At 35.7% G+C, this 60948-nt stretch overlaps 3 protein-coding genes, 1 long non-coding RNA gene and 1 pseudogene across 5 annotated transcripts; 1 reads left to right on the forward strand and 4 right to left on the reverse strand.

The window, feature by feature from the left end:
- Positions 1-4502: 4502 nt before the first annotated feature.
- On the reverse strand, positions 4503-9904 carry LOC109168369 (aspartyl protease family protein At5g10770-like). Its single transcript, XM_019317380.1, has 2 exons — positions 9663-9904; positions 4503-5998 (listed from the first exon to the last, which is right to left on the reverse strand). The coding sequence occupies exons 1-2, from the start codon at positions 9862-9864 to the stop codon at positions 4722-4724; spliced, it is 1479 nt and encodes a 492-aa protein (XP_019172925.1). The 5' UTR covers positions 9865-9904; the 3' UTR covers positions 4503-4721.
- Positions 8324-8802, reverse strand: LOC109168371. The gene is made up of 2 exons (XR_002052080.1): positions 8655-8802; positions 8324-8608 (listed from the first exon to the last, which is right to left on the reverse strand). It is a non-coding gene; the product is annotated as an uncharacterized LOC109168371 (long non-coding RNA).
- A 22671-nt stretch (positions 9905-32575) lies between the features above and the next one.
- Positions 32576-35573, forward strand: LOC109168340. 2 transcript variants are annotated; one of them, XM_019317351.1, is made up of 8 exons: positions 32576-32714; positions 33452-33518; positions 33630-33712; positions 34077-34157; positions 34523-34612; positions 34707-34760; positions 35226-35470; positions 35518-35573. In XM_019317351.1, exons 1-7 carry the CDS (start codon positions 32673-32675, stop codon positions 35463-35465), a joined length of 657 nt encoding a protein of 218 aa, XP_019172896.1. In that variant the 5' UTR covers positions 32576-32672; the 3' UTR covers positions 35466-35470; positions 35518-35573. The 2 variants fall into 2 exon arrangements, with proteins under 2 accessions (XP_019172896.1, XP_019172895.1); XM_019317350.1 differs by having other exon boundaries at positions 35226-35524.
- A 114-nt stretch (positions 35574-35687) lies between these two features.
- On the reverse strand, positions 35688-45658 carry LOC109168339 (annotated as a pseudogene).
- Positions 45659-49990: 4332 nt separating this feature from the next.
- On the reverse strand, positions 49991-53876 carry LOC109168358. The gene is made up of 5 exons (XM_019317371.1): positions 53469-53876; positions 53081-53312; positions 52557-52998; positions 50814-51407; positions 49991-49997 (listed from the first exon to the last, which is right to left on the reverse strand). The coding sequence occupies exons 1-5, from the start codon at positions 53874-53876 to the stop codon at positions 49991-49993; spliced, it is 1683 nt and encodes a 560-aa protein (XP_019172916.1).
- Positions 53877-60948: the final 7072 nt, after the last annotated feature.

Raw genomic sequence — 60948 nt, forward strand, 5'->3', positions numbered from 1 at the left:
GAATCAGGTATCGAACTATTAGTGTGCACACCCCCTAACTAGGATTCCAAGCCTGGCGGGCAGTTTCCAACCTCGTAACGTGGGAATACGTCGCGTTACATATACTAGGACTGCAATGTCCATGAATATCTCCCGAGAGGACATAGTCCAAACGGTATCCTCCAAAACCTCACCAATATAGATAATACATAAATATATCTCTCATACATCAATCTCATGCATGCAACAACTCTACTACATCTCAATGCATCAAAGAATGATATACCACATGCTTATGGTTTTTGAAAGTATTCTTGGGCTCACGTTGGCCCCTTATGCATTTTTGAAACATGACACATGTGAAATGTCAAAATGCTCTATAACATGCTTCTAAATCATGTATAAAATATCATGAAGTATTCAAAGTATAATGTCATGCTCGATTTGCAAATAGGCAACTTCTATACATTTCACTTCAACAAATATACTTCTATTCTCTTGGATCAAATAATACAATTTAATCATGCTATAGTAGTGAATCACATTCTCAAATGATCATGCTTCTATACTTAATAAAAACACCAAACAGATCACAAAGACAACAATTCTTAATATACAGTGCATAACAAAATATATACTATGTGTAGTATTTCTTCACAATTTCCTTCATAACATACTCATTTTAGATCCAAATTCAACGAAATCAAAGCCAAAACGTGCGTCGAGACGGTCCCAAAGAGCAGAGCTGCAAGGGCCCGTAACTCTCGGCCCAAAACGACAAGTAGCTAAGCCACAAGGGCTCGGCTACTGCACAGATTCTTCTTAGAATCAAAGTCAGGGGCCTGGGGAGGGACTCCTCATGGTCCGCCCCTTATAACCCGTTACTTCACCGGGACTAGGCGGCGGCCCTCCTGATGGGCCGCGGCTAGGGCCATTGATCTGATCTGGTGCACACTGTGTTGTGCACCAGAAGGTTTTTTATCTGCAAAATCAAATCCAATCAAGTCCAAACCAATCTCAACAACTCACAAACAAATACTAAATCACTTCTAAACATAAACACAACAAAATATCATAGTTTCTACTCATTTCTACTCAATACTAAGGCTTCACAGAGCCAAATTTTAAAGTGGAATCCTTGGGGTTATACCTCTTGTAGTCTTTCTTCTAGCCTGGATCTCTTCTTCCTCTCTATCTAGCTTGTGCCTCCTTCACCACCTATACTTCCCAAACGCCATACAACCTTAGCCTAGAACCTCAAAGATTAAAACGAACTAGAAGAGAAATGGAGGCTAGAATTGAAGAAGGAAATGAGCTTACTGTGATGTTGTTTTCTCCCTTTCTCTTAGTAGACAAAGTGTGTGGAGAGACAAAGAAAGAGATCAGGGAATCAAGGTGGAATAGTGGAGTTTATATAGGGTCCAAAACCCTAGGTAGAAGGCCAATGATTGGTTGAGGGCAAAAAGGTAAAAGCTTGCATACAAAGTGTTTCTCAGCAAAGTCTTTTGGAGTGGAATGGTTCACCTTGTATCATGGACCAAGGCTAGAAATGCTAACTTTAAATACCTTGGGGTTGGAAATGAATTTTCTCAAAAAGCTATTTGGATGAACACTTGTTTAAAATCGTTTTGAATTCTCCAGGTCTCACTAAGATAAATTTCTCGATTTAAATCTTGGTACGCGAAGTACCCGAAAACTTAGAAATTTTCGAATAGAATCCATTTTTAGTGTAGAATTAACTTAAATGTGACGAAAATATTTTATTCAAACACCGATTAATCGCAATTTTTTTTAATGGAGTGAAAAAGGCTATTTTGGGATTTCTTAATACCGGATTTATAAAATGAAATTTTGGGTTGTTACACTCTATCCCCCTTAAAAGAAGTTTCGTCCCGAAACTTAGAAGAAACAGTGGATCAAGTTCTCGAAGAAAAAAGGTGATATAACCAAAAGGTTAAAATTTTTTGCTGGAACACTTTGGAAAGATTTAGGAATCTCTGAGTTCACATCTAACTTATCTAAAATCTAAACAACTGCACCAACGAATCTATAACTGAACTTAAAAGCTTAACTAGTTACCTTGATTAAAGCCTCCCGAGGAATCACCTGGTGGCATGTAGCTCAGATCCCACTCTTTTTGAATTCTCCCGGTCTCACTCAGATAAATTTATCGATTTAAAACTTGGTACGCGAAGTATCCGAAAATTAGGAATTTTCGAATTAAATATGTTTTGGCGTCGAATTAATTTAAAATGTGACAAAAATAATTTATTCAGACACCAATTAATCGCAAAAATCTTTAATGGAGTGAAAATGACTATTTTCGGAATTTCTTAAAATTTGATTTATAAAATAAAATTTTGGGTTGTTACAGTCTCTCTTAGGTAGCTTAGGCTAACCCCATCCTAGCAATTCTCTCCCACTTTCTAAAATGTTACAGTCTCTCTTAGGTAGAAAATAATGCTTTGTTGGAAGTGAGAGAAAGAGAAGAGAGTAAATTGGTGCTTCCTGCAAGACATAGGGATTTTGCAGACTTGTGGGGCCCAGCGTTTGAGGAGAGAGTTGCGCCTCACATCGCGCTCAGGCGGGCGTGTGCAGTGGACGCGTAATTAATTTTTTTTTTTTGATTTTCTTTTTGTTTTTATATTTTAATTTTTTTATCCTCCCATCCCATTTTCTCTTTCCTAATCACACCTGTAAAATCTCCTCAAAATCTTCACACTATTGAGGATGCCCTAAGGCTTTATGTCCCCTATTGACGAATGTGATCACATATGTTACCCACCATACCTGTTGACTTTTATTTAGATATGCGTTTTTTTGTTATTAAATATTTTTTGTTAGATCACATTATTCTTTTTGTTGGTTTTAGGGTTTTTGGGCCCAGGGAGGTCCAACACAAACGTGGTTGGTGGATTCACCTTTCAATTAAAACTGCTAAAAATATGGGCTCGATGATTTTTTACGTGGAAACCGAAAGGTGAAAACCACGGGCCTTTTTGGGCGGTGCCAAGCCTAAATTCACTATATATTTTGTAGGTGTTTTTGTAGAGCTACATATTGTAGAGCTATTTTGTGTATGTGATGTTGTGTAGAGATAGAGCTACTATACTTTGTACATTGAGAGGGAGTCTTCTTCATGCGTGGAAGAGTGGTAGAGTCTTCTCATATGGAGTCTTCTTCATGTGGTCTTCTTGCTTAGATGAGTGGAGAGTGGTTGTGGAAGAGTACTTTCTCTTTGGGGGGAGTGATGGAGTCTTCATTCTCTTGTGCATTGTGGAATGGAGTCTTCTTGGGAAAGTGGTGTAGGAAGAGTGCCCCCATGTGAGGGTGAATGAGATGTCTTCTTAGAGGAGAAAGAATAGTAAGTGGGAGAATAGTGTTTGGGAGAGTCCTCCCATGTGTAGAAGAATGAATCCGATCCCCCTCTTGTGCTCTTGAACCTTCTTTTATAGTAGTAGGATGGGATTATAGCTGTTGGGTAATTTAGTAAGGTGTTTAATATGATATTTACTTTGGGAGGTTATGGATAATAATATTAATAATTAGGTAATTAACTAGTGGTAATAAGTTGGGTAATAATAGGGTAGTAAATAGGTTTCATGGGTGATTTTAAGAATAACGGCTACTTCCAGACCGACATACTACTCGTGCCGACCTCGCGCTCGCCCCGACCTTCGACTCGAGCCGACTACTTGCGTTGGCCTGAGTCTATCTTTGGGCCTCTTCTTCCCTGACTTTGACCCTTTCCCCTTCTTCCCTGACTTTGACCCTTTCCCCTTCTTGGACCCTAAGCCAATTGAGTCTGTTGGTTTTTGGGTTTTCGGGCCCAAGGAGGTCCAACACAACCTTTGGTTGGTGGATTCACCTTTCTCAAAAAGTGATCGCAAAGATGGATAATCAAATATCTAGAAAATGCGTGTGGCTCTTTTGGGCATGGACTCGCCTCCCCTTTTACAAGTGTGGAGGGGCCTTTATATAGTAGGCTCCCCTCCGGCCGAATTGAAGTACATTAAACACTGCTTTCAAGGCTAATTACATCATCGGACCGTTCGGTCGCCGTTACTGAGTCGACCAACGGCTCCTTGGCCATCTAACGGCCCGTTTGACCGAGTCCTCTTGAATGCTTTATTGAGTGTTCCCTCAACGGCTCTTAGACCGACTTGAATGCTACTTACTGACCCCTGGGCCGAGTCTCCTTTCACGCTTGGGCCCAGACCGACTCCTGAACTCGGCCCAGGCCACCATTGGGCTTCCTCTTTTACTAACCTTTATCCTCTATCTTGGGCTCCTTCTCTCTTGGGCCCCTCTCTTGTGGTCCCTTCTTCTTGGGCCCCTCTCTTGTGGGCCCTTCTTCTTGGGCCGGGGTCCTCACCCCATCAGGGTCCACACCCCATCACTTTTGTTTCTCACAAACTACTATAAATCATTTATTGATTCCTCATATTGTCTAATAGTTATGATTTAGCCACTATGAACCAGCACAATAGTAGTGTATGAGAAGAAATGAGCAAGTGTGATAGAAACAAATAGTATGTAAATTCAAATTAAAGATGAAGTAAATGGTATTCTACACATTTACCTTTGGGTTTTTGGTTCTCACACAAACATCCATCAATCACTTTATACTTCTACAAGCTGAAATTCCTTTCTCAGCCTTTGGTTATTTCTATCACACATCTACTAAATTGCATTTCCAATTAAATGCTAAATTTCAAATGTTTTAATGCATAGTTAATTAATTAAGAACAGCCACCAGCCCCAATTCCCAGCTTCCCTCCTGCCACGTCATATACCACCTCGAATGTCTGCTGCTGTATGTTTCCGAAAATGCCCACGTCGCTAGCGTCGCCGTTTCCGGCGAACGCCAAGCAAACTTGCGATGCGCCATTGCCCAGCAGGATTCCGACCAGCGGCAGATCCATTGTCACGCCGCCGTTCAGCACGAAGCTTATCTTGGGTACGCTCACCGTCGTGTATTTGCTGAGATCGTAACACGTGTCCAGTATGGACAACGCTGGCGCCTGCGGGTACTTGCTCATTCCTTGCCGGAAGGCGGATCGGAGCGCGGAGTACGCCGCCGGTGGAAGGCGGGTTATGACGGTGCCGGAGTCGATGATGGTCCCGGAGCTCTTGAAAACCACCGGGCTAATCGAGAGCTGCTTCCCGCCGACGGCGATTGCCTGGACGTCAATGAAGTAGAACGACGCGCCCTGGTCGGTGGCGAACGGCGTGTATTTTACCGGAGCGGCGCCGCCTTTACCGAACGTTAAGTGGCCGTTAGCCCCTCTTTTGGTGGGGAGACAGTAGGAGAAATATTTGCCGTATTTTGCGGCGGTTTGGGAGACTAAAGAGAGCGCGTCGCGGCCGAGCCCGAGAAGTCCGGCGGTTTTCCCAAAAAGCCCCTGGTTGTTCTGCCCGCACCCGAACAGAAAATCTTCAACGGCGTCTGTTGCCGTTAAACTCAAACGGTCTTTGGCGAAAAACCCGACGGAAAAAGAGGAGTCGCCGTACTGAATCCCGTAAACGCAGGTGGAGGAGGAGCAGCCGGGGTTGTTTCCGGTGGCGGAGGTGAGGCCGGAGCAGGCGGCGGCGGAGCAGGATATGTTGGAATATGTGGTGGAGAGCTTGGGGTTGAAGATAGTTTCTTGCTGTGTATAGCAGGTTTTGACGCAGGGCTCGCACTGAGTCCAGGTGAGATCGGAGCCGGTGTCGAAGACGAGGGTGAGGCTCTTCGTGGGGTTGCCGAGGCCGACGGTGACGATGTAGTTGCCGGTGCTGAGGGTGGTGCCGGACTTAGCCGGAACGGCGGCTTTGGAATCCGGGATTTTTTTCTTGCGCCCGACTCCACTCACGGCGTTAAGGTTATCGATCCTGGCAGAGTTGACTCGAGCGTGTATTGAGTTGACTCGCGACTCGTCCTGGTTGAGAATGTCGGTTAGAGTTGGAGTATTGTCCTTGCCTGTTGAGCAGCCGCCATGCTTGTGGACAACCTTCAACGATGCCCCTCGCCTCAAACCTGTATATTCAAATCTTAATTAAATAATAATTATAGGATATAATATCCTATTGTACAATAATAATGTGTTTTTTTCTCATAATTTTTTTTAAAGGTAGTATGGGTTTTATTTTATATTTTGACCCTGTTTGGTAAAAAATTGGTCTATAGGCCAATTTTGGCCTATTTGACCACTATTAATTGTTTGATTTAGTTAAAATATCAGTATAAATGTTTGGTTAATTAGCTTTTGTAACTTCAAAAGGCTAAAATTTAAAAAGCTACTTCAAGCAACTTTTTCAATTAGCTTTTTGAAAAATAAATTATACCAGACAACTATCAGCTAACAGCTAATTTACCAAACACTTTTCTACAATCAGCTAATGTTATTAACTATTTATACTCTCTAATTAACACAATCAGCTAATAGCTAACAGCCATTTTACCAAACAGGACCTTTAAGTATCTATATTCATAACTATTTTTTCAATCTACTGAATCACAAATAGTCAATATCACATTCATTAAAGGCTCAAACTCACAACTTTTTATATGCAAGTCCAACATTTGTATCATTAGACCACAAGGTTGTATTATTGAAAAGAGTTCTACTACATAGACTATCAAAATTATTCTCCCTCATTTATACTCTCTGATGTGACAATTCATGATTGGTTATTTTTATCATTTGAGTCCACAACAAAATGTCTATATCAAAAATATGTGAGAGAAAATACAAGTTGAGAATTTAAAATGGGAATACACCAAGTATTTTTCTGGAAAGCAAAATGTGTAGGTGATTGATGAAGGGAAATTGGAAGACGTAAGATGGTGTCACGCAGGTGTCATAATTTTAATTAATTACTTAATTACCCATGCCCATGGTACATGGATGGCGTACAAGTCATCATATATATGATATATCCTCCCTAAAATCTTAAAAAAGCTAAGATTCCATCATATCATATCCTCAGCTGTGTGGAAACAGACCTAACTTAAAGGCCCTACACCTTAAGCTCACCCATTTTCTCAACTTCTCTCTCATTCCGACAATTACATTAACGTTGTTTAGCTTCATTCTAATTATTAAAACTTTACTTCAAAATAATAAAAAAATACAAAATATCAAACTGTTTTGAATTAGAAATAATAACATCTATTTATTTATTTATTTATTTTTTTTAAAAAAAACATGAAAGAATGCTAAGTTTATTAGGACTTGATCGAAATGAATGATATTACGTACAACAAATTTGATTTATAAACATGTATTGAAGATAAATTAGCTAATTAAAGAGGATTGAAAAATGTAAGTGTGTGGTGCATGGGAAAAGTCGAGATGGCAGCATCAATAATCGTGAGTGGATGTTAATTATGTATTAATGGTATCCGACGTAGCTTGTATTAAACACACCTCACATTTAGATTTCATATTACTAACCCACTTCAACTTCATATTATTGAATCCACCTGTTTATCACTATATATATATATATATATATATATATATATGATAATATTCAAGTGCTTACATCTATTCCCGTGTGAGAGTGTGAGACCATCATAAATGCACAAAAGTTACTATACGAATGCACTAATATTTAAGTGTATATATATATATATGTTCTCATAAGTCTTGTGAGACCCGTCATAAATGCACAAAAGCTACTATACGAATGCACAAATGGTAGCTTGTGTGCATTCATGATGTACGAATTATACTACAATCTATTCTCTGTGCATTCATGTAGTTGTTTTTGTGCATTTTATTAAGTGTCTCACAGCACTTACAGGATGACGGAAAAAGGTGGTATCATTTTATTAATAATATATATATATATATATATATATATATATATATATATATATATATATATATATATATATATATATATATATATATATATATATATATATATATATTTATTTATTTATTTATTTATTTATTTGTGTGCTGTCTTTAGTTTATGTCTACAAGCCAAAACCAAACTTGGCATTCCAAGTAAATTAAGCGTTCAAGGTACAACGTAACATTATTGTTCTGTGTTTTACAATAAACTCTTCTTTTTCTTCAAATAATCCTTTCTTTATTAGAAAAAATGATGAAATAACTTGTATTGGTTTAGTGTGGGGCGTGAAGGAGACAAATGAGTTATTAGAACCCAACAAAATATATTATATTAATACCATTGCGTGTGTACTTAATACATTCAACAAACCCTATTTGGTATAAAACTTGTAATATATAATTGATTTAATTTGACTAATTTCATTCACATAATTGACAAATATTAATAATAATAATAATATTATTATTATTATTATTATAATTATTATTATTAATTATTTGACAATAACAATAATACATATATTATAACGTGTGATGTGCATCTTCACCAAATTCTTTTCACATCATTTCTGTCGTCTACACTTCCATGACAGACTGGAATCGGATATATCCATAGCTAGCTAGTTTATATTAGCCCTTCAAATCTATGGTTAGGTACTTAGATTATTATATATATTATTTAATAAGTGACACATAATTTGACTAATAATTACGTATTAAATTATTGTAATAACTATATTTCTTTTAATATCTATGGGTTAATAATACACCAGTACGTATTCCTACGCTTCAATAATATATAAAAACAATTAATTAATGTATTCTTACTTGAATATTTAGTTGTACGTTTAACACTGGTAAATTACAATAATAAAAAAAAAAATATTGATTATAGTTACGTGTAAAAAAGATACATGCATGCCTTTTCTTAGCGTCGGAACAACAGCAAAAATTCAGAAAATTATATTAATTAAATAAATATTTTAATGATTTCAAAAAAAAAAATAATAAAAAAAATATTTTAATGGTGGGAGGTTGACGCCTTGACGCTGACCTTGTCCTACATCCCCGTGACTGTGAAATAAGAACACCCGTGATTTATGAACCTAATGGACATTTTTATTTTTTATTTTTACTGAAAAAGGTTGAATTTCGTCAATTTAAATGGTTATGCAATCCAAATTTATTGGTATTGTATGACGTGTAAATCTCGATATTTAAAATTCTTAGAAGCAGTTGAGAGTGAAAACTTACATTTGCAGAATTCAAACTCTCGTCCTTTCCCAACTCGACGTATTTCTATTCGTACGAATGGATGCTTTTATTTTTTATTTGTTAATGTGTAATAGTAAAAATTATTGTTAAAAAGAATAAGAAATTCACTGTACTAAATACAAATTAAAGGTATCAAATTCTTACACTTAGCTTTAAAAAGAAAAAAGAAAACATTTGGATAAATTGGGAAAAAAGGTGGAATTTATTCCTGTATATATATTTATATATACTATTGTTGGTGAAAGCCAAAAGTTTGAAAACAAAAAAAGAAGAGGATTATATTCTTCCCCAACACTTTTCGAAAAAGTTGAAATTGTATGAATTATTTTCCCCACTTGCGTGCAGTGCCAACAGCCAATAAATAATTTAAATATTTTATTTTGTAACATATATATAATGCTTTAATTTATTGCATAGTTTTAAAATTATACATACATATTACAAAACTTGAAGAAATTATTAATGGACAGCCTGCGATATATATAATACGAGCTGAGGTTGTAAACTATAATCTTAAATTTAGAAAAAAATTAAAGAAGCTAAGATGATGAGAGTATTGACCTTTTGATGCATGGGTGGTGTGAGGTTGATGGCAATGAGTAGTAGGGAAGAGAGAGGTGAGTGGAACAGTGTGGAAGTGGGTCGACTCGGTGAGTGACTCGGAAGCAATCCCTTTCTCTGCTGAGCAGCTCAGTATGAGGAAGAAGAGAAAAGATGCAAATGAGAGCAAAAAGGTGAAGAGATTTTTAGCAGTAGTGGCCATTACTATGTTGGTGTGTATGCCTATTCCTTTGGCTCTTATTATATAGATATACACAAGTTTAACCTAGCTTCCACGTCACCTCCCACTACTAAGGGAGGACATTAATCTTTTTCTATTTTTTATTATATTTCTTTTTCGGAAAATTGCCATTATATTTTTAAAAAAACATTATTAACCTATAGTTTTGTAGGCACTTCAAGGATTTGATTATACTAAAAAAAATAATCAACAAATTAAAATACGAGAATTTTGATTGAAGTTCTCAGGGATTCTAGGAGTAACCTAAGTTAAGAGTAATAAGATTAGCGTGTTAATGAATTTCAGGTCATTTTAGTACAAAGAATTAGTATTTATTAACATATATCACATAGAGAGCTATATTTTAATGAGGGTTGTACATATAAGTAATAAAGTATGCTATAGCAAAATGGTGGTCGTCTTTGAGCTAGAATTATTAATGAATGTTGTAAGTTGTAACACATTGTCTTGATGTGTTAATTAATGATAATATATAGCATGATTTGTCTTTTTGTGAACACATTCGAAAATTAGGAAATCATGTTGAGATTGATGATAAGAATTTGAGATATGAATTACTCGACCTGATGATTTGTTCATATCTTGATTAACATTTCTAAGCTCGTAATGTGCTTTGAATTGCGTATGTAATAACAAGAGTTAGAGTGGTAATCTTAATAATTACATAGGAGGTAACAAAATTAAATTTATTTTAATTATGGTGAGTCTACTCTGCAAGTTATTATCTAGATTTTAATTTGTTTGAAATGAATGTAGAATATATGATAGCCCACCACATATATAGCTAGGTAGTTTAGTGTGGCCTCCCAATTAATTAAGATGTGAAATTAGCATGTAGAATAATAGGATAGAGTGATAGATACATACCCCAATTCTCTTTCATAATCAATATAATGGATGGGATAATATAATGAATGGTTGAAAATGTTTTTTTATTTTGTTTTTGTTTTTGTTTTTGTTTTAACGCAAGGAAGGACATGAATTCGACAATAACATACAATTGAAAAATATAATGTTTATGAAAACATAAATTCTAACAAACAAAATTAGTTGTTATATGTCAATTAAGGGTGGGGTTGTGAAAACATAATATACAACTGCACAACACTCAACCATTAATTTAAGAGCATTCTCAATATATAGTTAAATTTTGTTGTCAAGTTTTTTCTCTCAAGTGGGACGACAATGAGAGAAAAAATAAAACAAAAATAGAAAAAAGAAAAAAAAAAAAAGAAAAAGCAAGAAAAAAAAAGTGTAGAGCATGAGTAGAGCCCACAAAAATTCTCATTTGCCAGAATTACTAAAAATACTACTCCAGTTCCATTTTATGTGTCAGATTTGATTAACGAGGCTTGACTAAAGTTATTATAATTAAAATTTTCATAATATTAAGTTTAGAATTAGTATGTAACATGTATATATTTAGAAATTACATTAAAAGTACTATTAAACAAAAAAAAATTAAAAATTATTAAAAATGATAATAGAAATAAGAAAAAAGAAAGAGTTGATTTGACCAATGAATAGAAAGTATGACAAATAATAAAATGAAACAGAGGAAGGATTGTGGATACTCTGACAACAAAAATGGGCGTTGCCATTGTTGAGCAAATGTTTGTACTTCCAGCTTAATTAATTGAACACTTATTTTGTATCTAAATGTACTCTAATCCAGGTTGTGCTACAATACTTCAACTAGCTTCTACCACACAGCATTCTTATTAATATTCCATCTACCATCTATTCTAATACCATTATTTTCACTTACTAAACTAATTATTTTAATTTTAGCTTAACAGTACAGCTTTATTTTATTACTCCACCATTTCACTCTCAATATTATTTTACCAGAACAAAAAAAAAAAAAAGTTAAGTTTACCTTTTAAAATAATTTTGAACAAGTAGTAGAGTGATCAATTACAAAGTGTACGTTATTAAACAGTAGTTTAAAGGTTTGAGTACAACAATATAGCATCTTATCACTGAAACGTGATATTAACGACTATACAAGTATAAATAAATAAAGTCGTATATTTATTATTAGCTAGTTATAACTTTTGAAATAGTGATAAATATTTGATTTTAATAATTAGTATAAGAAGATATGACTCGTTTCAATCCATTTTAATTATATATATTGACTAAGCGCCCATAAATTAGTCAATTTTTATACAAATTAGTCAAACAAATTTATGTAAGCGTGTTCAAATTTGTGCGTAAAATATTGTGCGCATTTAAAACCATTACCGATGATATACGAGTAATACGTAACACTTATTATCACGAATTACATGAAAAAAAAAAAAAAAAGAAGTTTAAACCAACTAAAATTTTCGGCAAATTATATTATAATCATGAATAAATGTTCATTTATTTCATTTTAATATATTAAAATTATTTTTTAAGTAATATACAAAATAATAAACTTTCAATATATATAAAATAATTTTTAAAAATAAACATTCAATATATTAAAAATGAAACCTTATTTTAGTGGTTCACATTATATAACGTGAACCATGATCCATAATATAATGATTGAAAATTTTTATCCGTATGGATAGCTCAACTGGTCATAGAAGTAAAACTTTGGAAGAATGATCAGAGATTGAGTCTCACTAGTGGCAGTGTGGGAGCTACCTCTCAAAGTGAGGGGAGTTCCTTGTGCACAGTGAGCCTCTGTGGTTCATGTTCAGTTGAGTTATCACGATTTACGTTCTCCCAAATGTCCTGTCGAATTGGGGTTTAACCTTTTGGAAGAATGATTGAAAATTTTCGATACATTTATTGGATTATCAGTTTAGCATTCACCTCTACCGCTTATCAATCTGTTAATTAAAAGCTGGAATGCATTATGCAAATAATTTATACATTAATGAACTATGGCACATAATTGAAATATTCAGCGGATTCTATCAGCAGACGATGATTCACACATGTTGTATAGATCAGGATAATTAAAAAAAATAGTAGTAGACTTAAAATGTATTTTAGTGTTGCTAACTTTTTATAATGAAATTTGTGTGTGTGAAAAATGAAACTAAAAGATAGATTAGCTCATTCAATAATGTATATTGTAAAATGAAACGATAGTATAATTGAAATGATACTTTAATGTTGCTATAATAACATTAGTGTGTGTGAAAAAATGAAACTAAAATTCGGAGTCATACAATAACATATATTGTGAAATGAACCTGTAGTGTAATTAAAATAATACTTTAATATTATTATAATTAAAATGATACTTTAATGTTGCTATAATAATATTAGTGTGTGTGAAAAATGAAACTAAAATTCAGAGTCATACAATAACATATATTGTGAAATGAACCTGTAGTGTAATTAAAATAATACTTTAATATTATTATAATTAAATAAGCATGTGTGAAAAATGAAACTAAAAAATAGAGCTCATGCAATAATAGATCATTGTTGCGCATGGAAATATGAAACCAATACTTTAGAAAGTCTTTCATCTTTTAATCTTGGAATAAGGTTCAAATTGGCCACTGAAGGTAACATGAAAATGCAATTAGGTCACTAAACGAAAAAAAAAAGAAAAAAAAAAGAGTGCAATTAGGCCACTGAACGCTCCAAATGTATGTATACCTAATAGCAGGTTACTATCAATTTCAGCAGGTTACCGGCTTACGTAGCAGTTGAGTTGGCATTTTTAATAATTATTTATAAATTTTAATAATAAATTTAAAAACAATTAAAAATAAATTAAAAAAAAAACGACGAGGTGGCCGCCGGCCACCCTTCCCCCCTCTCCGTTATTTATTTATTTATTTATAAAATTTATTAAATATTATTAAAAATGTCAACTCAGTTATCACGTAAGCAGGTAACTTCCTGAAATTGATGATAACCTGCTATCAGGTGAAATTGCATACAATTGGAGTGTTCAATGACCTAATTATATTTTTTGAAGTGTTCAGTGGCCTAATTGAACCTTTTTTTTTTTTTTCGTTCAGTGGCCTAATTACATTTTCAGATTACATTTAGTAGTCAATTTGAACCTTATTCCTTTTAATCTTTAAGAATTATGACCCAGAATAATAGAATAGAGTTGTATATTTCCTTTCCTGTATGTTGCTGATATAGGTTGGAAGTAAACTTAAAAAAAAAAAAAAAAAAATCACTACCCATTCATTTAATTTATTGCTTAAATCACTCCAACTATTATCTAAGAGCAAATTCAAGAGTGTACTTTTGATGGTTTTTCTAACATTTAACCAAAAAAAAAAAAACAAAAAAAAAAAACAAAAAAACAAAGCATACTCATTCACGTAAGCGTTGGGCAAACCTGTCGTGTCCAGCAAGTGCGTGTACTACACGCGCTAGTTGAACGTGTAACAAGAATTAGTTTTTTTTAAAAAAAAAAACTTTTCGTATTTCTTTCTCCCCTTCAGCGAAAATTTCAATTTTGGTCATATGACTATAGGGGCTTTGTTAATTTCAGCACCTAACTTTCAAAAGTGTCAATTTAGTACCTTGAGTATGTAATTTTTGTCAATTTTGGTCACTCCGGTCAAATTGCCGGCCTAATTTCGCCGGAAAATTTTAATCGTTGGAATAATGTGGGTATTTTAGTCATTTCACATCTCTTTAATTCTTCTCCGATGATTCTACCATGTTTCAGTTGTTTCCGGCGAGTTCTCCTGACTTCGAAAGTACAGGCGAAGCGGCTCAACGCCACTTTTAACGGAATCAATGACCAAAGCATTTTGATTGGTAGCCTCCTTAGACCAGGCACCACCGACGTTGGGGGAACCATCGTGGAAGACCAAATCGAAGGTTCTGCAGCCATTCTAGCATTTTCTTCCGGCCAATGGAGGTGTCGACGAACGTGGAGAGCGCGAGTTTGCCGACCAGGCAACCGTAGAAGTACGAGGTGGCCGGCAGGTCGGTGATATTAGCCCCGGCGCACTCCAAGGACCACAGAGGTGTTCGGCGGACTTCGTGCGGCCGGCCAATGCTATTTCACTCGTCGGAGAAGAAAGAGATGTCGTCCTCACCGTGCCTGCCGTCCTCACCGCGGTCTTGTTAATCCTTGTCTTTGGTCGAGAAGAAAGGAAAAATGATAAAATGACTAAAATACCCTCATTATTTTACCTATTTTTAATTTTAGGCGAAATTTGACCGATGTGACCAAAATTGACAAAAATTACATACTCAAGGTACTAAATTGACATTTTTAAAAGTTTAGTGCTGAAATTAACAAAGTCTCTATAATTATAGGACCAAAATTGAACTTTTTTCTCCCCCTTCTATTCTACATGACTTCTATAAACTTGTGAAAACACCGGCACTGATGGGTTGCTGTAAAACAAGGTAAAAGACAAGAGTGTGAACTGGAAACAGCGTACGTCGTCGACTTTGAACTTAGTCAAATTTAGTCTGTACGATAATGGAAAACGCGAAATTGACCCATTCAACACGACGTATGTCCAAGGCTACCTGCTGGTCCGGTGCTGGCTGGCTTAGTGTTACGCCGTAAATAGCGCAACATACCAACAAATTTCCGTTGGTAATTTTTCATACAAAAAAACATTCTTATTTTCCTCACCACTCAAACAACCATATTGCATGTGCCACATTGCTGTCTCAAAACAAAACCATCATTTTAACCATAGTAATTACATGTTCAACATTGCTATCTCAAAATAAAATCGTCAACTACACTGCACTAAAGAACAACGAAAGAAACAAATCCAACAAAAGCACACATACTCATTTGTAGTATTTATAAGATAAAATTTATATTTAACTTGATAGACTACATTATATTTGGTATTTACTACACCGTATAAAAGGTTGGTCTAAATAGCAATTTATATATCATTAAATTAAAGTATTATGAATTTACATGTTTTAAGCAACTCCCAAGTCCCAACAAGTGGGGAACTGGCTCACTAAAGGCCCGGAGCGAATTAGACCATGCGCCAACATTGTGGAGATGTGCAAGGAGTAGATCAACAAGAAGTGGGATATTATGATTAATCATGCGTCCCGCGAGCTTAATGAGGTGGCGGACTGGATAGCTAAGGTTGCTCCTGGGAGGAAGTGTGACTGGATTGAATTATATTTCATGCTCCCCGAAAAACATATATAAGAGAAATTCTTGTTAAAGGTAGAGTCATGATGGCCTATCAAATAGATAGTCTTTAGATTTTCTGGGTTACCCCCACCCCTTCTAATAAAATTAAAGTATTATGAATAAAAATATGGTATGGATTTAAATGTACCTCTTATAATTAGGGTATATTCAAGATACTTCGTGGTCTAATAAAAAAAAATGTTTCCATTTTGAAAAAGAAAAGTTGGACATAAAATATGGAATAGAGGATGTGGATCGGATGGAGTGAGAATGATGGGATTGAAATTGGGACCAATTCAAGGAAAGGTATAGAGTTGGGGTGGTTGGTCATGTAGGTCAAAATCAAGGAATGGGAAATTGCATAGGATAATCACGGGATGCATGGTGTTAACTCCTTCTTATGTTACATATAAAATTTTATTTTAACGAAAAATGTTAAAATAAATCATCCAATTATCGATAAAAAAAAAACTAGTAATTAAAATTTTAAAAAAATTAATTAGATACTCAAAATCATCAAAACTACCCCCATAACTATCATCAGATCACTTAGTATACCGAAATGTGGCATGGCCACACGTGATGTAGGACAAGAAAAACAAAATGTTAAAACATGACAACATAAATTTCTAAAGTTTGTGAGTTATTATCTTGTATAATCCTATTCTCTCTAGGGTTTCTAGAGTTTTTCCTTCGTATCTACTAGGGTTTTGCCTAGGGTTCTGTTTTTGCTGAGTTTTTCGACGCCACTAGCGACGCAATCTGCACAGTACACAACGACGGTGTGGATGATGGAGCAGCAGCCGAACGTCGAAGCCGAGGAGGAGTTGGTGGAGGGATATGCGGGGATTTCTTTGCATGATGAGGAGGATATGTTGGTTTCGGCAGGGGGGGGGGGGGGGGTGTTGCGCCGGAGGTGGGGATGGGGCGCCAAACATGGGTGCTGGTCGGAAAATTTTTGACGCGTAAGATGGTGAAACTCGAGTTCATGCGGGAGGTTTTAGCCTCTGTGTGGCAGCCTGTGTGTGGTGTGCAGGTCTCAGAATTGCAGCCGAATCTGTTTATGTTTGTTTTCTATCATCAGACAGATTTGCAATGTGTGTTGGACGAGGGGCCATGGTTGTTCGATAACCATACCTTGGTGTGCAGGCCGGTGGAGGATGGGATTTTGCCGATGGATGTGGTGCTGGACAGTGTTGATATGTGGGTCCAGGTTTACGGACTCCCGATGGGATATACATCTATGGTCATACAAGAGCAGGTTGGTAATTTCCTGGGCGGGTATGTGAAGGGGGATGAGAGGTTTGATGACCGGCCGTGGAAGGCGTTTTATCGGATTCATGTTAGTATTCCGGTAGCGAAACCTTTAAGGCGAAGGATGAAGTTTGCTAAACGGGATAAGTTTTGGTGTTGGGTGAGTTTTAAGTATGAAAGATTGCACACCTTTTGTTTCTTTTGTGGTCTGTTAGGCCATTCGTACAAATTCTGTTTACAAGCGCGTAATTCAACTCTTACGGTGGATCAATATCCGTATGGGGTTGAGATGAAGGCGGGATTGCCGCGGGGGCCAAGGGCGGTTGTCCACTCTTGGTTGGTGCCTGTGGGGGGAAAGAGGGAGGAGGTGGTGGAGGGAGGGAGAATCCCGTGTGTTACGGGTAAGGAGGTCGGGTTGGGGGCTGTTCCGGGGGGACAGTCGGTGGTAGGGGAGGGGGTGACGTGTGGTCCAAAAAGGCGGAGGGAGGAGGAGCGGGATGGTGAGGGGGCTAAGGAGGGAGTTGGAGTGGATGTGGCAATGATAGATATTTCAAAAAACTTGTTCATGGCGGGTTCTGGTTCCCAGACCCGCCCGTCATTATGAGTACCTTGAGCTGGAACTGTTGTGGCTTGGGTGATCCACGAACAGTTCAGGAAGTGCTGGATATGGCATCCAGGAAGAAGCCCGATTTTATTTTTTTAATGGAAACGAAAGTTGATTGGGATCATGCAGAGCGGTTACGGGTGAAGTTGGGTTTTCAGGGGTTGTTCTATGTGGATAATAGGGGTTTGAGTGGAGGTTTGGCCCTACTGTGGAGAACGAATGATACGGTGAGCCTGTTAAGTTACTCGAAAAATCATGTTGACGTAGTGGTATAGGTTGATGGTTTTGCGCCCTGGAGGATGACGTGCTTCTACGGATTCCCGGATCGTGGTGATAGGGAGGAGTCATGGAACCTTTTAAGACACTTAAGATCTCGCTCTACGTTGCCTTGGGTGGTCTTGGGGGATTTCAATGACTTGCTCTTTCAGTATGAGAAGAGGGGATGTTGTAGGCACCCTGAATCGCTGTTGAGAGGTTTTGGTGAAACTCTAGAGGACTGTGGCTTGATTCAGATTCCTATGATCGGGTACCAGTTTACCTGGGAGAAGGGGGAATGTACGGAGAATTGGGTGGAGGAGAAGTTGGATAGGGTGGTGGCAAGTGATGAGTGGCGGGCGATGGTAGAAGGGGCACGGGTCTATAATGTACTGACGAGGAGATCGGACCATTCGGCCCTTTACCTGGACGTTCGGCCAGGTGTGGGAACCCGGGTTGGCCCGCGGCATTTCCGGTTTGAGATGGCCTGGTTGCTAGATGAGGGTTGTAGGGAGGTGGTGGAGGAGGCATGGGGATATGTGGTAGAGGATTTGCAGGCCTGTTTGGAGACATGTGGTATGAAGCTCTAGAGGTGGGGGGGGGGGGGGGGGGGGGGGGGTGATCGTTTCCACAAGTTTGGGGAGCGGATCGCTACCCTCAAGAAACAACAGATGAAATGTCGGGGTTGCATGAGCCCCCAGGCGTTGGCCGAGTTTCGCCGACTGGAAACTGAACTAGTAAGGCTTGAGAAGCAGGAGGATGTATTCTGGAGGCAGAGAGCTAAGCAACATTGGCTTCGCGGGGCGGATGCAAATACACGTTTCTATCACAGGTATGCCTCTGCCCGTAAACATAAGAATACTATTTTACGCCTTAAGGATGAGTTGGGTGGTTGGGTAGATGGGGATGCTGTGAAACCAATCATAATGAATTATTTTAATGACATTTTTACTGCTAATCCGGATGTGAATGATGGGACGGATTTTTTTGCCAATATCCCCACTCGTGTAACTCAGTCCCATAATGAATGGCTGAATCGGCCTTATGATCCGGGAGAAGTTAGGGATGCTTTATTTGCTATGTTCCCAGATAAGGTTCCGGGTCCGGATGGAATGAATCCGGGCTTTTATCAAAAGTTTTGGGATATTTTAGGGACAGATGTAACTGATTGTGTGCTGGAATGTTTAAATACTGGGTCTTTGCAAGTTGGTCTTAATGAGTCGAATATTGTGCTTATTCCAAAAACGCAGTCCCCTGAGGTGGTGACTGATCTCCGCCCGATTGCCCTGAGTAATGTTGTTTATAAGATAATTGCAAAAGTTATTGCTAATCGTATGAAGCCTCTGTTGGGTGAGGTTATTTCTGTTTCGCAGAGTGCGTTTATCCCTGGCAGGTTGATAACGGATAATATATTGGTTGCTGCCGAGGTAGGCCATTTCCTGAACAGAAAGCAGTTGGGTAAGGTGGGATGGGGAGCTCTGAAGTTGGATATGGCGAAGGCCTACGATAAGATGGAGTGGACGTTTTTGAGAAAGATGATGTTGGCTTTAGGCTTCTAGGTGGGGTGGGTAAATCTAATTATGGAATGTGTTACTACAGTATCGTATAATGTTATGATTAATGGTGTGTCTGGAGGTCAGATAACCCCGTCTCGTGGGCTCCGTCAGGGGGATCTTTTGTCCCCATATTTGTTTATTATCTGTGCAGAGGGGTTATCTTTGCTATTACAGCAGGCTCAGGATAGGGGAGTCGTGCATGGATTGAGAGTGGCGAGAGGGGCTCCTGCTCTGTCACATCTCTTTTTTGCGGATGACAGTCTCTTGTTTTTTAAGGCGAATGTTGGGGAGGCACAGGCAATTAAGTGGTGTCTTTCATTTTATGAGGAGCTATCCGGTCAGACCATTAACTATCATAAATCAAATATTTGTTTAGTAGGAACACTCAGCAAGCAGAAAGGGACATGGTGTCTGCGGTTTTTGGGGTTCATCAAGCGGTAAACTTTGGAAAATATTTAGGGTTACCGGCTTTTGTGGGGAGGAATAAGCGTGCGGTGTTTGCATATGTGGAGGATAAGGTGAGGCAGAGGATTGGTTCCTGGAATAAGAAGCTTTTGTCTCGGGCAGGGAAAGAAATTTTGTTGAAATCTGTTGCGCAGGCAATGCCTACGTTTACTATGAGTGTGTTCCTATTGCCTGACTCGTTGTGCACGAACCTGGAGCGTGTAATGAATAGATTCTGGTGGCGCAATGGAAGGGATGGGGGAGGGATTCATTGGCTTGCCTGGGATAAAATGAGTATACCAAAGAAATATGGGGGATTGGGCTTTAAAGATTTGAGAGCTTTCAATGTAGCTATGTTGGGCAAGCAGGGCTGGAGGTTTCTGACTAACCCCCAATCTTTGGTGGCAAAAGTATATAAAGCCAGGTACTACCCAAATACAAATTTTTTGAATGCCTCAGTTGGAAATAACCCGAGCTATTGTTGGAGGAGTATAATAGCTGCCCAGGGACTTATTGTTCGTAATATCAGGCGGAGAATTGGAAATGGTGACTCCACTTTGGTTTGGGGTGATCCGTGGTTATTGGGTGATTCAGAGCCAAGGATTGTGTCGGAGAAACCTCCTCATTTCGGGGAAGTTAAAGTCTCTGGATTAATAGATCTAGCATCCTCTACCTGGGACATTCCGTTGCTAAATGAGCTGTTTTCGGCTGTGGAGGTTGAGCGAATTGCTGCGATACCAATTAGCCCTGCCTATGATGATATGTGGTATTGGCATGGGGACCCAAAAGGAGTTTATATAGTAAAAGCCGCGTACCATGAATTAATGGGAACCGTTATTGTACCCCCCCGGTGTTTTTACATCTTGGAATAAAATTTGGAACCTGAAGGCACCCCCTAAGTGGAAGGTTTTCTTGTGGAGAGCGGTGAGGGGAGTGCTTCCCACCACTATGAACTTATATAGTAGAAGGATAGAAGTCCCATTAGCATGCCCTTTGTGTGCTCTTTGTTCTGAAAATATTTTACATTCTTTGGTACAATGTGATTATTCTAAATGTGTGTGGAATATTTCGGGCTTTAATGTGCAGAGTACGGTGGGTGATGATTTTGGTGTATGGCTCGATTTGGTATTGCAAAATGTTGATGAGGATCAATTTACTGCTATGGTGGCCATTATGTACCATATTTGGTTGCGTACGACATTATATTGCAAAGCGCGGATGGGAGTTTTATTGCAGCCAAAAACGGCCCTTTGCCGTTATGTCAAGGACCCTTTATGGCGGAGGCCTACGCATGTAAGGAGGCCCTTTCCTGGCTTAGAGATCGTGGGGGTCACGGAAGTGGTGCTTCGGTCAGATTGTTCGAACTTGTGCCACGCTCTCAGTAATTCAGTGACGGAGATTCGCACTTATGATGGTTTAGCTGTTTCAGCATGTCGAGACTTGATGAATTTATTAGTTTCTTGTTCTGTTATTTATATTTCTCGTACTTTAAATGTTTTAGCTCATTCGTTAGATCAGTCAGCCTCATTACAGGCATACTCTTCGGTGTGGGAGGATGATCCCCCTACTTTTGTTTCAGATTTGATCGATTAATATATGCAGCAGTTTACTTTCAAAAAAAATTTCTAAAAAAAAAACCAAAACAAAACAAATGTAGGAAACTTCATATATTCCGCCAAAAAATTGGATACAAAATCTGCTTAAATAGTTGTCTAAGAGAAAATAAGGAAATGGACAAAATTAAACGTGCATAAGAAAGGTAAATAACATAAATAAAAATTACATATATTAAAGGAAAATACTTTATTATCAAGTGGCTTGTGGTTTATTGGTACCCGGTTGCTCTTCTACGTGAGTAGGGCTGTTAACGAACCGAACATAAACGAACGGAGGCTGTTCGTGGAGGCTGTTCGTGTTCGTTTGTTAAGGAATTTGGAGTGTTCGTGTTCGTGTTCGTTTGTTAAGGTTTTTGAAAATCCTGTTCGTGTTTGTTTGTTAAGCGTTCGTTTGTGTTCATTAACGTTCGCGAACACGTTCACGAACGTGTTCGTTAACGTTAACAAACATGTTCGCGAGCGTGTTTGTTAATGTTCGTGAACACGTTCGTAAACGTGTTCGTTAACGTTAACAAACACGTTCACAAACATGTTCATTAACAAGCACGTTCACAAACATATTTATTTACGTTCATGAACACTTAATAAACAAACACATGCACATGTTCATGATCACAATTCGTTCGTGAACAATAAATAATTTACGTTCACGAACAATAATCAAACAAACAACACAACTACATAACTAATATAATATAATATAATATAATATAATATATATGTTTGTGAACATGTTCGCGAACATTATTAAACGAACACAAACGAGCTTGTTCACGATCTCTTAGCAAACGAGCTTAGAACTGTTCAAGCTCTGTTCGTTTATTAACCGAGCTCTAAATTTTGTTTGTTAATGTTCGTTTATCTTAACAAACGAACATAAACGAACGCTTACCGAACATGAACACGAGTAGTTTGCCGAAAGCTCTGTTCGCTAACACCACTATACGTGAGGTGAAAGGTTCAAATCTCATTTGAGGCAAATAGTGTGTATATAGGGTATCCCCTTCTTTATAATAATATAATAAAAAAAAAAGGAAAATGCTTTATTAAATATATAATAATCAAAGAGGGCTCAATTTTCCAGCTATTTCGGCCTCCAAATTGCATCAATTTGTTCATCTTCTTAAGGCTTATCGGATCACATACTTGTACTCCAAACCATGTCCCCGCCAATCTTTGATTGTTATGTCATGGATCAGGTCCATCTTGCATTGTGGATTGTAGTTCAAAAATTATGTAATTGATATATTCTGTATATTGAAAGCACATAACATGTTAATTACAGACATATAAAATGATAATTACAAACACATAAATGGTTATCTGCAAACACAAAATATGTCTAACAATTTGTGTCTATAATTACAATTTTATGTGTCTATAGTTAACATGTTATGTTCCTTCAATTTATTTACAGGTACATAAGCGGTTATTTGCAGGATACAAAAGATGCCAACTGCAAGACATATAATGTGAAGATTATTTTAGATTAAAGTCCATAACGTAAGGTAGATGATATAATTTGCCACCAATCATCATTATTACATGGAACATGATCCACACAGCTGTGTGGACGATAAATAAAAAATACATTTTTAATATATTAAAAGTATATTATTTGTATACGCAAAGTACATTATTTATATACTATCAAATAATATAAATTCAGTACACAAATAATGTACATTCAATATATTAAAAATGTAATTTATATTTATGATCCACACAGCTATGTTCATATCATAATTTGCCGACCTCTAGGGGTACGAGCCATTTCCCATAACCCCAATGCAGATAAAATTATAAATATTAAGAACCAATGCTAAAAAACATAATTTCTTATAAGGTATGGCCAATTTGGTCTCACTATGCAAGTATTAAATGCAAATTTGAGTATAAGTGTGAATTCTAATAAAATAACATAAATTTATCTACTAGTATAGTTTGCAGCTAGCCAAATCAGTTAACTTTTACGTATTGGGAATTCCACTAAAATTTTGTTTCCTCTTTTCCAATTTTCCCACTCGATCTGATCTGTGTTCCCATTATTAGAATGCAGCCACATGATTGGCCATACGTTAGGCAGCAATCAACTTTGCATTTTGTAGTAGTGGCCTGCCTGGGGACTTTAACATTATATATTATATATTATAAAATGGGAATGAATGGATTGATGATGGGCAACATTAGAAGCTTCTCTTCTCATCTCATCTGCGTCAAGTCTCTTAACTTTTCAGCACTTTATTTTTTTCTACTGCACTTAGCCTTGCCACCCACACTTTTTCGATCATAGCCTTACAATATATTATGGGGTCTTTGGTAAATGATATTAGCGGATAGTTGTTAGCTGATTAGGTTAGTGAGTTTAACTAATTGATAGTATTAATTGATTGTATAAATGTGTTTGGTAAATTATCTGTTAGCTGTTAGCTGATTACATGCAAAATAATTTTTTTCAAAAAGCTTATCAAAAAAGCTATTTTGAACAACTTTTTGAATTTTAGCATTTTAGTGCAATAAATTGTTATAAAAAGTTAATTAATTAAACATTAATATTGATTGTTTAACCCAATCAAACAACTAATAATGGTAAAATAAATCAAAATTGACTAATATACCAACTATTTTACCAAACATGACCTATAATTACTTAATTAACAATAAGTTATTACAAAACTACTAAATCAAGAGATAACTACATTGAGTATTACTTAAAGATCCTTCACCGCTCTTGTTCTAAAAACTAGTGGAAGAGGTAAATGGCGCTGGATACGCCTACAAATCTCAAAATGCTTGTACAATTGTATCCATAACATTACTAAGTTTATACTTCTATTTTTTATATTATTGGTAGGACTCGAACATTACACTATATATGACTGCTAACCATGTTAAACTTTATGAATTTATTTTAATATTTGAGTGGAAGGCAATTGGTTGTGCCCACCAACCCAAAGATGACTAATATAATAGAGGAAGAGTTGAGGACTTGACTTAGTCAAGCTAGCGACATTGACCTTAATTCGGATTAGAAAGTAGAGGTGGCTGATCGATTGGAGTGGATTTCTGAAGCCATTAGCAATTATAAGTGCACTCACAATTAGGTAATTTAATTTGTCAATGGATTTGAATGGCTTTCCATTGGAACCACGGTACAATTGAGAGCAAATTGCATTGTAAGCATTATTTAGCCGACTCATTTGATTTCTAATTAAAACTGATGAGAAATATTCTCTGAGTATACTTCTCTTTACGTTATATACATATGCTCTATATCCGATAGATAAGGTCATCGAGAAAAATCTTTCCCGACCTTGATCGTCATAGTCTCAACTTTCCTGACTTAAATGCAATAACCAAGCAGACAGGAGACTACAATAGCATTTCACTGTTTACTGACCAACCCCGATTAGTTCAGGTCGGAACGATCATCCCGAGCAAGGCTACTTAAAGGTTTAGACCTAGAATTCGGGCTTTAATCCAACCCCATCTTAGTGGGCGATCAAGAATTTAGGCACACGTGACTTCTAGAGCATTGTTTCCGAGCTTGCCCACGCATGTGCGATACGTGTCTGATTGCTTTAAGAAAATTGTACATTTGTGACAAAAGTCTTGATTTTCTTTCTATTTGTTTGTGCATCACTTCTTGTGCTTCGTAAATTGATTATTTTCCAACAATTTGTACATATGATGGTACCATGCCTTGACTAGTGTGAAAAATCAGTATGATTAATTTGGCATCAGTTGACGGGGTATGTGCAATGTTAGGTGTGTGGTATCTTTCACATGTATATGGAGAGATAGTGATATGTTAATTACTTACAAATTTACCGATTTATGATAAATTTTTAAAATAAACTGATTCTAGATTAATTATTTAAAAGTCACAAATAGAGTCAAACTAAAATATTATTGTATAAGATTACGTTATAATAATCTTATTGTACTTGCTAGTATTTTTACTAGTTTTTTTTTTTTTTTTTTTTTTTAAATGTATACTATATTAAAAAATAATACTTAATATATACAATTTTTAAGATTTCAATTTTTAATAGATGCATCAAAGCCTCTCATCAATTTTGGAAGATACCATGGCTGAAAACAGCTTACGTTGTTAATTAATAATGCAATGATATAAGTGAACCAATTACATCAATTTTATTGCCGACTCTTGGAATCTTTGCTTGTTTTGGTCCTTGGTATCTCAAACTAACATGGATACCATATCTTCATGATTTTCTAAATAAATTTGATTGATTTGAAATAAATACTTTTAAAATTAACAAAAATGGGCGTTTAATTATTAGTTTAAAATTTTAATTGAGATGGAATATATTATATATTCAATTTGATATTATGGCAAGTCTCATCTCATGCAAGAGGTCATGAATTTGAATGCTTGGCCTGCATGGGCAGCTCAACTGGTAAAGTTGAAAAGAATGACCAGGGATCGGGTCTCATCAGCGGTAGTGTGGAAGCAACCTCTCAAACTGAGGGGTCTCCTTGTGCGCAGTAAGCAAATGTTTAGCTTCTGTGGGGGCCCTTAGAGTTGGGGTTCAACCTTTAGAAAGAATGAATTTGAATGTCTAGCTTCTGTGGGGGCCCTTAGGGTTGGAGTTCAACCTTTAGAAAGAATGAATTTGAATGTCTAGCTTCTGTGGGGCCCTTAGAGTTGGAGTTCAACCTTTAAAAAGAATGAATTTGAATGTCTAGCTTTTGTGGGGGCCCTTAGGGTTGGGGTTCAACCTTTAGAAAGAATGAATTTGAATGTCTAGCTTCTGTGGGGGCCCTTAGGGTTGGAGTTCAACCTTCAGAAAGAATGAATTTGAATGTCTAGCTTTTGTGGGGGCCCTTAGGGTTGGGGTTCAACCTTTAGAAAGAACGAGTTTGAATGCTTTGAATTTGTAAAAAAGTAAATCTCCACCTCAAAAAATTTATTTATTTGTAATGAATTAACTAATTACACATAACTATAACTTCTTTTTTTTTTTTAAAAAAATATAGATAATACCATGTAAAAGGGTACAATGAAAATTAGGGAGTGATTTTAATACTTAAAAAAAAAACCATTTTTCTTTCACAATTTGCATGCACATCTTTAGAAAAAAGTGGTGAAATCAAATAATGCCATCATTTCAGATGAAATTTAAAAAAAAAAAAAACAATTATTTTAGACAAGTAACATTCCAGAGATTTGTTGTTGAGCTTTTGGGTTATATATCTCGGTGTTCTCGTATGTTGGGATAAAGGGTTCATGCAAATTGAATTAAAAATGACACCATGCATTGTAGTAATCGGGAGATCGAGTTGTTGAGTTGTTTTTGTAAAGAATAATTGAGACTCTTACAATCACTCCAACAATGTAAGAAGAGATTTATCCTTTATTTTTTTTTTTATTTTTTTTTTTTAATAACATAAGTTTCCTATGGTCTCTACACTATATTTGGATACACACAAGATGTCTTTAATTTCACCTCAATAATTTACTTCAGCAAGAATGGCATTGCTCAATTTGTTCTATTTATAAGAAAATGAGTGCTTACCTATTAAAGTGTGACTTTCACTCTTTATACGATCTCCCTCCCTCCCACCCACACACAACACACACATCCAAGGGGCTTAAAACTATTGGTATGTAGTTTTATTTTTATGTAATGCTTTAATTTTGTAATATCGAAAAAATAATAAAATTTGTTGATGATTCACATCAATTGAAATTTTTTTGACATATACTTCCAAAAAGAACAAACAATTATACCATGTGAACGGACCATGGAATTTCAAACATTTAGGCATATAATTATATTAATTAATGAGCACTTTCAACTCAACATGTACTGTTTACCATTATCATTGGAGACAAATATATAGTGTGAATTGTGCATGATAAGTCAACCTCTTGGTCTCATGATAGGCCTGTTACCAATCTATTATATAACTAGTTCTAAACACAAATAACGTGTGATTGAAAAATAGCTAATAAACTAAAAATAATAATAATAAAATTTACAATTCACTTCTAATTTATTTATAACATAATAACAATAAACTTTATTTAAAGAAAAGAACTAAGGGTCGCATTTAGCAAAGTGAATAAGCCTTGAATTTGTCAGGTCTGCAAACTTACAAGTCACATAATAATTTATAAAAATGAAAAAAAGGGGTGCCATGCCATATTGAAATGATTGTTGGTGATAATGAATCAAAAATCGATTTAATATCGTAAAATAATATTTATATATACACACACGAAGTATATAAAATATTATTCGATATATTATATCCGAAATATATATATATATATATATATATATATATATATATATATATATATATATATATATATATATATATATATATATATATATAAATCAGACCACCATGGTTATATGCATGAATATCTACGGAAAAGATATATACATATCAACCAAATGGAATTTATAATGCACAGATTATAATTCCAACCAAACTATAACAGAAGAGGAGGATTTTTGCTTAGAAGCATAATCCAAAACCGAAAGAAGGAAAAGATGGCTCGTGTTTGGGTAAGGGTTTTTAGCGTGAATCAAGAGACCACTCTTTCCTTAAAACCTTATTTGCCACCTCCCACAAGTGCTAGGAGCGTCGTGACCTAGGTTTCCCAGGATAAAATGCGCTACGGTTCGACGTTCGAGCACCCAAACGAACGAACCCGGCGAACTAGAGCAAAGCCTTGAACACAGTTAGGCTTAAGAAAGGAGTAGAAGCAGAAGGTTTTGAAGCTTGAAAACAGATTTCGTGTAGAGCTCTTGTACTTGTTCGTAGTGTGCAAAGCTTCTTCCTTCTACCCCTTCTTATATAGGAGTGGTGTACTAAATAACATTTATCATGGCGTTAATTACACGTTGTGTAACATCTGAAACAGCAACCCCCATTAACAGGATTAAATTCAAAATTCAAAACTGGAGTTAATGGACTGTTGGCCTTCTCGGCCTCCCAAAGCCGAAACCATGGTTCAGTTCAGCCTGGACCGAGCTCGTCTCGGTCTTGGCCGAACCCAAGTGGCTAACTTAGCCCGCAAATTTCCGGACGACATTCGTGCCCCTGGACCGAGCTCGTCTCGGTCTTGGCCGAACCCAAGTGGCTAACTTAGCCCGCAAATTTCCGGACGACATTCGTGCCCGTAGGTGCCGGCGCACACGAGCTCGGGCTTGAATCAAGTCTTTCCGAAGTCATCTCTAGTTGGAATTTGATTTGCACCCGCCTCCCCCCCCCCCCCCCCCCCCCCCCCCGCGCGCGCGAGAGAGCCTCTATGCTATACAATTCTACAAGCTCTAAAAATGCTCTTGTATAAAAGGGGGGTCAAATCCTCTTTCCAAACGAATGTGGGACAAAAAAGCTCACTTTTTCCCTTCATTTTTCCAACTCAACGGGTCTACTTTGAGAATCAATATCTCATTCACCCATTATCCGTTTTGAGCGTACAATATATCGATCTCTTCGTCTCACTACGAAGAACCCGAATCCACTTTGACCCGACTCAAATCGGAAGTGGACCCCACTGATAATTGTACCACAAAATAGCCACTTAAAATGCCATTTTAATGCTATTTTTCCAACAATGATTGACATTTCAGGGATAAGCACAACCTAAGTATGATATTATTGCAGTTTGGTAATAGCCAACAAATTGCAAATAAACAAGGGTGAAGATTGAATTGAAAGAAAAGAATTGACGAAGTCAATAAGGTATTGGTCTTCTAAATATATTTTAGTGCATGATTGGTGGTCCATAAACAATCAATCTATCAGTGCTTCTTTTTATATGTTCAAAACAGACAAAAGTTTGTATGTTCAGTTCAGTGCGTACTGTGAATTGGGCACTAATTAAATGATTGCATTGGTTGCTAATGCTAATTGGCATGCTCACCCCAGGCCAGTCCACTTTAGAATTAGAGAATTGGGTAATACGAACAAAAACTTACGCGTTTACGTAGAAGATGAGAGAAACGTTTGGTCGGGGAGGGACACGGATAGTTATGCTGTGGGCTCGTGCCCAGCGTGCTTCATGGGCACGGATAATGGTGCCGTCAAGCACCGTTATCTTTCTTTTTTTTTTATTACAAAGGAAGGGGGATACCCATACAATCTATGCCTACACTGAGGCTCAAAACCTAGACCTCCCACATAGGGGAGCAATCCGATACCAGTGGACCACAAGCCACCGGTACCGTTATCTTTTTTTTTTTTTTTTTTATTTTTTTATTTTTTTTTTATTTTTTAGACCGCTTCGTTATAGGAGCATATATTCACAGCTTTGTGTTCATAATTTCATAATTGTACATTCATAATTTCATAACTGTACATTCATAATTCCATAACTGTACATTCATAATTCCATAACTGTACATTAATAATTCCATAACTGTACATTCATAATTCCGTAACTGTACATTCATAATTCAATAACTGTAAATTCATAATTTTCGAAGCTCTATGTTCATAATTGTAAGTTCATAATGTCAGAGTTCTATGTTCATAATTTCATAACTGTACATTCATAATTCCATAACTGTACATTCATAATTCCATACCGAACATTCATAATTTTCGAAGCTCTATGTTCATAATTGTAAGTTCATAATTCCATAACTATACATTCATAATTCTATAACTGTACATTCATAATGTCATAACTGTATATTCATAATTTCATAACGAATATGCCGTTAACGGCGTTTCGAACAATTTTTTTTTTTATAGTTAAAACAGCGTCGTTTTCACGGAAAACGACGCCGTTTTAGCGCCGTGCGCACGTGCGCATAGCATAATTTGCCGGAGGGACACCATTACAAACAACGTTATACTATAAGTACATATTGTTAATATGTTAATTACATGTAATTATGTAAATAAATTGTTAACTACAAGTCTATAAAACCAATCTTACTAATTTTCAATCATTTTTTTCTTAAAATTATACCATAATCATGATTACATGTTAAATATTCAATTTATGAACCTTTAACTTTAGTTTTATTTATCCGTAGTTCACATATTATGAATTTAAAGCAATATTAAAATTACTTGACATGATACATTTATAGTTAACAAATTATGTGCGTACAATTGTGCATATATAATTGACGGTAAATATGTTACCGGAAATATATTATTAGAATAACACAGTGTAAAAGAGTGACAATAGTTGTATTGCCAAGTGTTTTAGTACAAAATAGTCAACGTGTCTCTCCAAGCTGAGGGGAGCCCCTACTTATACAAAAGCTGCTAATGGTAACAACATGAGGCATAAATGGGGAGTTAAGCCTTTAATTCTCTCTCACCAATGGTGACTTCAATGGTAGTAAAGGTGATACCCGTTGCAATTCTGCCCGTTGGAGTTTTGCCCGTTGGGTTTCCATGTGGTGCCGGGTCAGATGCTGCTTATGACACGGGTCGGGTGCCAGCACCATTATCCTGTCAATAATTTTATTGCATACATTTGACATATTATGCACTTACAGTGAATGTGAATGTTGATCAAATAGAAAGAAAATAAACAAAAAATGGATTAATTTCATTATTTTGTCCAATATTTATAGGTGTCGACACATTTTTTTTTTCAAAACATTTCAGTTTGATCCTAGTATTATCATGTTATGATCATTTTTGGTCATTCGTCAATAAAATCATTTAAATGACGTTAAATACAATGTTATTTTTGCTCTATTCAATTCTAAGTGACTAAAAGTGGAATAACACATACGAGTTTAGGACCAAAAAAAAGAAATGACTTAACATTTTGAATTGTACAGACTAAAATGCCAATTGTATTTAATGCCATTTAAACGATTTTTAAAAATGGTCATGTCACAATAATATTAGGACCGAGAGAATGTTTTGGAAAAAAGACTAAAAGTGACATGACGCTTACAAATGGAGAACCAAAAGTGAAATTTACTAAAAGATATAGTGCAAATTTAAACAAAACAACATCGTTTTGGATCATCCAACTGATTGGGCCAAGATCGTTGGGCGGCCTGTGTAATCTTTTGGATCATTGGGCTTTTGGGCCATTCGTCCCAAATATGAAATATCCAGAGAACTGCAATGCAATCGTTATGCCTGGGACCCGTGTCCAGCATGCTTGCTGGACACGGGTAACAGTGCCGTTAGGCACTGTTATCTTCTTCTTCTTTTTTTTTTTTTTTTTTTTTTTTTTTTTTTTTTTTTTTTAAATTTCAGATCACTTTGTTATAGAAGTATATGTTCATAATTTTATTACTATATGTTAATAACTATACATTCATAACTCCATAACTGTACATTCATAACGTCATAACTGTACATTCATAACTCCATAATTATACATTCATAATTTTCGAAGCTCTATGTTCACAATTTTAGAGCTCTATGCTCATAATTTTATCACAATATGTTCATAATTGTAAGTTCATAATGTTAGAGCTCTTTGTTCATAATTCGATCAATAACTGTACATTCATAACTCTATAACTGTACATTCATAATCTTCGAAGCTCTATATTCACAATTTTAAAGCTCCATGGTCATAATTTTATCACTATATATGTTCATAATTGTAAGTTCATAATGTTAGAGCTCTGTGTTCATAATTTCATAATTGCATAACTGTACATTCATAACGGCATAACTGTACATTCATAATAAAAAATAAAAAAAATAACGCCGTTAACGGCAAAACGCGCACGAATTTTTTTTTTTTATAACTAAATGAGGCGTTTTTTTTTAAAAACGATGTCGTTTTGGGCCCGTGTCCACAATGAATTGTGGACACGGGTCCAGGGCATAATTTGCCACTGCAATGGCGGTGATTGAAGAAGCGCTTTAGTTTGTTCATCGCGCCGAGCTCTGTTTTCACTTTTCACTCGGCGTCGTTTGTAGAATAGAAATTGGAGTGGCCGCCTTCCGTAATCATGGCCGTTACACCAAATCCCTGTGAATCTACGAAACCACAGGTATTCAATCATGACTGTTTTTCTTTAATGGTTCTATGTATTCACCTTAATTTTCTAGGATTCTCGTATGTTTATTTGGTTGCTCAATTACACAATGATCTCCGACTCTGTTGTTGAACTCAACATTCACCAGTTAAATGATCTCCGAGTCTGTACTAAATATTGAGTTCCATGATGTTCGGACATTTCGACAAGTGTTTATTGTATTTGAATTGAATTTGCACTGGAGTTCATGGAATACCAACCGTCTGGATTGTATTGCCAAGATTGAAATTTCTGTTGTTCTTGTATGATAAATAATCTTTATAATAGTAAATGTTGTTGTTATAAAAACAAAATTGAATGCATTATAGTTTTAGGTTTTGCTTGGTCTGGACATGGAAGGAATCAAATTGTTTTGAGATTTAGATTTAATTATTTTGTTTTTCATCGGTGAAGTTCTGAGCTTAATGCAGTAATTTATTTGGTCTGGACATGGAATCATATTAATATGCTGTTGACTTTACGTTTGCAATTAGGGTAAAGGGCTTACTAAGGTGCTAGAGATTCTTATTGGTTAATGGAAGTAATGTTTCTGTGAGATAAAAATCAGTTTCTATTTAGTTTAATGGCCTCGTCTTCTCAGCCCAAATACATTTGGTTAGCAGCTGCCAATGTATGTATATGTTGAAATTGGAATTGGGAAATCGAAGTACTTGAATATTTTACAACTTTGCATACCTTTGTTTGGTCTTCAGGTAGTTGAAAGGGTTGAAGTGCACAAAAATTTGACTGCAAAGACACCCTTGCAGATGAGATCTGATGGTAAATGTAAATTAGATTTTATTTTACATTCACAATTAAGACTGACTAACAATATCAAGGCATTGATCCAAGGTCTAACTTTTGGTGTATATTAATGTTTTGATGGTTCAGGTGTTACAAAAAGAAAACGGATTGGTGGTGGGAGTGCAACTGCAGATCAGACAGAAAGCCTATCTGATATTGATGATAGTGAAGTATGTCATAAACATCCCAGATTCATTTCTTTTTGTTGTTAAAATATAACACTTTTCTGATTATTATTGATTAGATGAGTTGCCACAACACTTTATGGGCACTGGGTGTTTGAAAGTCATCTCTCTCTGCCTCTGCAATCATCTCTAAACCCTCCAATCCTAGATGGTTGAAACAAGTTCTCACCGGAGTGAGGAGGCAACTTTTTGTTCTCTCTAGTTGAAGGGACTTTTACCTAGAAATTGAATTGATTTGAGTGACAGTGACAGTTGTATATTCTGTATTTTATTTGATTGCCCTGTGTCATGTGTGTGCACTATTTGGTTACTAGACATGCTCAATTTGACTGGTTTTTAACATTTGAAGGTTGCTGGATACCTTAACAGCAAAGAGGAGAGGAATTACAAGAAGATTATATGGGAAAAAATAAATCAGCAGTATGCCATGGTATTTTTTATTTGTTTCTCTTTCTCCCCATTTCTTCTACCACACACTGTTTTGTATGGTATAGGTGATTTCGCAGTCGAATATATCTGCTGAACTATCATAGGAAAGGATGAACTTTTGTTTTCCTAAAGAAGTCCACTTTGATGCCTCTGGGTACCCACGTTCTTGCTAACCTCCGAGTACTAAAGCTTTTGTGTGGTTGGAAATGAGGGCAATATGTGTTTTGTTGCTAGGATATTTGTCGTGGATGTACATTGTAGTGCATAGTGACACTGATTATGTCATGCATTTCCGGGCTACTGCATTGTATCTGGAATTAATTTAACAATCTATTACGCTGTATTTACGGTGGTGATTTATTGCAGGCGCAGGCCATGGTAAAGAAAGAAACTGAAAGCAAGAAAGATAAATCTGGCAAAGGTACTGCCATGACCACCAAAATAGATGAGAACAAGGTTGGTACTATACACATAGGAGTATAGTGAAATGGTTTTTTCCCCAACAGAGTTTTAGTTTTTGATAATTATGCTGACTGCTTTACTTTTGCAGATACGAAGTTCAAAAGTAAATTATGAAGCTCTGAAGCAACTCACTGACGAACTGGTATTATATCAATTAGATTTTCCTCTACCATTTTTTGATGCTTATTTCCCTGTTATGCCCCCTCTCTCCGTATTCCAACTATCGCATACATTCTAGTGAGGGTGTATCGATATGATTTACTTGCCCCTGCGGTCTGGGGGTGGGTGGGTGTGGTTCTTGGGGTAACACTACGCCTCTATAGTAGCACAGATATAACTTCCAGAGTCCCGTTCAATTACTGACTAGGATTAGGACTGTGTTTGTTTGGACAACTAAAATGTGTGATTTCAAATCAACCTTAAAGATGTAACCTCTTGGACAAACCCAAAACGAGGAAGAACCAAGAGAAATCTTTTATTTTTATTTTGTATGAACATAGATAGAAATGGTTTAAAGTTGGACAGGTTTATAAAATCCTTTACTGGATAGTCCTACATTCGAATATTGATTGGTAAATGTCATTTCATGTATTAAATGTCACTGCAGAACCAAGGTATTGGAGATGCAGAAATAGTAGAAGGGGGTTCGAGATCTCTGTCTTGTGTAAACAGTGGAGGATCAAATGCCAAAGAGGTTAAAGTTTATGAGTCTAATTCCGATGAGCTAGAGGAAGAGGAGGAGAACCTCTGCAGTGAAGATGACGATGTGTTGAGAGACAGTAACTACGAGTTATACGATGAACATGAGTATGGATATGATGATGACATTGATTATGGAAATGTTTGATTGATGTTCATTTATTCTTGGAGTTACTTTATAATCAAAATTTTTGATTGATATTCATTTATTCTTGGAGTTACTTTATAATCAAAATTTTGAAGTTTTTAGGAACAACTAAAATGTCGAGCCCTATAGGGACAAAAATTGAGCTGAATCATTCTTGTAAGGAGACTTGGTTATGGAGATAGCTAGAAAATTTATTAATTACCAAAAGATCATAAATCTTGCTAAGAAAGAGTTTATTCATCATGTTGAAAGAGGGCATTTGCACTGCACCATTACTACAAAGCAAAGAGATAGTGATGGACTGGTTCCCTCCAAATTATGTCAGGGAGATCACATGACATTACTGCTGACTTGGAGAGATGAGCTGGAGCCATTTATATATATATATATATGCTTAATTATATTATGATAGGATCTATGAGTAGGCCAATAATGTGAGGTTTTAAAACTTTTTCAGGATAAGTATATCCATCTTGGTTATATTGGTACGCGACAAAAATCATGTTTGTAAAATTTACAATACGTATGAGAATCTCTGCTGGAATAGGTGTTGGTTTAAGGAGTCCTTCGTTCAAATCCTTGAGAGCGAGTTGAACAAGTTCGTGAAATTTTTCCCCCGTCTTTTCTAGCGATAGGCCATACTCATTCATGTAGTATTCAACCCCAGTTGACAATTGTCCTCTATCTTTCTCAGTCTTTTGAAATGTACAAAATGAGTAACAGCAATTAATTAGTTGATATTAACATGCGTTTAAAGGAATTTAATTTGTTTGATCTTCCAATCTATGGTAATGGTAAAAATGATAAGGCAACATATATATATATATATATATATATATATATATATATATATATATATATATATGAAAAATATAGGCTGTATAGGCAGTTTAGTTGGTCACAGGGTTGAAGTTTGGAAACAATATAATGACCCGATTCAAGTTTCAGGTTGAAGTTTGGAAATAATGACCCGTTTTAAGTTTCACCAACAGTAGTGTGAGAACAACCCTAGCCCAGCTTTTGTGTTCAGTTGAGATGGATGCACTATTGAGCCGGGGCCAGGGGTGGGAATTTCAACCTTATAAAAACATGAAAAATATCCACATTGAATATTGTCTTACCTCAAACGTGGCTATGTCATCGATGAGTCTGCATATGGTAATGCATGCATCAAGAAGTTTAGGATTTTGCATTAACCAATCAAATACTTTCTCATCAGCACACTTCAACCCATAGCATGCTGTTAGGACAAGAACATAGTAGGTGCTAGTAACGAATGCATTTCTAAGGTATTCATCAAAAGCAGGCTTAGGCTTGTCTCCATCAAGGAACCACTTGGCTTCAATAAGGTAGCCTCTCACAAGTTCCTTCATCTAATTAATTATATATATTACAAACACATATCAGATAGATAGATGCCTTAGCTTCCAATAGTTATATACAAACTTATTATATATAATAAATAACAAATTACTTACTCTTTCTATTCCATATGGGACAGCGTATGATCTTCCTTCTTTTGAAAGATCCTTCTTGTACTCATCAAAAAGGTCTAACATAGCTTTATAGCTGATTTTCATGTAGTTTGGTAGCCGATTTATTTCGCTAATGTCCCACCTAAGAAAACACAATTCGAATGGAATAAACTTAAATTAGAGCATAGAACCAAACAATCTTGGTCGAGCTAGCTAGTATAGACCAGATAGAAACATATATGTATATATTAGCATGCACTACACGCAAGTATACCTTTGTATGACATCTGTGTATACTTCTAATTCTTCAATCGTACCATAAGAATCATATGTGTCATCCACAACTGAAACCATTGAAATACTTTTGGCAAGCATGACTCGAGCCTTAGAATATTGAGGCTCAAAATATACTCCTAGTGCCCAAAAATAGCATTCAACTGCTCTATCCCTTGCATAAGGAAGTTTCGTCACAAAGTCCAAATCTTTCCACCACCTACACGTACACACTTAGTTCAACAAAGCTAGCTATGTATGGGTATAGTACAGTAAACTAACAAATTAATTAGCACTATAATTGTCACAGGCTTAGGGTTTAGCAGAAGAAGAAAGGGAAATTGGGGAAGAAGAGAGAAGGGAAATTTTCATTCAATAATAAGCATAAAAATCTGAATGCAAAATACAAAATATATAAGGATAAAGTTTGTTATTTTCGCAGGAGAAGATTGCTTCAACAGCTTCCGGAATCTACTGATGCAACAGCTTCCTTTCTCAAATGCATGTGATTCTTTTTCGATTCCACTTGCCATGTTCATCACAATAATATAATATAAATATCAAACGTAACCTGGATACTTCACTGAGCTCTTGCTTGTGTAACATCTGCAGCAAATTGAAATCCAATTTGGCAAAGCGGAGCAACTCATCGTTCCTGGACGAGTCCACTTCCGCTTGGTACACCGAAATGAAAAACCGGGTTTCGATTCTGGGCATGCCGGTGTGCAATGGTTGATCTAGGGCGTGTGTCACCATCTTTCTTAAACTGCTGTTGGGTTCCAGAAGTGGTGCTGCACATCGGAGACGAGTCGCCGCAAAATCAATCACTCCTTCTAGAACATCGTCGTCACTGCGTGTTCTCGCGTACGAAGCTTCGTACAAACTCAGCAGACCCTTCACATCAGAGCTGTCTCTGAACTTTCATTTCCGTCAACAAAGTTGCTGAAAATATGAGTAGAAATGTTGTAACCATGTTGCCTCATCAACCGAAACTGAAGAGCAACGGTTTCCAAGTCATTCAAGTGGACGGGATGGATATAAATATGTCGGAGTTGATCGTCAATCTCTTTCTCAAAGTGATATGCTATTCCAAGACGCTCCAGCAAATCGATAAATTTTAATTTCTGGGCCACATCATCACTGCAGCTTCCAGTCGGAATCAGCAGGGTAGCCCTTGTTTGTTCCTTCAAAATCTCAATCTCTTTTGCATATGCTTCAGCAACCTGCATGCGGCATTAAGAATGAATACATATATGATATGATGCACATGCGGCAGGGTGGCGCATTTTAAGTACACACACATGCATATTAAACACACAAACAAAATACATTCAAAACACAAACTCACGCATCTTAAGCACAAAATTCACGGACCTAAAGTACAAAAACATACGCATCTTAAGTTTTAACAACAACTAAACACTCACGCACATTAAGTACAAAACTCACGCACCTTAAGCACAAAACTCACGCACATTAAGTACAAAACTCATGCACTTAAAGTTTCAACAACAACTCACATTAAGCACAAAACTCACGCTCACTAAGTACAAAACTCACTCACATTAAGCATTACACACTCACGCACATTAAGCACAAATCTCATGCACCTTAAGCACAAGACTCACGCACATTAAGTACAAAACTCACGCACATTAATCACCCGCACAACTGCACGGGGACATTACCCGCACTAGAACTTAATTATATATATATATATATATATATATATATATATATATATATATATATATATATATATATATATAACTAGGTTCAAATGCGGTTGGTGTGCCCATGTGCGGTGAGAAGAGAGCCATTGATTTTGCTTAAAAGAAAGTCCAGGATTACAAAATTAAAAAAAAAAAAAAAGCACAGTTGTAATTTGGTAATTTTTGCATCTATGTCAAATTTAAGGTGCGTGAGATTTGTGCTTAAGGAGCGTGAGTTATGTACTTAATGTGAGTAGTTGTTGAAACTTAAGGTGCGTGGGTTTTGTGTGTTTAATGTGCGTGTGTTTTGTGCTTAAGGTGCGTGAGTTTTGTGTTTAATGTAATTAGTTGTTAAAACTTAAGGTGCGTAAGTTTCCTTCTTAAGGTCGTGATTTGTATGCTTAAAGTGCGTCAGTTGTGTAAAACTTAAGGTGAGACATTTTAAAAGCTTAGGTGCGTGATTTGTGTTTTAAGGTGTGTGTTTTGTGTACTTAAGGTGCACCATTTTAATGCTTAAGGTGCGTCAACTGCACGAGAACCCTTCCCCGCACCTGAACCCATATATATATATATATATATATATATATATATATATATATATATATATATATATATATATATATATATATATATATATATATATATATATATATATAGAATTAGGTTCTGGTGCGGTTGGCAGCCTTAGGTGCGGTTAAATCTGAGCCATTGATCTTGCTTAAATCAACGTCCAAGATTACCCAAATTAAAAAAAAAAAATGCGTTGACAATTTGGTATTTTTTGCATCTAGGTCAAATTTAAAGTGCATGGGTTTTGTGCTTAATGTGCGTAGTTTTGTGCTTAAGGTGCGTGTGGTTTGTGCTTAAGGTGCGTAGGGTTTGTGCTTAAGGTATGCGGGTTGTGTCCTTAATGTGAGTAGTTGTTGAAACTTAAGGTGCGTGAGGTTTGTGCATAAGGTGCGTGAGATTTGTGCATAAGGTGCGTGGGTTGTGTGCTTAATATGAGTAGTTGAAACTTAAGGTGTGTGAGTTTTGTGCTTAAGGTGCGTGAGTTTTGCGCTTAAGGTGCGTGAGTTTTGCGCTTAAGGTGCGTGATTCGTATGCTTAAGGTGCGTCAGTTTATAAACTGAAGGTGCACCATCTTAATACTTAAGGTGCGTCATTTTAACACTTAAGGTGTGTTGTTGTAGCACTTAAGGTGCACCATTTTAACACTTAAGGTGCGTCATTTTAACACTTAAGGTGCGTATTTTTATCATTTGAGGTGGGCCATTTTTAGCTTATGCTTCTTTCCTCCAGACACGCGTTTTTTTTAAAACTTTCATTGATTTGAGCCGTTGATCTGAATTTGATCAACGACTCAAATCTAACCGCACGAGAAGCTATACCCGCACCTGAACCATTCCCTATGGATACGCTCTAATGCAAACGCTCACCCAGGAGAGAAATAGGAACCATTTACAGCTTTCCACGTGTTTAGATCAGATGTAATTTTAAAAAAATAACGCGCTGGCATTTCCGTAAATAACTCAAACTTTAGTGCAAGTAAATGTGTTATAAGTGCAAGTAGCCGATGCACCTTTGCAAGTAAAAGGTGCAAGTAAAATCACTTACAAATGCAAGTAATTTACATTGTTAACATTCGTGCACCTAGGTGCAACTAATTATAATGTTAGGTGCAACTAGTTATAACGTTAGGTGCATTTAGTATTAATGCTCAGTGTAAATTTTACTTGCACCTGTAATATATTTTACTTGCACTTGTAATATATTTTACTTGCAATTAGGTGCACTATATGAAACTGCTACTTGCACTTGTAATACATTTTACTTGTACTTCGATGTTCAATTATTTATGAAAATGCCAATGCCTTCTGAGTTCTCTCCTGGGCGCACCGTTCTCATTTGAACACAGACACACACACACAGGTTCAAATGCGGTTGGTGTGCCCAGGTGCGGTTGTGCGGTGAGATGACACTATGAGAGTCATTGATCTTGCTTAAATCAACGTCCAGGATAACCAAAATAAAATATAAAAAACAAACGGGGTGGCAATTTGATAATTTTTGCATCTAGGTAGAATTTAAGGTGCACGATTTTTGTGCTTAAGGTGCGTGTGTTTTGTACTTAAGGTGAGTAGTTGTTGAAACTTTAGATGCTTGGGTTTTGTGCTTAAGATGCATGTGTTTTGTGCTTAAGGTGCGCATGTTTTGTGCTTAAGATGTGTGTGTTTTGTGCTTAAGGTGCGTGGAATTTGTGCTTAAGGTGTGTGGGTTTTGTGTTCAATGTGAGTAATTATTGAAACTTAAGGTGCGCGGTTTTCCTTCTTAAGGTGCATTGTTTTCCTTTTAAGGTGCGTGATTTGTATGCTTAAGGCAAGTCAGTTGTGTGAAACTTAAGATGAGCTATTTTAGAACTTAGGTGCGTGATTTGTGTTCTTAAGGTGCTTTGTTGTGTGCTTAAGGTGCGTGGTTTGGGTACTTAAGTTGAGTGGTTTGTGTTCTTAAGGTGCTTTGTTTGTGTGCTTAAGGTGCGTGGTGGTTTGTGTACTTAAGGTGCGCCATTTTAATGCTTAAGGTCAGCTGCACAACCGCACGGGAAGCCATCCCCGCACCTGAACCCTTCCATATATATCAGTGTTGCAAAAATCCTGCCTAGGCACTGATTAATCCCCGCCTAGGCGCTAGGCACTGGACGACCGCTTAGCGTATCACCATATTGGTTATCTAGGTGGTTGGCCGGCTAGGCGGCCGACTAGGCTGCCTAAGCGCCACCTAGGTCGCCTAGGCGGCACCGACTAGGTCGCATAGTCGACCGATTAGCTATTGTTTCCTTCTTTGTTAAATGGGTTATTTCACTCAAAATGATGTGTCATTTTTAGCGAAATAACCCTAAATTGTTCAAACTCTATATTTTTTTTGGTTAATATTTAATATTTTAGTATTAAATATTAAAATATTAAATAGTTTATATTTATCAAGTCTTAAAATTTTTAAAAAATTTAAACAATTAAAAAAAAAATACATTGGCGCCTAGGCGCTAGGCGTCCCCCGAACGCCTAGCGATTTTTTCAACCATGATATATATATATATATATATATATATATATATATATATATATATATATATATATATATATATATATATATACATATAGAATTCAGTTCCCATGCGGTTGTGCGGTTAAATATGAGCCATTGATTATGCTTAAATCAACGTCTAGGATTACCAAAATTAAAAAAAAAAAATGCTTGGCAATTTGGTAAGTTTTTGCATCTAGGTCAAATTTAAGGTGCGTGATTTTTGTGCTTAAGGTGCATGGGTTTTGTGTTTAAGGTGCGTGGGTTGTGTCCTTAAGGTGCGTGGGTTTTGTGTTTAAGGTGCGTGGGTTGTGTGCTTAATGTGAGTAGTTGTTGAAACTTAAGGTGCGTGGGTTTTGTGTTTAAGGTGTGTGAGTTTTGTGCTTAATGTGAGTAGTTGTTGAAACATAAGGTGCGAGGTTTTCCTTTTTAAGGTGCGTTGTTTTATTTCTTAAGGTGCGTGATTTGTATGCTTAAGCGAGTCAGTTGTGTGAAACTTAAGATGAGCCATTTTAAAACCTTAGGTGCGTGATTTGTGTACTTAAGGTACTTTGTTGTGTGCATAAGGTGCGTGGCTTGTGTACTTAAGGTGCGTAGTTTGTGTTCTTAAGGTGCTTTGTTTGTGTGCTTAAGACGCATGATTTGTATACTTAAGGTGCGCCATTTTAATGCTTAAGGTGTGTCAACTGCACAATCGCACGAGAAGCTATACCCGCACCTGAACCCTTCCGTGTGTATATATATATATATATATATATATATATATATATATATATATATATATATATATATATATATATATATATATATATATATATATATATATATATATATATATATATATAGGATCCGGATCAGGTGAGGACCTAATCTTAGGTGAGGACGTGAGGACTAATCTTGTGCGTTTGTTTTTTTATTTGGATGGCCCATATTTGAGTTTTTGAGATGACATGAATTGATCTTTTTGTTAAAGTGGGGTAGTAGTGTCTTTTTCTATTCTTTTTTTAAGTGTGAACGCATGTGTAATTCTTGGCCAAATTGGTTTCCGATTTTCTTGGATCATTACCGTTGCAATTTGGAGCCGCGATTTTTTCATCATTGATTTCCTAATCAGTATATTTTTATTTTTTCCGCTCGTTCTTTTGAGTATAATATTGTCTATATTTGGATTGTCGTGTATATGTATAAATGCCTGGGTAGTACGATTGTGCATTCGTGTGTGCTGATTGTGCAACCTTGTGTTGTAAGTTGTGCACCATAGGCTAGAGAGTGTGCATTATAGCACATAGTTCAGTGCATTGTAGGACATTGGGATGTCCACTGTATGATTTTTGGCGGGGTTTGAATGCACAACAATAAAGTTATCGATGCACGACACTCAGTATAGGAATGCACAACATTTTGTATAGGAATGCACATCTTTTAATAAGACTGATTTACCCTAAATTTATATATTTTAATATTTTAAAGGAATTTGTTTTCTTAATCCGTGTGATTTGTTCCTTTTAATCTCAGTCATACATCATTCTGATTTAGTGGTCTAGATTAGTCCTCACGTCCTCACCTAAGATTAGGTCCTCACCTGATCCGGACCCTATATATATATATATATATATATATATATATATATATATATATATATATATATATATATATATATATATAGAATTGCATTCAGGTGCGAATGAAGTTCCCAGGAAGGAATATGCGAACCAATCAGCGCGCGACACGTGTCCAGATCTAATGGATTAAAAAAACGCGGTAGCATTTTCGTAAATAATTGAACATCGAAGTGCAAGTAAAATGTATTATAGGTTCAAGTAGTGCACCTATAGTTATAAGTAGTTGCACCTGTAGGTATAAGTAGTTGCACCTGTAGGTATAAGTAGTTGCACCTGTAGGTATAAGTAGTTGCACCTATAGTTATAAGTAGGTGCACCCAAATGAATGAATGGTTGCAGGAAGTGAATGTTAACAAGAAAAAATTACATGCATTTATAGGTGAAAGTAGATGCACTTATAGTTATAAGTAGTTGCACAGATAGTTATAAGTAGGTGCACCAAGGTGAATGAATGAGTGCGGGAAGTGAATGCATGTTAACAAGACAAAATTACATGCACTTATACGTGAAAGTAGTTGCACCTATAGTTATAAGTAGTTGCACCTATAGTTATAAGTAATTGCACCTAGGTGAATGAATGGTTGTGGGAAGTGAATGTTAACAAGGCAAAATTACATGCACTTATAGGTGAAAGTAGGTGCATTTGTAAGTGATTTTACTTGCACTTCGATGTTCAATTATTTACGAAAATGCCACCGCGTTTATTTTAATCTATTAGATCTGGACACGTGTCGCACACTGATTCGTTCGCATTTCCCTCCTGGGCACTTATTCGCACATATATATATATATATATATATATATATATATATATATATATATATATATATATATATATATATATATGTATGTATATATCTCGTTCAGGTGAGAATGCCTTGCCCAGGAAAGAAATGAGAATGCATGTCATCCGTCCACGTGTTCATATTTAATTGATGAGAAACACTGATTTTTTTTTTTTAAAATGCTGTGGCATTTTCGTAAATAATTGAACATCAAAGTGCAAGTAAAATGTATTACAAGTGCAAGTAACAGTTTCGTATAGTGCACCTAAGTGCAAGTAAAATTTACACTGAGCATCAATACTAAGTGCTCGGGACTTTATAACTAGGTGCATCTATAGTTATAAGTTGTTGCACCTAGGTGCACGAATGTTAACAAGATAAAATTACTAGAACTTGTAAGTGAAATTATGTGCACTTGTAAGTGATTTTACTTCAAGGTTGCAAAAAACGTTAGGCGCCCCGTAGGTGCCAAGGGGGCGCTTAGGCGCCGATTTTTTATTTTTATTTTTTAAAATATTATAATTAAAAATTGTGAAATTCACTAATAAAACATAAGGTTCCTCTAGTTTTTTCTTACAAATTATTTACATAAGTGGTTGTAAAATCGTTTTGAATATTGTTAAAAGCATCTAAATACATAAAAAATTAAAATTAAGAGCAAAAGAAGCATTCTTTGGAGAAATTAGAGAAGGCGATTTGAAATTTTTTTTTTGTCCAAAACGGACAACCGAGTCAAAAGTTATGCCTTCCCGAACTTTTAACACTTTACAACACCAAAAAAAAAAAAAATTAAATAAATCGCCTAACCGGCTCCGCGGCCGATTCCGGCCTTCCTCGCGTCAGCCGGCAGTCGCCTAGCGTCTAGACGCGATTTTTGCAACATTGTTTTACTTGCACCAAAATTCGAGTTATGTACAAAAATACCACTGCGTCGTTTTTTAAAAAAAATTACATCTGAGTCGATGATTTGACACGTGAATGGCTATAAGTCATTCTTATTTCTCTCTTGGGCGACAATTCTCACCAGATCACGCTCATATATATATATATATATATATATATATAATGAATTGAAGTATGTAAGTACCTGATTGTCAATGGAGAATGCATGGAAGCAATAACGAGCCCATAAAGTAGGAGGGAAGTTATCGACAGGGCGTGGGAGATGGTTTTCAAAGTTGATTGCCATTATATGGCCAATGCGGGAGATGGAGATGTATATGTATGAGGTGAAGTCGCTTTATTAGGCAATATGATGATAAGAAATGAAAGGCCAAGATAAGGCACCTGTACTTATACTACTTCCAATCCTTGTACTCACAATACACGTGATAAGTCTGTCAAAATAAGATTTTTTTTTTTTTTTTTTTTTTTTTTTTTTTTAAGTATTACTGACTCTGTTAGAATGCAATATCTGTTTCTAAATACTTTTTCAACTTACTGAAGCACAAATAGTTAATACCACTTTCGCTGAGACTCGAACCCACAACTTGGTCTCACTAGACCACAAGGTCCTTGGCAACATATATGTAACTTAAGGATCAGATATATAATTACTTATATTGATGAGATATAAGTATTTAAGGTAACTGCGTCTTCTCACTCTTGGTTAACATCTATCTATAGTTTTGAGTAGAAGTGAGAGTTACAGTAGCAGCTCAAGAAACTTCTCGACACTCTGAGGACTAATCAACCTTCTCAACATATAGGTTAGTACAGTTATTAATTATGTGTACTGATTTGTATGGCTACAATTTTCCCAGAGGTACTAGCCTACTAGGCTCATAGTTAGACTAATTAAGTTACGTATAGAAGAAGAAGTTACGTATAGAATTTGACTATATATCATTATTTTTAAAGTTACGTATACATATAGAATTTGACAGGTAGAAGTGATTAAAACAATATATATATAGGTTAGTACGGTTATTAATTATGTGTAGTGATTTGTATGGCTACAATTTTCCCAGAGGTACTAGCCTACTAGGCTCACAGTTAGACTAATTAAGTTACGTATAGAAGAAGAAGTTACGTATAGAATTTGACAAGTAGAATTTGACTATATATCATTTTTTTTTTAAAGTTACATATACATATAGAATTTGACAATTAGAAACAATATATAGGTTAGTACGATTATTAATTATGTGTAGTGATTTGTGTGGCTACAATTTTCCCAGAGGTACTAACCTACTAGGCTCACAGTTGACTATATATCATTTTTTAAAGTTACGTATACATATAGAATTTGACAAGTAGTAGTGATTAAAACAATATATAGCTTGATTTCAAAAAAAAAAAAAAAACAATATATAGCTAAGGACTTTCTAATGTTTAATATTTTGTGACTCAAGCTTTACAACTTACAATTCAATTTGTAAATTGACAAATAAGTGATAAGTTATACATTTTTCTAATTAATTTGAAGGCTTATTTAACTCAGAAATACACTTATATTATCACATCGGAAATAATTTTATTTTTTTTTAAATAATTGGTGTACCAATGGTCCTTTTATTATTTCAATTTTCTTGTTCAAGTATCTAAGACACCAATAATATATAATATGTGACAAAATTGGCGCAAAATAACAATGAGCAATAAGTAAGTGTGAGATCTTTGTGGTCATTACCACTAACCAAAAAAAAAAAAAAAAAAAAAAAAAAACAAGAAAGCAACGGCATGTTCAATTTTTGTTTTTTAAGAACATAAATAAATAGCTTTCAATTGAGAGTGGCCCGCCAACGAATGACCACTCTTAATCGCCCCAGCGGGGTGGATAGTGAGATGCAATTGCGTCTCAATGTCTTTTTTTTTTTTTTTTTTTTTTTTAAATATATATATATATATATATATATATATATATATATATATATATATATATATATATATATATGACAAAATGCAATAATTTGCAGGAGTTTAATCCATAAAAAAAAAAAAAAATTTAACCGCACATAAAAATCAATTCAACCTTTTTATACTGTACTGTACCAAAAATCCAATAAATTCTGTTAGCTAGTATGGTTGCTCTAATGGTTGTTGGCATTTTATTTTATTGGTCATTGTGCCTGGAATAATTAAATATGATTTGGCTGGAATTTAGAAGTCCTTTTTCCAAGAGATAAGCAGTCAATAAATGACAAATAAGGATTAGATATTGCGAAGATACCATCTTCACGTATATTCCAAGTAGGGGTGTAAATGAGCCGAGCAGCTCGCGAGTCGCTTGCTAGCGGCTCGGTCAAAGCTCGACTCGAGCTCGGTCAAAATCGAGCTCGAGCTGAGCTTGAACTGCTCGTTTAGTAATCGAGCTCGAATCGAGCCTAGATATTCTAGGCTCGTGGCTCGTCGAGCCGCTCGCGAGCCATATTATATATAATATATATAATACATAATATAATATAATATAATAATAACAATTAAAATTTAAAATTTAAAATTTTAAACTTAAATTCCCTAAAAGATTTCTATTATTTATGTATGGATAAAAAAAAGTAGTTTGAATTTTAAATCAAAAATATTAAATAGGTCCAATTCAATGTCAAAATCGAGCTCGAACTCGAGCTCAAAATCAAGCTCGAGTTCGAACTCGAACAATCGAGCATCAGTTCTCAAGCTCGATCGAGCTCGAGCTTGAACTCGAGCCGAGCCCTCATTAACGAGCTCGAACTTGAGCCTATCCAGGCTCGAGCTCGGCTCGGCTCGTTTACACCTCTAATTCCAAGTACGTTATAAGCCGTCACTATTTAATCGTCAGTAAATCTTGCTTTGGATAAAATTGCAACATTTTAAATCGATAATAGAATTACAATATATATCAACTACAACTAAATAATAACAACAATCAAGAATGTAAAAAATATTGAAATGTTCCTCAAAAAAGGATGCAGTTCTATTTATCAATAGATAAAATATCATATTAAATGATGTATTTACATTTAGACTAGAAATTTAAGTGTATATAAAAAAAAAGTGTATTTGATTTATTCAAGAATAAATTTTTTTTTTCTATTTCTCATTCTTTGGTCCCATTTTGTCGTTTATGATTTATAAATTTAATTTAAAGTCTTTGCGGCAAATTATATCGTGCACCGCGCGTCAGACACTACAGTGTGTCTAAACCGATACTGTCAAAACGACGTCGTTTTATTTAATGAAAAGAAACAGAATCTTTGCAAAAAATAACTTTGTTCTTCAGTTTCATTTTGTATACACCGCAGTTTCAGTTCAACACAACTACAGTTTCATTTTGATATAATTACAGTTTCAGTCAATATTTATACACTCAAATATGTGAAAATGTTATTTAATTTTATTTTATATACATTATAATTTCATTAAAACACAACTACATGATCATTTGAATATAATTACAGCTTCATTGTACAATATACAATCAAATATGTGAAATGTTATTCAGTTTCATTTTATATATACTGTAGTTTCATTTCACCACAACTACAGTATCATTTTGATATAACTGTAATTTCATTTGATAATATAAAAATAATACGTGTGCCACTGTCGATTTAGGCACACTGTAGTGTCTGACGCGCGGTGCATAATCGATTATGCACTGCGGTGCACGATATAACGACCCAGATGAAGACATGAAGTACAAGTTTCACGTGGCTAATTTAAGTCTTTAATTTGGTCCCATTTGTGGTAGCTTTTAAAAATAACAATGATAAAAGAGTAAATATGTAAATTAATCAATTTCAAGTACACATCATGCAAATAAGTGAAAAACATATTTTAAGTAAAAGTATCATACTGTAACATTACCTTTTTTTTTTTTTTTTTTTTTTTTTGTAAATTCATATAAATACTCATTAATGAATAAAAATAATCATATAGCTAAATATTTTTCGAAAGAGTTAATTTCATTTTTGGTTCTAGATTTATATGTGGCAGTCCAATTTAAGTTATTTTTTTATCAGAACATCTACTTTTGGTCTTAGTATTACTGTGATATGACTATTTTTAGTCATTTATCAACAAAATATTTAAATATCGTTAAATATAAGGACATTTCGGTCTCCAATTATGATTTTTTTAAAAAAATAAACATAATAATATAGTGGCTTAACTTACTTTGTATAAAAAGATTGAAATGTCTTTGTATTTAACTACATTTCAATAATTATGTTGATTGATGACTAAAAATGGTTATGTTACAATAATACTATGACCAAATGTTGTGGATGTTCTAAAAAAAAGAATTAAAAATAGACTGTCACCTATAAATCTAAGATAAAGAAAAAAAGGAATTAACTCTTTTCAAAATGATTAAGAGAAGCTAAGAAAAACTACCAATAAAGTGAAAAAAATGCAATACTTTTAAATGAAGTAAATTTTGATCACCTTCAACCAAATATTTACATCCTAGTACATATTTGTAGGGGTATGCATTTAATTAGTTGCTTGATTAATTTAAATTTCTAAACCTTTAACCATTATTCGAACTGAAATTTTTATTACTGATAATATTTTTGTTTAAACGATTAACTAAAAATTTTAGTTAAATTTTGGAATCCTTAAAATTATAAATAAAAATTTAAATTACCTATTATATCAATACCTATAAAAATTAATATTGTTTAAGATGATCACCAAACAAACAATTTAAGGATTAAATATGATCACATGTATAATTAAGAGGTTAAGTTAATTATTGTGGTATCATAAAGGGACTAAAATGCCTATTTTCCCTTTATTTTTTATTGGCCAAAGTTTAGAAGAAACCCACCTCTCTTTCTATTCCCCCTAGGGTTGTTAACGAAACGAACATAAACGAACGGATGTTGTTCGTGTTCGTTTCTTAAGTTTTTTGGAGTGTCCGTGTTCGTGTTCATTTGTTAAGGTTTTTGAAAATACTGTTTGTGTTCGATTGTTAAGCGTTCATTAGTGTTTGCTAACGTTCGCAAACACATTCACGAACGTGTCCATTAACATTAACGAACACGTTCACGAACATATTCGTTAACATGATGAGAATATAATTGTGTTGTATTCAATAATAATGTATGAGAGTACATGGAGCGAATATATAGAGATGCTAGATAGAATCCTAGTCTAACACGAATAATATAGTCCTAGTCTAATATGAATAATATAGTCCTAATACTAATATGAATAATATAGTCCTAATACTCACCCTCAAGCACAAGGTTGGCTAGCCAAAACATTGAGCTTGTCACGGAGAGAGTTAAAATGAAGAGACGACAGAGACTTTGTGAAAATATCTGCTAGTTGATCCTTGGTTGAAATAAAGTGCACTTCTAACTCCTTTTTGGCTACTTTATCGCGAATAAAATGATAGTCAATCTCAATGTACTTCGTGCGGGCATGAAACACTAGATTGACACATAAATAAGTAGCTCCCAAATTATCACACCATAGCTGAGGAGGAGACGCAGGCGGGATGGTGATTTCATGTAACAGAGAAACGAGCCATGTAACTTCTGCAGATACATCAGCGAGTTCCTTGTATTCTGCTTCAATCGAAGAACGTGCCGAAGTCCGTTGCTTCCGACAAACCCAAGATATAAGATTACTGCCCAAGAACACAGCAAAGCCACTAGTAGATTTCCGGTCATTCGGATCGCCAGCCCAATCTGAGTCAGAATAGGCGTGAATATCCATAGATGTAGATCGAGAAATACGCAGGCCAAGATTCAGGGTGCCTTTGACATACCGCAGGACTCTATTTAGAGATGCCCAGTCTGTAGTAGTGGGAGCATGCATATGTTGACACAATAGATTAACATCATAAGATAGATCCGGACGAGTTACCGTAAGATAATGGAGAGCACCAGCAAGACTCCTGTATTGTGTTGGATCGGCATAGGGAACGACCACGTCGTCTGTGATTTTCGCAGAAGAGACAGGCGTGATTACTGGCTTGCAGTCCACCATGCCAACACGTTTGAGAATATCATTCATGTACCGTTGTTGGGATAAAAGCATACCGCCAGATAACAAGACAGTTCTATTCCCAAGTAGAAAGAAGGCACACACATATCACGAACCTTAAATTCAAGTGATAATTTATCAATAAGAGCAGTAACACGATCTGAGTCAGAACCCATAATTAAAATGTCATCAACATACACCAAGAAATAAAGACGAATATTGTTACGAGAATAGATAAAAAGAGACACATCCGTCTTAGAAGGCGAGAAACCCACATAGACAAGAAAATCATGTAGCCTTGTGAACTATGCACGTGGAGCCTGTTTGAGACCGTATAGAGATTTTTTAAGCAAACATACATGATTAGGTAACGACTTATTGATGTGAGCCTAATTATACACATTTTTAGTATTGATTTAGTTATATTTGTTAGGCTTGAGCTCATGATTTTGGTACTTTAATTGCATAATTCTTTATTTTATCATTTAGATATGATTCACACTTGTTTTGAATGTTTTACGGTGTTTGTTAATATTTTTAAACGATTGTAGGTTAATTTTATGAGTAAGGGAAGTTTTAGGGCGAGTTTGGAGTCAAAATAAACAAAATTAGAGCCCAGGAAACTCGACGTATCAAAAAAATGCCGTAGCATTTATTTTGGAGGAAGTCGCGTTCGACGCGTCGAGCAATGCGTCGAAATCGCGACTTTAATTTACGTCGAAGAGATGCTGTGCGCAACAACTAAAAAGACGGACGCAATTTCCTAAAATGGCAAAGGCAAACTCTTCTCTAATTTGAATGGCGCAATTTCCAAGCCAAGTGGGTTGTAATGATTTCCTAATCATTAAGGAGGCAAAATATTCCAAGATTAATTACGACAATTTCCAAAATAAATTAAGAAAATTACAAATTTGCCCCAACTTTGTACCCACTATGACTCTGTTTGGCAAACCTAGCTGAAAAGTTATAAGCTAGGAGCTGAAAGCTGAAAAGCTATACGCTCGGAGCTGAAAACTGAAGAGCTGTTTAGCTAGCTGTTATGATTGAAAGTGTTTGGTAAAATTAGCTTTTTGATAAGCTGATAAATGTAAAAAGACTAAAAAGGACATCTTCATAAAATTTAAATTAGTTTGTTTACATATTAAAATTTAACATTTCGACTTCCAAAAAAAGTAAACATTTTTTAAAATAAAACTATTAGCATGATCATGATCTAGCATCCCATAATGAAGTAGCAATATTGTTGCGAATCTCCTTCATCTCCATAGAGGCCTGACTTAAATTTTCGTTGATGGAGATATTAGTACTTGAATCTTGAAGGTCATCGGGCGGTATGTAATCTGGATGCTGCTCAAGCACATTAAACATCATGTCATCTTGTGAATTCTTTCGAATATAATTATGTAGTGCAAATGTGACCATAATAACATCAATTTGGGTCTCCACACTAAACTGCGGCATTTTAGCAAGTATCTTCCATCTCTTCTTCAATACTCCAAACGACCTCTCAATACAACTTCGAAGAGAAGAGTGTGCACGATTAAATGCTTCTTGAGCATTAGTTGGCGGCTCTTGTTCAAATTGAGATTGATGATACCTTATTCTTGGATAAGGTACCAAATATCCTTGTTTATCTGCATATCCTTTATCCACCAAATAATATCTTCCTAAAAAAATATAACACTAAACTTTTATAAAGAATAAAATTATATGATTTTTATTAGAGTTAAAGTAATACGAATATGATACCTTGTGGCGGCTTGGGAAAGTTCATTGATGGTGTATTAATAGCATGAAGAAATACACGTGTATCATGTGCTGATCCTTCCCATCCAACAGATATAAAAGTGAAACACATATCGAAGTCACACGCTGCCATAACATTGAAAGTAGGAATTCCTTTTCTCCCTCTATATCGCAATTGATCAGCCTCAGGGATGCACACTGCTATATGAGTACCATCAATACATCCAATACATACAATCCTATTCATCATATATATATATATATATATATATATATATATATATATATATATATATATATATATATATATATATATATTAGATAATCAATCTTATAATAATAATAATAATAATAATAATAATAATAATAATAATAAATGGTCACATTTTACCTTGAAATATGGCATGTATCGTGCATCATTAGTAATGTAAGACGGTATAGATTGAAATGTAGGATCATCTGGTTTTATGATATCACGTGCAAGGCCTTTGTATCCGCTACTCCTACCACTAATTGCTTCCAAAACTTCATGAAATGCTCTACTTATTGTTTCACCGGAACGTTGAAATCGCTCACCAACCTCTCTATTGGAAGCACCCATAGCAAGTGTGTATATAAATATACCAACTTTCTCCACATATGACATATTCCTAGTAGATTGTAATCCATATTTTGAATATAAGTCTTCACATAATTGCTTATACAAATCGGAGTCCATTCTAAATGCATTTACACATCGAATAGGATGTCCATTCAACACTTCTCTCATCCATTCTTGTCCTCTAAAAGGTGAAGTCATACAAGGTTCTTTATAAATATATTTAAAGTAATATGTTTTGGTTAAAGCAATTGTGGCATACGATGTTATAATTGTACAAAGTGCTTGCTTTCTCTTTTTTCTTTTCCGTTCCAACTCCATGATGTACCTAATAAATATAAAATAATGAAACCAATATATTTTAATAAAATATAAAGTAAGAACATATATTTGAAAATATATAAAGTAAAACAAAATGTTTATAATTCATAAAAGTAGTTCATACTAAAATTAATGTTCAAACACACAAATGTCAAATTGAAATTACAACCAAACATATTGAATAAAATAAGCATTCACTTGCTTGTATCCTGCATATACTTCAACCAAGCTTTCCTAGAAGAGTCATCATCAATATTGCAAAAAATTTCCCGATTCAAATCATCCTTAAGCAAGTTGAGAGAAAAACACCACAAATCTCCACATTTTTTCATAATACCCTCACTAACCATGCGATTAACAACACTTATTGCTGCAGCAAGACTAAAACTTGTACTACTTTGAGTATTCACGGTACTCTCAGATATTAAAATGTCCAATGCCCGATTTGAATTTGAAATCAAACTGTCTAATTGACTAGAAAGTTTAGCTGCTCCTCCTGATTGTCTCCTCTTACGCTTCATTTGAGTGGGTTTAAGACCAATATTTTGAGTTTCTGCACTTTTTCTTGCATTATGATCTTGAGATTGCCTAGGCACTTGAGTGCCACTAACAGGGCGTTTGGTTGGACGGGGGGGGGGGGGGGGGGGGGGGGAATTATGTGGGAAAGGAATTGTAATTCCATGGGAGTTGAATTACTGGGAATAAAGTGGGAATTTAAATTCCAGTGTTTGGTTGACAGGAATAGAATTACTGGGAATTTCAATTCCAATGTTTGGTGTACATGGGAATTGAAAGGGAATAAGTAGTATAAAGTCAAAAATGTCCATTATTGTTGTTAGACATTAATTTTAGGTTAAAAAAGGAAGGGGTAATTTTGACTCATCACTATCTTTTTTTTCCCAGGAATTAAAATACCAGGGGGGGGGGGGGGGGGGGGGGGACATGGGATTTTAATTCCATGAAAATGGGGGAATTGCAATTCCCTCCAACCAAACTACGGAATTTAATGGCTTTTGGAATTAGGTGGGAATTAAGTGGGAAGGGAATTTAAAATCCCTCCAACCAAACACCCTACATCTTGACTACCACTAGAACGATTCACCTCACTAATAAAATTATTCCAAAATGAAGACTCATTAACCTCCAAATCCTGCAATTGAGAAGAATGTTGTTATCCTGAGAATATAACAAATCTTCAAATCCTTGCCTAGTCCTATTCTCTTCTCCACTTTCTATATTTTCTTCCTCAATATCCACAGGTTGCACTACCCGAGGATCCATAGTGGGCGCAACATGCACAACCTTCACCATTTGCATAGTTATCTTCAAATAACTTAGACCACAAATCTTCCATTGCAGGATCAATGGATTTACTACGGAATTTTTTATACTCTGAGTTCTCCTACAAAAGAAATCAAAAGAATAAGTTTACAATCAACACCAAAATATTATTATGTTTTAATCTTAAAAAACTATAATACAAACCTTGATTTTTTTTCCACCACTCGTCAGAGCCTCTAATCTTATTTGTACTAGGATCCCACCCTAAACCAGTTTCACCACGTTTCAGATGCTTTCAAGTTCTCCATTTTTTTTCATAGCATCCCACTTATTCTTTAAACTTCTATGTGCAATTTTTCGTTTGGCGGTAGCTTCAAACTCTTCTTTAATCTCCTTCCATTTCATTAACCCACGCCCATGCTTTCGAATATATTTGATACAAATCTCACAAAAAAGCATCACGTTCTCGTTGGTCCACTTAAAATTCTCTCCATCCAAATTGTCATTGGTTGGAGTCATATTGCTAATTTAAAAATAACCCATTAATAATAATAATAATAATAATAATAATAATAATAATAATAATAATAATAATAATAATAATAATAATAATAATAATAATAATAATAATAATAATAATAATAATCTAAAGTTTCAATTTAATGATCCTAAACACATCAAAATGAATGTGCAAAATGATCCAGTGCACAAGACTATCATTTACAGTATGCAACTAATATTATCCAATACCCTCTAATATAGCAAACATCTGCATTTTTATTGGACAAGATCTTAGTACTCAAACCACAGAGGAACACAAGTAGACATATGGTTACCATGGGTAAAATTCCCTTCATCATTTGGTGACATTTGGTTGTTATTTATTATAGTCCTTGCAGATTTATTATTTATTATTTATATTTCTTATGCACCAAGAGCTCATGAAAGACAGAAAATGTCAAAATAATACATGCTTTAAGAAAATATAATTCCCATCATATTCAAGGATTCCACCAAAAACAAAATTTTATTATGCACTAAGTTATTGCATGTCAAGTTTCATATTCTTAAGGCAATGCTATAATGAAAATCATTAAAGGAAACTAAATGGATGGGAATGCAAAACAAGAAGATACAAAACACAGAAACAGAACTAAGAAGATAAACAGAAAAACAAAATTTTATTATGCACCAAGTTATTGCATGTCAAGTTTCAAATTCTTAAGGTAATGCTATAATGAAAATCATTAAAGGAAACTAAATGGATGGGAATGCAAAACAAGAAGATACAAAACACAGAAACAGAACTAAGAAGATAAACATAATTTTTTTTTTTTTATTTTATTATTATTTACCAAGAAACAACCAAATGGATTATTATTTTAATAAACAAGTATTACCAGCAAAACACAGAAACGGGAACAGAACTAAGAAGATACCAAATTTTATTATTTACCAACGGAACAAGGAAACTAAATTGCAGAGACTAAACTATTTGAATCAAGATGCAATATATACAAGAACTACAACAAAATAACATATACATACCTACGGACTGATGCTATGGGCTATGGCTATTGGATTGTTGCCGACTGCGGAGTGTGGCTGATGGACGATGCTTCGGCGGAATGCGAATGGGGGATGGACGATGCTTATGCGGAATGCGAATGGGGGATGGACGATGCTTTGCGGAATGCGAATGGGAGATGGACGAGTTTCTGAATGCAAATGAAGATGAAGAGATTTACGTGAAAGTTGCGGATAGGGAAGAGAAAGGATTTTAATTCATAAGGTTAAAAATGTCATTACTTTAAAATAATAAGGGTAACAATGGAAAAAAAGTTAGGAAGCTAGGATCTTATTTTGGAAACATTACCAAACAGAGCTTATAGCTTATTAGTAGCTTAAAATAAGCTATAAGCTCCTAAATAAGCTCTGCCAAACAGAGACTATAAAATCCCACCTTCCTTAACCCTAAGGAGAATTGAGAGATCTTTGAAGACAAGACAGGGAGAAATCAAGAGCCACAAGTTATCTTGGGAAGCAAGAAGAAGACTAGGGAGATTCGAGAGAATCGTCTGGTTCATTGTTGTACTCTTTTGACAATTTGCATTTTCTTTATTAATATTTGCTATGTATAATTTAGCCATGTTTGGCTAAATTCTTTAGAGATTTTTGGGTAAAAGTGTTTATGAACCTATGTGCCTGAGCTTTTAGGTTCTTTAATATATTATTATTTGGGTTTAATGTTTGATGCTTGTAATTAGTGGCCACAGTTACTTGTTTCGTTTGCTATCTTTGTGTCACAACGAGATTTGAGCATAATTTAGGGCACACACAATTGCACATAACTGTTGCATCTTGAGAAAGGGTAGCGTAATTTTGTTAGGGAGTTTAATTCTTGATTATTGCGCATCGAGAGATGGTAGTAGTTAGGAATTTATGATGCTTGATCTTGTTTTATTGGGTGTTTAAGCCACGAGAGTGGAAATTCACTAGTGTTAGTGACTACGAGAGTAGCTCTATACCACCTTGCATCCTCACACTTGTTAAACCCAGATTTTAATATTGTCCTTAAGATTTGGCACTAGGTGATTAAATACTTGAATCCCAGGAATCTCATCTCTCTCTAATTGTTTTCAAAATCCTGAATCTCTGCTTTATTTTATTTATTTTATGCAAATCAATCATCTAAACAATTGTTAGGATTAGATCTAATGAATAAATTAGTAACTAGTGCTTGATACAACCACTTCCCTGTGGATCGATAACTCGTACTCCGAGTATTATTTGTTTGCAAATATACTACACATCACTTATCCTCATAACCAGGTGGCTGTTGCATGTAAACAGTTTCAGCTAGCTCGCCATTTAAAAAGGCGTTGTGAATATCCAACTGGCGAATAGACCACCCACGAGATACGACTAAAGATAAGAGAAGCCGAACCGTAGTGGGCTTAACCACAGGACTAAAGGTCTCAAAAAAAGTCCTCTCCAGCAACCTGATTAAAACCCTTGGCTACTAACCTTGCTTTATGACAGTCTATTGAACCATCGGCCTTTCGTTTGGTTCTGAAAACCCACTTGCAACCAACAACATTCATACCTGGTTGAGATGGAACGAGACGCCACGTATGATTATGGACCAAAGCATTGAACTCCACGTCCATTGCATCACGCCACTCAGGAAATTTGACCGCCTGAGAGTAACATGTAGGCTCAGGAAATATAGTGGAAATAGTGGTTAAGGCAACATGTTGATGCGGGCCGGAGCTGCGAGTGTTCATGCTATGCGACTGAGGAGGCGGAGTAGCACGTCGAGGACGTCCGCGTGGCCTGCCGCGCTGCTCAACCTGCTGGTCCGAGACAGTTCGCTCACTCGATGCAGACTGCTCGTGACCGTGACCGGCATCACCGCCAGAAGCCGCCACGGGCTTGTGAATCTGCCGAGCGTCATCAGTAACCGTGGTCGATACATCACTTCCTTGGCCCGTCACAATTGGTGCAGTAGCCCACTATTCGGAACGCGGTGTAGCAACCTGCGAGGCAAGAGGAGAAACAAAGGGAAACACAGTCTCATCGAATCGCACGTGGCGACAGATAAAAACCTTGTTAGTGTTAGTGTCCAAACAACGATAGCCACGATAAGATGGAGGATAGCCTAGAAAGACACAGGGAGATGAACAAAATTGGAGTTTATTGCGATTATAAGGACGTAGGACAGGAAAGCACAAACAACCAAACACTCGCAAGTAAGAGTAGGATGGGGGAGATTGATGTAAACGGAAGTGAGGGGACTCATCAGACAAAACACGAGTAGGCATTTTATTAATTAGATACACAACAGTTTCAAAAGCATAGTCCCAAAAATGAGATGGAACAGATGCTTGAGCCATTAAAGACAGCCCTGTCTCAACAAAATGACGATGTGTGCGTTCCACTCCACCATTTTGCTCGTGAGTATACACACAGGATTGCCTGTGGTGAATACCCAGCGAAGCAAGAGTGGAACCAAGCTTTTTATTTCTCCCCCTAAATCAGATTGAAAGGAAATAATCTTGCGAGAAAAAGAACGGTCAACGAGTGACCGAAACTTATCAAATATAGCATACAAATCAGATTTAGCACGCATGGAATAATACCATATATAACGAGTGTAATCATCCACAAACAACACAAAATATTTATAGCCAGACGCAGAAAGTAATGGCGCCGGACCCCAAATATCTGAATAAATTAATTCCAAAGGATGCGTACTAGTAGTTTCGACACTAGTCAAAGAAAAACGAGAGGATTTTCCCAATTGACAAGAGGAACAGACATTGGGAAGATCACTAGAATTAAATGTATCAATAGACGAAGACGTTAAAATTTTATGTAAGACTCGAGAATGAGGATGCCCCAACTGCATGTGCCAAACGTAAGAGGATCGCGCAGCAACAAACGCAGCAGGAGCTGAGGAGGACGCAGGCCATGTGTAGAGACCCCCAAACGCATGTCCCTTAAAAAGAACCTTCCTGGTCAAAATGTCCTTCACATAGAAACAAAGGGGGTGAAACTCAAAGAAAACATTATTGTCTTTTGCAAAACGCTGAACAGACAATAGAGAAGAAGAGAGACCAGGGACATGTAAAACATCATGTAACTTAAAAGACCTAGAATCAGTAGCTAACGAAGCGGAACCAACATTAACAATAGGAAAACATGTACCACTGCCGACTCGCAGAGTCTCGAGGCCATCATAACGTGTCGCAAAAGTCATCAAAGAAGAATCAGGTGTAGCATGAGGACCGTTGGAATCACCATTATCACCAGAGACGGCCACATTAGCCTGAAAACCCAGAGCCCCTGAATAACGTCGAAAACAGTTGGCTCTCGTGTGACCAAAACATTTACAAATTTGACAAGGATCATCATAGCGCCAAAAAAAATTGGCACCCGTGTGACCAAAACGTTTACAAATTTGACAAGGATCATTATAGCGCCAAAAACAATTGCCTCCCGTGTGACCAAAACTTTTACAAATTTGACACGGATCATCAATGTCACGTCGTTGACCAGACCGCTTCTCATACGGTGTATCTTGGTTCGATGCCATCGGCTACTGCTACGAAGCGAGGTGACGCCGTGTCTTTACAAGAAATTAGTTTGGTTCGATGCCATCGGAAAACCCTAGCTAACTGATACCAAATGAGAATATAATTTTGTTGTATTCAATAATAATGTATGAGAGTACATGGAGCGAATATATAGAGATGCCAGATAGAATCCTAGTCTAATACGAATAATATAGTCCTAGTCTAATATGAATAATATAGTCCTAATACTAATATGAATAATATAGTCCTGATAAACATTAACGAACACATTCACGAACATGTTTGTTAACAAACACGTTCATGAATATGTTCATTAATATTTACGAACATGTTCGTTCACATTCATAAACACGTTCGTGAATGCTTAATAACGAAACATATGAACATGTTCATGATCACAATTCGTTCGTGAAATATAAATAACCTATGCTCACGAAAAATAACCAAACAAGTTACACAACTATAAAGAAAATACAAACAAATATTAAATAAACACAAACGAGCTTGTTCGCGAACATCATTAAGCGAGCTTGTTCGCGAATATTATTAAACGAACACAAATGAGTTTGTTC

Source organism: Ipomoea nil, unplaced genomic scaffold (genome assembly GCF_001879475.1).
Source record: "Ipomoea nil cultivar Tokyo-kokei standard unplaced genomic scaffold, Asagao_1.1 scaffold3197, whole genome shotgun sequence".
NCBI classification, from domain to species: Eukaryota; Viridiplantae; Streptophyta; class Magnoliopsida; order Solanales; family Convolvulaceae; genus Ipomoea; species Ipomoea nil.

Coding starts and splice junctions, on each gene's coding strand:
- LOC109168369 (XM_019317380.1), bottom strand. CDS start 9,864: ATGGCCACTACTGCTAAAAATCTCTTCACCTTTTTGCTCTCATTTGCA. Junction 5,999..9,662: donor CACCACCCATGCATCAAAAG/GTCAATACTCTC, acceptor TTGAATATACAG/GTTTGAGGCGAGGGGCATCG.
- LOC109168340 (XM_019317351.1), top strand. CDS start 32,673: ATGGCCGTTACACCAAATCCCTGTGAATCTACGAAACCACAG. Junction 33,519..33,629: donor CTTGCAGATGAGATCTGATG/GTAAATGTAAAT, acceptor TTGATGGTTCAG/GTGTTACAAAAAGAAAACGG. Junction 33,713..34,076: donor CTGATATTGATGATAGTGAA/GTATGTCATAAA, acceptor TAACATTTGAAG/GTTGCTGGATACCTTAACAG.
- LOC109168358 (XM_019317371.1), bottom strand. CDS start 53,876: ATGACTTCACCTTTTAGAGGACAAGAATGGATGAGAGAAGTGTTGAAT. Junction 52,999..53,080: donor CTTTCCCAAGCCGCCACAAG/GTATCATATTCG, acceptor ATATTTTTTTAG/GAAGATATTATTTGGTGGAT. Junction 51,408..52,556: donor AACAATATTGCTACTTCATT/ATGGGATGCTAG, acceptor ACTTGGGAATAG/AACTGTCTTGTTATCTGGCG.